Source organism: Phalacrocorax aristotelis, chromosome W (assembly GCF_949628215.1).
Source record: "Phalacrocorax aristotelis chromosome W, bGulAri2.1, whole genome shotgun sequence".
NCBI lineage: Eukaryota > Metazoa > Chordata > Aves > Suliformes > Phalacrocoracidae > Phalacrocorax > Phalacrocorax aristotelis.
In genome coordinates this window covers 29,572,461-29,624,276 of record NC_134310.1, presented here as the reverse complement: position 1 = coordinate 29,624,276, position 51,816 = coordinate 29,572,461, and the positions used below count along the sequence as shown (strand labels likewise).

General features: G+C 60.6%; 4 protein-coding genes, 1 long non-coding RNA gene and 2 other non-coding genes across 9 annotated transcripts; 4 read left to right on the top strand and 3 right to left on the bottom strand.

The window, feature by feature from the left end:
• Positions 1-16,903: 16,903 nt before the first annotated feature.
• On the top strand, positions 16,904-31,079 carry LOC142049526 (calcium/calmodulin-dependent protein kinase type IV-like). Its single transcript, XM_075077330.1, has 12 exons — positions 16,904-17,623; positions 18,134-18,261; positions 21,985-22,063; positions 22,362-22,424; positions 24,703-24,785; positions 24,965-25,037; positions 26,974-27,064; positions 27,168-27,242; positions 27,442-27,517; positions 27,673-27,799; positions 27,919-28,071; positions 28,470-31,079. Exons 2-12 carry the CDS (start codon positions 18,164-18,166, stop codon positions 28,692-28,694), a joined length of 1,143 nt encoding a protein of 380 aa, XP_074933431.1. The 5' UTR covers positions 16,904-17,623; positions 18,134-18,163; the 3' UTR covers positions 28,695-31,079.
• LOC142049552 (uncharacterized) lies at positions 22,818-31,861 on the bottom strand. The gene is made up of 4 exons (XR_012657748.1): positions 31,241-31,861; positions 26,634-30,064; positions 24,630-25,100; positions 22,818-24,426 (listed from the first exon to the last, which is right to left on the bottom strand). It is a non-coding gene; the product is annotated as an uncharacterized LOC142049552 (long non-coding RNA).
• Positions 31,862-32,416: 555 nt separating this feature from the next.
• PWWP3A (PWWP domain containing 3A, DNA repair factor) lies at positions 32,417-42,339 on the top strand. 3 transcript variants are annotated; one of them, XM_075077299.1, is made up of 14 exons: positions 32,417-32,506; positions 33,407-33,497; positions 33,743-33,831; positions 34,167-34,237; positions 34,664-35,692; positions 36,290-36,409; positions 36,867-36,937; positions 37,398-37,474; positions 37,971-38,031; positions 38,538-38,613; positions 38,745-38,795; positions 39,240-39,670; positions 40,545-40,633; positions 40,871-42,339. In XM_075077299.1, the coding sequence occupies exons 2-14, from the start codon at positions 33,441-33,443 to the stop codon at positions 40,938-40,940; spliced, it is 2,292 nt and encodes a 763-aa protein (XP_074933400.1). In that variant the 5' UTR covers positions 32,417-32,506; positions 33,407-33,440; the 3' UTR covers positions 40,941-42,339. The 3 variants fall into 3 exon arrangements, with proteins under 3 accessions (XP_074933400.1, XP_074933403.1, XP_074933402.1); XM_075077302.1 differs by lacking the exon at positions 32,417-32,506 and adding an exon at positions 32,749-33,291; XM_075077301.1 differs by lacking the exon at positions 32,417-32,506 and adding an exon at positions 32,763-33,025.
• Positions 42,340-42,763: 424 nt separating this feature from the next.
• Positions 42,764-42,836, bottom strand: TRNAF-GAA (transfer RNA phenylalanine (anticodon GAA)). The gene has a single exon. It is a non-coding gene; the product is annotated as a tRNA-Phe (tRNA).
• A 206-nt stretch (positions 42,837-43,042) lies between these two features.
• On the top strand, positions 43,043-43,116 carry TRNAN-GUU (transfer RNA asparagine (anticodon GUU)). The gene has a single exon. It is a non-coding gene; the product is annotated as a tRNA-Asn (tRNA).
• A 136-nt stretch (positions 43,117-43,252) lies between these two features.
• Positions 43,253-47,684, top strand: NDUFS7 (NADH:ubiquinone oxidoreductase core subunit S7). Its single transcript, XM_075077357.1, has 8 exons — positions 43,253-43,359; positions 43,730-43,766; positions 44,099-44,167; positions 44,615-44,732; positions 45,419-45,598; positions 45,683-45,729; positions 46,882-46,970; positions 47,475-47,684. Exons 1-8 carry the CDS (start codon positions 43,344-43,346, stop codon positions 47,570-47,572), a joined length of 654 nt encoding a protein of 217 aa, XP_074933458.1. The 5' UTR covers positions 43,253-43,343; the 3' UTR covers positions 47,573-47,684.
• Positions 47,685-48,204: 520 nt separating this feature from the next.
• Positions 48,205-51,588, bottom strand: GAMT (guanidinoacetate N-methyltransferase). The gene is made up of 6 exons (XM_075077356.1): positions 51,290-51,588; positions 50,525-50,670; positions 50,381-50,444; positions 49,980-50,047; positions 49,388-49,498; positions 48,205-49,051 (listed from the first exon to the last, which is right to left on the bottom strand). The coding sequence occupies exons 1-6, from the start codon at positions 51,462-51,464 to the stop codon at positions 48,911-48,913; spliced, it is 705 nt and encodes a 234-aa protein (XP_074933457.1). The 5' UTR covers positions 51,465-51,588; the 3' UTR covers positions 48,205-48,910.
• Between the last annotated feature and the right edge of the window lie 228 nt (positions 51,589-51,816).

Below are 51,816 nucleotides of genomic sequence, written 5' to 3'. Positions count from 1 at the left end.
CCACCCCACGCAGGGGACCGCAGCACCCTGTGCTCACCCTGGGCTCGCTGGCACTTCCCAGGCTCTCTCACTTCTCTCCGGCGGCTCCCGCAGCTCCGCCGTCCCTGCTGCTTGTTCTCTGCTACCTGGCTGTCACATCTGCGCTTCATTCCCTGCCTTCCCTCCCGCCATCCCTCTCCCCAGCCTTATCTCCTGATAGGTACAAGCGATACGACCCGCAACGTTTATGTAACAAGCAGCCGGCTGCTGAGCGCCCGGGAAAATACCAGACCCGGGGGGTGGGGGGATGATTTATTAAAATAGCACCTGAGAGGAGAGCGGGGAGCTCGCCGAGCCGCGGCAGAGACGCGCCGCGTGCCGGTGAGGGATGGCGGCTCCCATCGCCGCTCCCCGAGCATCGCCAGCGCCTCTGCCTCCGGCTGCTCCGGATGCGGGGCCGTGCCTGGTGCCGGCGGGCGGCGCGAGGAGGGGGAGGCGGGTGCGTGGAGCCCCTGCGCTGTCCCTTTGCGGCCATTGATTTCCATGAAATAGCCCAGCCGGGTGTGTAATTGCGCACAGCGATGGCAGCCTCCTTTACATGCCGTGTGGCGGGGCCCTGCTTGCAGGAAATGAAACTTTCAGGCCACTAGACATTCAGTTTTCTTCAGCTGTTAATTCCCCCGCCGTGGGAAGGGGAGGGGGGCGAGGGCGGCCTCCCAGGGAGGGTGATGGAAGGGTGGTCTGGGGGCTACTGCAGCATAGCAAGCGATGGGTGAGAGCCTCTCGGGAGGCCAGCGCTTCTCGCCTGCACCCAGGACACCTTCCCTGCCCCTTTTGTCCCCATCCTGAGCCCGGCTTGGCCGGTGGAGGAGGCGAAGCAGGCGCCGAGCGTCCGCATCCCTGCCCCCTGCCAGCCCCGAGAGCACGGAGTGAGCATCCATCCCCCTCGGCGAGCTCCTCTCTCGCAAGGTAACCGGCATTATATTCGGACCAATTGCTCCAGCATGATCCTCCTGAATGTTGCACAGCATGTACACGGCGTCTTATGTAAAATACATGCCCCTGGGTGAGCCTTTTAATAGCGATGGCTCCTGCCCGGGGGGTGGGGGAGCCGCACTCTGCCACGGCGGTGCCAAGAAATGATTGAAAAGTTGGGGCTCGCCGTAGGAAACACCCTGCTGGGGGGAACAACGTGTTTTCATTCCCCTGCCAGGTAACAAATGAAAAGAATTGCAATGAATGCTAATGGGGCAGGGAGCGGGATGCTGCGGAGGCTGCCGGGGCTGGAGCCGGGGCTGGGCAGGTGCTGGGGTGAGCAGGAGTGGGGGAGTCCGGCCCTGGGAATGTGGGGGCTGCCGGGGGACCCCGGTTTTGCAGGCTGTGCAAAAAGCCGGCCATGCGAAGGACAGCGTGCCCTGGCACAGGGGCCGGTGGGCGCTACGGGGAGGATGCTCTGCGGTGCTGTACCAAAATCGTTTCTTTTTGTAGCAAACCAGAGGTGGGGGAGCGCGCCAGCCCCCAGAATCCCCCTTGGCGGGAGCTCCCAGCCCCTGGTAGCCCGTCCCCGGCATCGCCTACCCTGTGCCGTGGCCAAGCTGCCGTTGAACTGGCTCCTCGCAGGCAGCCGGCGAAGGGCTGTGCCGGGCTGAGCTGTTTGTAAATGCAGCCGGCCTGGAAAGCGGGAGGGTAAACACGGATGAATAGCCTTCATCCACTCCAGTAAATATTTTATATCACGCACCAAGAAAAGATACTCCTATTTAAATGATTTATAAAGGAAGATCATGTAGAGGTTTCTATAAAATATGTAGGGCTCCTAATCCCGACATCATCAAGCAAAGAGGACTGAAATCATATATTACCTTTTCAACAGCCTCGCCGGCTGCAGGGATACAACTGACAAATAAAAGTGTGTTTACAGCTTTTGGGCCCCTCTGGGGAGAGGTAAATCACGGCGGGGGTGGGAAAGGGAAAGGAAGCCGGAAATTAAGTGGCAATTTCTGTCCGTCATGGCAGCGCGGCGTGGGGGGATGCCGGACCAGGGGGGCCCTGGTGACCCCGTCCCGGGCGGTCGTGCTCTTGGTGCAGCGATGCTCGTCCCCCACCAGGACCCCGGGGGGCGGGGGGTGGGCACAGGGTATAAACCCCTCTGGGATGCCCGGAGCAGCACTGGTGCGCGATGGGCTGGTTGTGCATCGAGGCCGCGTCCTGCTCCGCTCCACGGCGGGGCCGGGCCGAGAGCAGCCCTCAGGGATGGGTTTTCCACGGGCACCGGCAGAGCCAGGATCAGGCCCGCAGGGATCCAGCCTTGAGGCTGCCATATCCCCCTCCACCCTGCTGCTCGACGCCCCCATCCTCTCACCGCATCCTTTTGGGTCCATTTATTGGGGTTTCGTTTTGTTCCCCACCCCCCGCCAAAGACCCATCCGCTACCGCCATCGCCCCACCGGGAGCCGGGGGGGACCGGCGGCCCTGGCGGACGGCACGCACCGCACGCCCGCGCCGGCGAGGGGCACGGCCGGCCTCTGGCAGCCGCGGCAGCGATTTGGCATGCGGCGGCGGGAGCCACCAGCCGATGGGGCCCCGGCCGCTGCGTTATTAAGGGATTAGCAAGTTGTCTTGGCGCTCAATTGTAGATAAGTGCCGCATTTTGTATTATCTTTTCACGCTGCACCGGGAAGGATGACAAAGAGACAACATGGGTGTCATGGCCTTCAGCATATCATTAAGGGTAATTTGTCTTGCAGGGAGGGGGAGGGCGAAGGGAGAGAGGGAAGGAGAGGAGGCGAGGGAGGAGAGGGAAAAGCGGCCCTGGAGGAGAGAGGGGATTAAAAACTAAGGAGAGGAGCTTAGGAGTGAAATGCAAACTGTATTCAGAGCCAGCCAGGCAAGGAGAAGCAAACAGCCGAGGAGGGGAAGGCCGTGCCGGGGGGCTCAGCAGCAACCGGGGCCAAGGAGGCAAGAGAAAGCCCCAGGGCTGGGCATGGGGAGGCAGGAAGGGGGGCAAGGCTAGTGGGGGGCTTGAGAGACCACCCCCTCTTCTTTCCCTGCCCATAAGAGGCCCAAACCCATCCCCAGCCTCAATCACATGCGTGAATCTATACCAACAAGCAGCCATTCAGGCCGGTGCCGCAGGCAATAAGATGCACACCAGGGGCTCGAGTGAACCCATTTCCCCCTGCCATGTCTGAGTAACCATCGCCATTACCCCGGGCCCGGGGGGCTCCTGGGGTCTGGGGGCACAGTATGTGGGGGTGTTGGGTACCGGAGCAGCCCCTTGTGCAACCCTCTCCTCAGTGCGCCCTGCCCCTGGTGTGCCCTGCCCCCGGTGCGCCCTGCCCCCGGTGCGCCCTGCTCCTGGTGCGCCCTGCTCCTGGTGCGCCCTGCTCCTGGTGCGCCCTGCTCCTGGTGTGCCCTGCTCCTGGTGCGCCCTGCCCCCGGTGCGCCCTGCTCCTGGTGCGCCCTGCTCCTGGTGCGCCCTGCTCCTGGTGTGCCCTGCTCCTGGTGCGCGCCCTGCGCCTGGTGCGCCCTGCCCCCAGTGCGCCCTGCTCCTGGTGCGCCCTGCTCCCGGTGCGCCCTGCGCCTGGTGCGCCCTGCCCCTGGTGCGCCCTGCGCCTGGTGCGCCCTGCCCCCGGTGCGCCCTGCTCCCGGTGCGCCCTGCCCCCGGTGCGCCCTGCTCCCGGTGCGCCCTGCCCCCGGTGCGCCCTGCTCCCGGTGCGCCCTGCTCCTGGTGTGCCCTGCTCCTGGTGCGCCCTGCCCCCGGTGCGCCCTGCCCCCGGTGCGCCCTGCTCCTGGTGCGCCCTGCTCCTGGTGCGCCCTGCTCCCGGTGCGCCCTGCTCCCGGTGCGCCCTGCTCCCGGTGCGCCCTGCTCCCGGTGCGCCCTGCCCCCGGTGCGCCCTGCCCCCGGTGCGCCCTGCCCCCGGTGCGCCCTGCCCCCGGTGCGCCCTGCTCCCGGTGCGCCCTGCTCCCGGTGCGCCCTGCTCCTGGTGCGCCCTGCTCCCGGTGCGCCCTGCCCCCGGTGCGCCCTGCTCCCGGTGTGCCCTGCCCCCGGTGCGCCCTGCCCCCGGTGCGCCCTGCTCCCGGTGCGCCCTGCTCCTGGTGCGCCCTGCTCCCGGTGCGCCCTGCCCCCGGTGCGCCCTGCTCCCGGTGCGCCCTGCTCCCGGTGCGCCCTGCCCCCGGTGCGCCCTGCTCCCGGTGCGCCCTGCTCCCGGTGCGCCCTGCTCCCGGTGCGCCCTGCTCCTGGTGCGCCCTGCTCCCGGTGCGCCCTGCCCCCGGTGCGCCCTGCTCCTGGTGCGCCCTGCTCCTGGTGCGCCCTGCTCCCGGTGCGCCCTGCTCCTGGTGCGCCCTGCCCCCGGTGCGCCCTGCTCCCGGTGCGCCCTGCTCCTGGTGCGCCCTGCTCCCGGTGCGCCCTGCGCCTGGTGCGACCCCATTTTCACAAGCTCTGCAGCCGCCCCCTACCCCTGCTCATCCCCATCCTCAAGCAGCATCTGGCAGCCAACCCTGTTAGGCACCAGCAGCACCGGGCAGTGGCTGCTCCTCCCTTGCTAGGTAGCGACGGTTAACAGAAAGAGTAATAGCAAGAGGAAAATGTAGCAGAAATCCAGCAAAGCCCCCCAGGCCTGGGAAAGTGGGGGCTGAGCCAGCGGTGGTTTGTTCTGTTGGTCACTCAATCGATCAGGAATAAAGGCGCGGGTATTGATCGGGGAGGATGGCTTTTCAGGGGCTGGGTAATGGCAATATGCATCTGGAGACAGTCAGATGGAACGGCTAATGCGCGGTCACTGCTACAAGCAAACGCCGACCTGATTTGCAGGAGGAGAAGCCCGTTGATGACGGCTGACCCTCACCCAAACGCCGCTTCGGCCCCTTCCCGCAGAGCCCGGGGTGGCCGAACCCCGTGGGGCAGCTGTCTTGGGGTGGGGGGGGGGTCATCCAGGTACCGCCGTGGTCCCCCAGCCCCTTCCTCCACCGCAGGGAGCCGGGCTGCCGGGGACGGGGATGGGGGACAGGGCATCTTCCCGCACCCCCTCCCCTTCCGATAATCCTATTTTTGAACCAGGGGATTAGGATCGATACTTCACTCCTAATGCTGCGGTAATGCAGTGTTACACCGCCAGCGCCAGTTCCCTGCTGAAACACTTAAGGTAGTTTAAACCCATTTGTGCCAGGGAGTGCCGTGAATCCACAACGAGCTGGTTGCACGGCTGAGGCAGAGCCGCGGCGCGGCGGCACGGTGGGTGCCGGCTGCTGGCCAAATACAGCCCTGCGTGGCCACAGCCAGCAAGGGGACGGTGGCCCCTTGAGCCCAGGGGGCTTCTGGACCCCAAAGGGCCACGGTGGGCAGGGGCTGGCGTGCACCGGGGCCACTGCTGTGTCCTCTGCAGCCGGCTGGGCAGGAGCTGCGAGGGATGTGCAGGCAGCGGCTGCCCACGCTGCCCGTCTTGGCACCTCTGCTGGCCCTGCGCTGGGCAGCCGAGCCCTCGTGCAAGCACCCCCCGAGCAAGCATCCCTCGTACAAGCATCCCTCGTACAAGCATCCCTCGAGCAAGCACCCCTCGTGCAAGCATCCCTCGAGCAAGCACCCCTCGAGCAAGCATCCCTTGTGCAATCAAGCCCTCGTGCAAACAGTTGTGGCCCCGAATTTTGGGTGACACCCCGGCTCTGGCGCACGTGTGGGTGCTGGCGCAGCCCCTCGCCCGAGGCGGGATGGCCCCAGCACTGGGCCGGGGGGAACCGGCCATCTTTCACGCCAAATTGGTTGAGGGGTTTGGAGGCAAACTCCCAGGGAATAGAAACACAAATATTTCCATCCATTGCTATAATTATGAATTAGAGCAAAGCTCTGTCTTTATTAGGTGCTAATAGAGATAAAGGGGGTTTTGAAATGCGAGGCACAGCTATATAAATGCTAATTCACCCAGAGACCTTCCTCTCTCCCCAGACCGCAGAGGTTTCAAGGCAACTTCTCTCCAAAATAAAAAAACCAACACCCGGCCGAGCAAACTCCACGAAACCACCTCAGGAAGTGAATGAAGCGTCCGCAGCCGCCCCGCTCCGCCCTGGCACCCCCAGCCCCCGCACACCCCCTCGGCGGGGCCCTGGGCAGCAGCCGCCCGCTGGGGCCGGGGGGGCAGCGAGGGGCTGGCGTGGGACCTGCGGCGTGAGAACGCCCCGCACAGGGGGGGCCGGGTCCCCTGCGCGCACCCGCGGTGCAGCGTGCACGCACGTGTTGCAGCATGCACACGGGCGCTGCAGCTTGCACACAGGTGTTGCAGCATGAACCCAGGCCCTGCAGCATGCACCCAGGCGTTGCAGCATGCACCCAGACATTGCAGCATGCACCCACGTGTTGCAGCATGAACCCAGGCCCTGCAGCATGCACCCAGACGCTGCAGCATGCACACAGGTGTTGCAGCATGCACCCAGACGCTGCAGCATGCACCCAGACATTGCAGCATGCGCACACACGTTGCAGCATGCGCACAGGCGTTGCAGCATACACCCAGACATTGCAGCATGCACCCACGTGTTGCAGCATGAACCCAGGCCCTGCAGCATGCACACAGGCGTTGCAGCATGCACCCAGGCGCTGCAGCATGCACACAGGCGTTGCAGCATGCACACAGGCCCTGCAGCATGCGCACAGGCGTTGCAGCGTGCACCCAGGCGCTGCAGCATGCACACACGTGTTGCAGCATGCACACAGGCCCTGCAGCATGCACCCAGACCTTGCAGCATGCACCCACGTGTTGCAGCATGAACCCAGGCCCTGCAGCATGCACCCAGATGCTGCAGCATGCGCACAGGCGTTGCAGCGTGCACCTAGACGCTGCAGCATGCACACACGTGTTGCAGCATGCACACAGGCATTGCAGTGTGCACCCAGGCGCTGCAGCATGCACACAGGCGTTGCAGCATGCACCCAGGCGCTGCAGCATGCACACAGGCGTTGCAGCATGCACACAGGAGTTGCAGCATGCACACAGGTGTTGCAGCATGCACACAGGCCCTGCAGCATGCACCCAGACGCTGCAGCATGCACACACGTGTTGCAGCATGAACCCAGGCTTTGCAGCGTGCACCCAGGCGCTGCAGCGTGCACCCAGGCGCTGCAGCATGCACACAGGTGTTGCAGCGTGCACCCAGGCGCTGCAGCATGCACACAGGCGTTGCAGCGTGCACCCAGGCGCTGCAGCATGCGCACAGGCGTTGCAGCATATACCCAGACATTGCAGCATGCACCCACGTGTTGCAGCATGAACCCAGGCCCTGCAGCATGCACACAGGCGTTGCAGCATGCACCCAGGCGCTGCAGCGTGCACACAGGTGTTGCAGCATGCACCCAGGCGTTGCAGCATGCACCCAGGCGCTGCAGCGTGCACACAGGTGTTGCAGCACGCAGGTATGCATGCATGCAGTGGCTGTGGCAGCACATGCGCTGCCCTTCCTCGAGGCCCTGAAGCGGGAGGAAGGCCACTCGCCGCCCTGCAGCGCCCGCGGCCGAGGCCGGGCAGGCTCCCGGCGATAGCGGCACAGCCACGGCCCCCATTTACTGCAGCTTTGGGGTCTCTGACGCCGCAGGGATCGGCCTCGCCGCCCCCCGCAATTAACGGCTGTCCTGGGTGGGCGGCTGGTGGGGTGCGGGGGGGTGGGGGTGCCTTTGCGGGGGGGGGGGTGTCGCTTCCCTCCGCGTGTGGACATTCGGTGGCCTCTCCTTCCCCACCCCGTGGGGAACGGTGGGTGCGAGGCTGCAAAGCCACCCCCTCCCTGGGCATCTCACCGGGGTGGGGGGATGCTGGGGGTCCCGGGCCAGGCCGGTCCTGCCGCGGTCCCTCATTTCCCCGGCCATGCTCGAGCCGGTTCTCGGGGACGCCGAGGCTGGAGGATGCTCATGGCAGCAGGTGTGGGGGGCCCGGGTGGGATCTGGCGGCGGGGCCAGATCCTGCACCGGCGTCAAGTGGCCTCGTCTCTCCACGTGGTGCTGGCCGTGCTGCGTTACAGCGGCGAGGATCCGGCCCTCCGTGCTCCGAGTCGTTTTCAATTAAAACAAAAATATCCCGTAATAATCCACAGAGGGGTTTTTATTTCCTTCCCTTTTTTAATTTTTTTTTTTAAATAAATCTATTATGAGGAGCTTAGAGATGGATGTAAAAGCGGCAAGGGACGATTTGAGGATTAGGGATCGGCTCTGTCCTGGTGTGACGAGCAAAGAAAGGAAAATCCCGCCGGGGCCGGCAACGGGAGGCTGTGTCCGGCGGGGTTGGCGGAGCACGAGGGGTCACCGCGGTGGCGACGCCGCCGGCACCAGCAGGGAGACCCGCGGTGCCCGGGAATGGGGGGGCGGGGGGTCCCGGAGCAGACCCCCTGCGGCTGCCCATGCTTCTGCCGCGCTCCCACCCCGCTTCCCTGCCTGCCCGCGTCCGGTTTAGCATAAAAGTCATTTTGGTTTGGGCCCCCCGTCTGCTGCTCCCTCATTTCCAGGCAGCCGATAACTGTCCTGAGCATCAGGGAAACCCACCGGCTGGGGACCGGTAGCTGTGCAGGGTGAGGAGCGTTTAACCCCCTCTGCCAAGGATAATTGGCTTGTTTACCGTTTTCCTGACCCCAAAAAGACAATGAAATTGTGCACAAAACCAATAGATTTTAGCCACATGCCCGCAGAGAGCGAGGCGATATAAATAAAATACAGACAGGGATTCGTGCGGCGGGGATGGGTAATGGATTCGTAGCGTGAGCGGGGACGTGCCGGGGCTGTCGGGGGGTCGGGACGGGATGACCCCCCTCCTCCCAGCCCCACACGCATCTCACAGCGATGCTTGGGGTGGCTTTTTGGGGGCTCATTCTGGCTCGACTGGAAGCCGCCCCGTTGCGCTGGCCAGCCCGGACTGCAGCACCGAGGCTGATTTTTCAGAGCTGCTTTGGGTGAAAAACCCCCAGTCTGGGGTAGAGCGGCTCCGCGGCAGCCACCGCCCCCGGGTGGGCTCAGGGTGCGGATTTGGGGGGACCCAGAGCATCCCCAGGAAGGCTCATCCCGCACCCCTGCGGCGGGCGCCGAGCTGGCACCCTCGGAGCCCCCTGCTCACCCTCTTGCTTTAACGCACCACCTCTACTTATTCTGCTCCTGTAACTGTAAAATTGATTTTCTTGCAACAAGACGCTTGTCTTTCACCACTGAACGCACCCAAATGCTCCAACATAAGACACTGGCAATTTTTAATTAGTTTCCTTTCTACCTCTTGCCTCCCCGAGCAGGCATGTGGAACCGGAACAGGGGAGCCTGAAAGGGAGCAGGATCCAGAGGTGACAAAACCACTTTTTATTCTTGATATGATTATTAATAATACACGCCGTTTGCCTAACGAGGCAGGAGCGCGGGAGGGCAGGGGTAAGCGGCACCAGGCGCGGGGAGGTGACTCGCGCATCCTTTGGCTGCAGGGCTGGGGAAGTAGCTCTAACCACCGTAATCTGTAAATATTACCCTCGCCGCCAGGCCCCCCTCCCCACAAAGGCCCACCTGCACCCAAAGCAGCCCTGCTCTGCCGGTCGCGCCCCCGGCCGAGGCGGCGACCCCCGGGGCGGAGGGGACGAGGGTGTCGGGAGCCCCTCGAAGCGAGGCGCGGGCACACGTGGGTGCTGCCAGCAAAGGACCAGTTGAAGGCGCAGCACTGCACATCAAGCCCCCCGATATCGAGCCCGGTGTGATTAAAGCCTTAATGGGTGCTTTGCAGGGAGCCCTGCTGCTCTGCTGGGCTCCCACCCTGCCCCCCGCCAGCCCCCTGCCCCTGCCAGCCCCTGCCCCTGCCAGCCCCTTCCAGCCCCTGCCCCTGCCCACCCAGCCCCTGCCAGCCCCTGCCCACGCCACCCCCTGCCCCCTGTCACCCCCTGCCCCCTGCCACCCCCTGCCCATGCCAGCCCCTTCCAGCCCCTGCCCCTGCCCCCCCAGCCCCTGCCAGCCCCTGCCCCCACCAGCCCCTGCCCACGCCACCCCCTGCCCCCTGTCACCCCCTGCCCCCTGCCACCCCCTGCCCATGCCAGCCCCTTCCAGCCCCTGCCCCTGCCCCCCCAGCCCCTGCCAGCCCCCACCCCCACCAGCCTCCTGCCCCTGCTCACCCTGCCCCTGCCAGCCCCCGGCCCACACCAACTCCCTGCCCCTGCCTCCCCCTGCCCCTGCCCACCCTGCCCCCTGCCAGCCCCCTGCCCCCTGCCAGCCCCCTGACCCGGCCACCCCCTGCCCCCTGCCACCCCCTGCCCCCTGCCAGCCCCTGCCACCCCCTGCCCCCTGCCAGCCCCTGCCAGCCCCTGCCCCTGCCAGCCCCTGCCCACACCAACTCCCTGCCCCTGCCACTCCCTGCCCCCTGCCACCCCCTGCCCCAGCCACCCCCTGCCCCTGCCACTCCCCTGCTCCCCGCCACCCCCTGCCCCTGCCACCCCCTGCCCCTGCCACTCCCTGCCCCCTGCCACCCCCTGCCCCAGCCACCCCCTGCCCCTGCCACTCCCCTGCTCCCCGCCACCCCCTGCCCCTGCCACCCCCTGCCCCTGCCACTCCCCTGCTCCCTGCCAGCCCCTGCCCCCTGCCACCCCCTGCCCCTGTCACCCCCTGCCCCCTGCCAGCCCCTGCCCCTGTCACCCCCTGCCACCTGCCAGCCCCTGCCCACACAAGCCCCTGCCCCTGCCAGTGTCCTGCCCCCTGCCACCCCCTGCCCATGCCAGCCCCTGCCCATGCCAGCCCCTGCTAGCCCCTGCCCCTGCCAGCCCCCTGCCCCTGCCCACCGCTGCCCCGCCAGCCCCCTGCCCTGCCACCCCCTGCCCATGCCAGCCCCCTGCCCCACCAGCCCCCTGCCCCTGCCCTTGCCAGCCCATGCCCCTGCCAGCCCCTGCCCACACCAACACCCTGCCCCTGCCCACCCTGCCCCGCCACCCCCTGCCCATGCCAGCCCCTGCCCATGCCAGCCCCTGCTAGCCCCTGCCCCTGCCAGCCCCCTGCCCTGCCACCCCCTGCCCATGCCAGCCCCCTGCCCCACCAGCCCCTGCCCACGCCACCCCCTGCCCCCTGCCAGCCCCCTGCCCCTGCCCACCGCTGCCCCGCCAGCCCCCTGCCCTGCCACTCCCTGCCCATGCCAGCCCCCTGCCCCACCAGCCCCCTGCCCCTGCCACCCCCTGCCCCTGCCAGCCCCCTGCCCCACCAGCCCCCTGCCCCTGCCACCCCCTGCCCCTGCCACCCCCTGCCCCACCAGCCCCCTGCCCCTGCCCTTGCCAGCCCATGCCCACACCAACACCCTGCCCCTGCCCACCCTGCCCCTGCCAGTCCCCTGCCCTGCCACCCCCTGCCCATGCCAGCCCCTGCCCATGCCAGCCCCCTGCCCGCACACCCACGGCCTCGCAGGGGGTGCCGCGAGCCCCCAGCTCTGGGGGGGGGGTGTCCTGCAGGCACCTCATGCCCCCCGAGGGGCTGCACTGGAGCCACAGAAAGCCTTGGCCGATGCTGCAGGGAAGCGTGCGGGTGAGGCGCCAGCGCCACGTGTCCCCACCGAAGCCCTGGCGGAGGTCGCTGCCGGTGCTCCCGGCCGGAGGAGACCCCTGGCATCCCGTGGCACCCCCAGCCCCCCTGTGCATCCGCTGTTTCCCCTGTGACTTCCCCAAAAACACGTGGTCAGCTGAGCCTCGCGGGCAGCGGCGGGGCGGGAGAGCCGGCTGGACCCCCGAGCACCCCGGTGCCGGGCAGGGCCGGGGTGGGGGGGTCCCCAGGAGCGGGTCAAGGTCAGAGGGGTGCCAGGAGAGCGCAGACCCTTCTATCCCCTCCGGCGGCACGGGGCACCGGCAGCGCACATGCGTGAGCACACGTGCGTGAGCACACGTGCGCGCCCAAACGAGCGGCCCCCCAAAAAAAGTTACTGGGGGGGTGCGAAAAGGGAGGGGAGAAGTAAAATAAAGCAAAGGAAAGTCCCGCAGTCTTTTGCCTTGTCAGTTCTCCGTCTGCTGTCACTCAGCCGCCGAATTCTCCTTCAAGTTGTCATAGCGAGGCTGGCGGGGATTATGCCGAGGCTCTGTCCAGAATTGATTCATGTGGAACGCGTGCTTGACGAGCGGAACCGCTGGTGTGAGCGGGAGCCGCTGAGACCCCCTATTTTCCCACCTTCCTCAGACAATCTGGTATTGTTTGGCCGCAGCCTTAGTGATCCCTGCGCCGGGGCTGTGACTGACACAGCTTTGAGGCTCTAAGGCGTATTTTGAATTTCTAAAACCTCTCAGGAAGTCCCCGGGGTGCCTTCTGCCATTGTCTTGTTTCTCCTTTCGCCTTTTTCCCTTTCCACCCCAACCCCTCCCGCCTCCCCCGCCGCCTCCTCCCCCTTTTTTTTTTCGCCTTCCTCCCCCTAATTCCAGGCCCTACAATCCCTAACGCAACCCAGTTTTTTCTTCCCCGCCATGTTTACGCTCTGACTCTCTCTGGAGCTGCTCAGCCAGTGCGCAAACACGATTTAAAAAAAAAAAAAGGATAAAAACTAAATAAAGCTCTAAAAGTTCCCAAATCCTTGATCCGCTGTGGAGAAGAAGGGCTTTACTTGTTTGCTTTTAATCAGCTGACACAAACCCTGGGATGTGTTCAAAAATAATAATAGAGATAAAACTTTCACCTCATCTATGGCATGCTCGCGTCCGTCCCGCCCCGCTCCAGCCATCCGTCCCCGCAGAGGCACCGTCCCGCAGGATCGGGCCGAGGAGTTTCCGTCCCGGTGAAGGGTTCCCACCAGGAGCCCCCAAAGGGGTGCAAAGCCCCCGACCCCCGGCAAAGGACCGGGCTGTGCCTGGCGCGGGGTCCGGGCTCTGCGACCCCCGCCTTGGGCTTTCGTGCACCAGGACCACCGAGCCGGCCCGGCCCCGGCCCCCCGCGTCCCCCGGCCTCTCCTGGGCTTGGCACTGTATAACCATTTCCCATTTCCAGTCTTAATCTTATAAGAATGAATTGAGAATGACCAGCGTAAATACACAGGTGCCACTGGGAGCAGAAACCACTCTTTAATCTCAGATATGAAAACAATTCCCTGCTCCGCTCGCTAGCAATCAGCAAGTGCTATCAGTGCCGCGCTCTCCCCGGGAACAGGAGAGCTTATAAATATGAATTAGTGCAGAGAAAATCTACTCTCTTACCTAAAGCTAAATGTTATCTGGGTCCCTTTCCAGCAGTGGCTGACATTTCCAGAGTGCTTTTAGTCACATCTGCGGAAGACAACTCATTTCTTGTTTTTTTTTTAAAAAAAAAAAAAAGGGAAGAGAGGGAGAAAGGAGAGAAAGGGGAAGCGGAGGAGGAGCGGGAGGAGGACGAGCAGCAGCACAGGGAGACTCTGCCTTTGTTTAAAGAGGGAAACGCTGGATGCCTGAGCCTCCTCCGGGAGGTGCCGGGTGGGAGGCCCTGCCCGGGCACCCCCGGCTCCCCGGGGAAGGACGGGACGGACGGACGGGGCGGACGGGGCAGCTGAAGCCCCGAGGCAGCGGCACAACGTGCTCCTGCCTGAGCGAGGCCTCGAAACACGGGTGCTCGTGGCTGGGGCGTTGAGCAGCCCTGGGGTGGCTCCGAGTGCTGCCACCCGCCTGCCCCGGGGTGCCGCTGGGGGGGACACGGGGAGCGGGGGGCCTCGCCCCGGTACCTCGGCGTGCAGCACCGCGCGCAGCCCACGGCGGTGATGGCAGCCGGGACCGGTGCATCCCACGGGGGTGGGTGCCCACAGCCCCAGCACAGACCCCCGTCAGGGTCACCGAGGCGAAGCCTCCCCTCGCAGGAGGGGATCCCGGGACGCGGCAGGTCCTGCTGGGGTTTGCGGGATGGCAGGTCCCTGCATGCTGCCCCTGCCCAGAGTCTTGGTGAGCCGTGGCCGGGTCACCTCCTGCTGTCAGTGGGGCTGGAGCAGCATATGGGCCGCCGAGAGCAGCAGCGTCTGGCCCGAGAGCAGGGGTCGGTGCCTGAGACAGAGCTGGCAGCGCCCCCAGGGGTGCCCTGAAAATGGGGAGGGTCAGCACCTCTGGCCCTGTGCAAGGGTGGGCTGTGCTGCCCTGCCAGAGCTGGGGAAACTGAGGCACGGCGCGGGAAATGCTCCCGCAATCCCGGAAAAGGCGTCTCTTTGGAGAGAGGGGAGGGTGCGAGGATGGGGCAGGGGAGTCCTGGGCACCAGCAGCAGCAGGAGCTCAGCCCGGGCAGCGTGTCTCAGGCATGGGGCTTGCTCTGCTCCAGCAGCATCCCGGCCGGCTGTGTCTCTCCCACTCGCCTGCTCTGGGTGTACAAGGGACCCCTGCGTGCTGCTGCTGCACCCCAAAGGGCCCCCCGCCTCCACGGGCCGGTGCTGCCGCCGATGGGGAAGGATGCGGCCCCGCAGCGGGGCTGCAAACCCCATCCCTCCTCCCAGCTCTGATCCCCGCTCCCTGCGCAGGCTGGCCTCTCACCGCAAACATACCTGCGAGGGAAGGAACTACAGACCACGAGAGTCTCTAATAGGATGCTTAAGCCGTCTTTTAGGTTTTTAATGAGCGGTTCCTGGCAGGAATGCTAAACATCACTAGGTAGACAGACCTGTCTCGCTGTCAGGCGGCGCGATGTGTTTCTGTGTCCTTGTCTGGCTTAAGTGAGCTCTGACCTCATTTGCTTCGTGCCATTCAATTAACAAGGCGAGCACTGCTGGGGGGGGGGGGGGAGATGCCAGGGGGAGTTTAACCGTATGTATTAATTTCCATTTTATGTTCCAAACAATTGCACATCGCTCGGCGGCGGGAGGCGGCGGCCGGCCTCTCTCGCAGGTACCATTCCCAGCCGTCGCTCTGCCCGGGCTGTGCTTTGCCAGAGACCCCCCAGCCCAGCGCCGGGGGCTTGGGGGGACCTCGGGGGTCCCCGCTCCGGTCTCACCACCCCATCCTCCGCCCAGGGACTTATCGGCGCCCTGCGCAGCCCCTTCGCCGTACTTCGGTTGATGCCCCTCCATCTTGTGCTTCATCCGGAACGTCGATGGCTGCGCAACGAGACAGAAATGATTTGGAAAAGGGCGAGAGAGGGAGAGAAACGTTTCCCAGGGTGTTAAAAAAAGCGACTTCAGGCACCTAAATTTATGCTGCTCTAAAATGGATTTTATTCCAGTGTAATGAGAGAACAAAATAATTAATTCCTCTCCCGCAGACAAAAGGCTGGAGGCTTTCCTCCAGCCCCGTGTTGGGAGGCTGGGCTGGCTCCGGGGGCAGCTTTCCCAGGGCCGGGGCCGGATCCCGGAGGTGCAGCCCAGCCCCTTCCCACAGGCTGGGGGCCAGGCCTGCACCCCAGGAAGGTGTCCTGGCTGGGGATGCGGGGCTGCAAAGGGCAGCCCCCTCCTCCTGGGGCGGACGTGCTTGTGGGGGGCTGGGGTGTGCAGGGGAGGGGGCTGCCTGGCTGCCAGTGCAGCCCGGTCCCGTCTCCCGCTGCCCAGGCTGGGCCCGCTCTTCTCAGGGCTGGGGATGAACAGGGGGATCGTGCTTGTTCTTGATGAAGTGATAAATATTAATTATGCAAACCAGGCTCTTCCAGCCCACCCTTGTCTCCACAACATACCAGGACAGGGAGAAACAGGGGCAGAGGCAATTTATTCACTTATCAGGTCACTCCCTTTAAGAACATCCTTTTCAAAAAAGAGTTGCTACTAGACTAGATCAAGCAGGGCTGAGTTTGCCTCCCTCAGATATGATAAAATATTCTAATAAATACTTGGGAAGCCCGTTACAAGGAGGACGTTTTGTGCCAGTGAGACCTTTGTGGCAGGTCCTTTTGAGCGGGTCTCCCATCCGAGCCGCGGTGGTGGGGGGTCTGCATGGGGTCCCCAGGGGCCCTGCCGGCATCGGCACCCATCATTCCCACGTGGAAGGTGGCTGCCCTGCAGGACGCTCTCCCTATTTCCAATTTTTAATAGTAAAACATGAAAATCCGCCTCTGGCTCACAGCTCTGTAGAGGAGGGCTTGAAAAGGAGCCCCTCTCGCCCGTGGCGAGGGCAGCGGTGGATCCCGGCCACTGCTGACGAGGAGGGGGAGCGGGAGAGTGTTGCTGAACGCCCCCCGGCACGTTGGATATCGGAGCTGACACCGCCGGCGTGGTGCGGCCGCGGGCTCACCTGGGATTCGTTTCCTCCCCTTGTACGTACAGGAGAAACCTCCTGCTCGGGTCCCTTTGCTGTGGGAAACACAAAACCCCACGGGGTTCCCGAGAGCATACACGGCCCCAGCCACGGGGCCAGCTGCACCCCAGCCCTAGCCCCATTCCCATCCTGCCCCTGGCCCCATCCCAACCCCAGCCCCAGTCCCTCCCCCAGCCCTAGCCCTATTCCCATCCCATCCCTGGCCCCATCCCAACCCCATCCCATCCCTGGCCCCATTCCAAACTCATCTCTACCCCACCCCAATTCTATTCCCATTCCCACGCCACCCCGTCCCTGGCCCGAGCCCAGCCCCACACCGAATCCCACCCCAATCCTACTCCTGTTCCCATCCTATCCCAGCCCCAGCCCCAATCCCACCCCAGCCCTACCCCTGTTCCCACCCTGTTGCTGGCCCCAGCCCACCCTATCCCCAGTCCCACCCCGTCCCACCGCACCCCCATCCCCACCCCAATCCCCCCTTCCCACCCCCACCCATCCCCTCAACCCAATCCCGCCCCAATCCCAATCCCAATCCCAGCCCCGCCCCTCCCCCCCCGCCCCCCTCCCCCCCCCGCCCCCCGCCCCCCCCCCCGCCCCGCACCCATCCGGCGGCCGATGGCGTCACCGTGCGGCCGCGCCCGGCAGCGCCGCGTCCCTCCCGGGGTGCGGGGCAGGATCCGGCCCCCGGGACCCGGGCGGGGTGGGGGGATGCCAGGCTCTGGGTGCTCCCCGGGGTGCGGGGCAGGAGCCGTCCCTTGGCACCCGAGGGGGTGCCGGGCGCTGGGTGCTCCCCGGGGAGCGGGGCCCGATCCGGCGCAGTCTCCCCGTCCCCGTCCCCCCCCCCCCCAAGCCTGTCCGCGGGGCCGGACCCCGGCGCTGGGCTGCGGGTGATGGGGGGCGGCTGGAGCGTGGGGCGGGGGCGCGGGGCCGCCCTGCGCCCCCCGACCTCCCAGCGCAGCCCGGGGCCGCGGGGGGCCGGCGGGGCGCGGTGCAGTGGCGGCGGCGGGCCGTGGGGTGGCACGGCCGAGCCAGCCGGGAGAGCGGCGGCGGACGGGGCTGCTGCCTGGGAGGGTCCCCCTGCACCGCAGCCCCGGCCCCGCATCCCCACCCTCCTCTCGCCCTGCATCCCTGCGGTCCTGCATCCCTGCGGTCCTGCATCCCTGCATCCGCACATCCCTGCATCCGCACATCCTTGCATCCCTGCACCCCTCCATCCTCCCACCCCTGCACCCCTCCATCCTCCCACCCCCGCATCCCTCCGTCCCCGCGCCCCAGCGCTGCTCAGCACCCTGCAAAGCACCGCAACGAGCTGAGCCCTAACACCGCTTGGCAGCACGGGCCCGGGGGGAGGCTGCAGCTGGGTGCAGCGCCAGCACCGAGGCGTGCGGGGGCTGAGCGGCCCCCCCGCACCCAGCACCCACCTTCCGCACAGCCGCCCCGCGCCGGGGATGAGGCAGCACCGAGGGGGACACGGCTCCGCCGCGCAGCGACGCCGCAGCTAACGGTATGTGCCGGGTCCCCAAATCCGACCCGAATATTAACGGGGTTGCAAAGATCGAGGGGCTGCGAGGCCCCACGGTGGGAGGCGTGCTCCCCGGGCTGGTGGGTCTACTTGATGTCGGGGTGGTTTTGGGGGTCAGTGCAGGAATCAGGGTGCAAATACCCCAACGTGCCAGTCCGTGGGGTGAAGCCTGGGTTCTGGGTGCTGGGTCCGGCCTGCTGGGCTCTGAAAAGCCATGGCAGCCCAAGAAGGATGGGGACTGGGCGAGAAACAGGGGGAGTGTGGGAGCCTGGTGTGAAAAGCTGGGAGGGGGCACGACATTGGCAGTGGGGGGGGGTATTATCTCCAAAAAGGCAGCGTACGTGCTTGGTGGGAAGGAGATTTGTGGCTGCGACTTCATCACGCTCGATAATCCCGAGCACTGCTTTTTGCTGGGCCATCTGGGCGCTCGCACGCGTGGGGGCAGCGAGGCGGGGGGGCCGCCGCGATGTCTGAGTGTCTCCTTCCGAGCAGCTGGCGGGAGCTCGCCGCCCTCGGCCCACCATGCCCTCCTCCAAGACCGGCAGCGAGTACTGGATCGATGGCTCCCACCGCGAGACGGCCCTGGAAGATTTCTACATCGTGGGCCCTGAGCTGGGACGGTACCGGCTGCCGGGGGGGGGTCTGCGGGGGCAGGAGCCCACCTTGCATGGGAGTGTGTCCCCATCGGGGCAGGGACTGGCCTGGTGGGAAGGGATGAAGGGATGAAGGGGGATGGAGGGGGATGGAGGGATGGAAAAGGGGGGTGGAGGGATGGATGAAGGGGGGAATGGAGGGAGACCCTGTCCTCACATGTAAGCTGGGGCTTGGGGTCTGTCGTGAGGCTGCAGCAGTGGTTTCGGGAGCGCTTACTGAGGGTTTGCAGGATGGGGCCCAGGTTCCCCGTGCACGTGGAGCTGTATGTTTCTCACCCCCACGGAGGGGAGCGGGTTTGTGGTGAGACCCATCTCCCCTCTGAACAGCCCAAGGATTTGGGGAGGTGGGCGATGAGCCTGGCACGGCGTGGGGCCACAGAGGGTCCGTCCTGGAGCAGCCCCCTGCAAAGGACGGGTGGTGGGAGCCCCAGCAAAGGGATGTAGCCCTGGCAGGGATTTATTCCCAGGTCTAGATTTATCCCCCTGGGTCAGGAAGCCCCACCGTGGGTACTAACTGTGTCCCTGCAGCCGTGGGGCGTGCGGTGGCACCGATGGGAGCCGCCTTGGCAGACACCAGCTGCTTGGTGGAAGCTCTCATGACATATTTATTAGAGGTCCTACTGTAAATCCTTATGGGCAGGGACCATCAGGGCTGGCTTGCTGGGTCCCACGGGCGCTGTGGGCCATTTCCCGGGGCTGCCCTGCCAGGAGACATGTGTTTTAAACCTTCCCGAAGGCAGTGCCCATCTCTGCTTCCCGGCAGGTTTGCCCGCGCCGCTGGCACACACTGCTCTGGCGCTGCCGTCCTCCGCGGCAGCTCGGCCCTTCCCCAGCCCTCGTGGGGTGCTGGGATGCGGCGTTTGGGGGAGCCCAGGGCCGGTGCCAAGTGCCCGCGGGCCCCGGGAGGCTGCGGGTGCCCCAGGGGCCACGACGCATCCCGGAGATGCCCAGGCCCAGCTCCCGCGTCCTGCGGAGGAGAGCGGCACCGCTGGCACTGAGGAGCTCCCGTGCTGGGGATGCCCCCAACCAGAGGGCAGGTGACAAGGAGTCCCAGTGCCCCCAGGGCAGGGGGGTGCATGGGGGTGCTGGGAAGCTGCGTGCGGGAAGTCTGGCTGTCCCGTTTGAGGGGTCTCCGGGCTGTGCCGGCAGGGAGGAGGCGGTGGTGATGGTTCAGGCTGGGCCAGCCCCAGCCATCTGCAGGGTTTCCATCAGCAGAGGAGGCTTTGAGCCTGAAAAACTGCAGCTTTGGTAAAAGCAGGTATTAAAGGCTTCTTAGCGAGGTGTGGCCAGGGTCAGCTCAGGGCTGGGCAGCACGCAGCCCTGCGCAGATGGATGTAGGACAGAGAGACAGGCTCTGAGCCCCCAGACCTCCTTCCAACCGTCCACCCATCCAGTTTCAGCATCCATGTTTAAATCAAACCCATCTCAGTCTTGGAGCCATCCGCTCGTGGCTGCACGCCCGGCGCATTGGGCGCACGGTGTGATTTCCCTTAGTGCCTCTCTGCCGTGGGGCACTGAAACCGCCGGAGCCGCCGTGCCGGACCGCGAGGTCGGATCCTGCTCTGGCCTTAGAAGCCCCAGGGAGCCGGGGGTGGACGGAGGCAGCGCGAGGTGGCCATCCCCACCGGCCGTGCTGCCACGCCGGCGGGCAGGACCCAGCCCGACGCGCGCCGGGGGTGACTCGGGGCAGCCTGGGGGCTGCTCTCGGCTGGGGCGGCGTGGCCGTGGGCAGCAGCATCCAGTCGGGGTGCTGCCTCGGCTGGGGGTTCGCACCGTCCTCCCCGTGGGCCGGCCCCGGCGCTTGGCAGGCTGCACGTGCCCCCCGCCGCCGGTCCGGGCTCTCTCGGCAAATCCCATTGTCTGACATTTTCCAGTTCATCTGTAAAGCAAATGCAATTATCTCCTGTCGCAGTCAAGGTTGATTGCGGATATTTATTTGAGGCCTTAAGCAGCAGCGAGCGGCGGCTGCCGGGGCCGGCGGGGCGAGGGGCTGGGGTGTAGCGAATGCTGGTGCAAATCCAGCCGCCGCCGTAATTGGGAGCGCGTGAGGGGCAGCCGGTGCCGCGCTAGAGGCACAGCAGGCTGCTCTGCATCCGAGGAGCAACTCCAGCACCTCCTAAACACCAAGCCGAGGGCTTCTAAATGATCCTGTTAGCAGCAGGAATCAGGCTGCAAATTGTCCGCGCGGAAAAATCTTGCCGGATGGTGGGAGGGCAAGAGGTGCTGGGATTCAGCCGTGGCGAGGGGGTGGAAGGAAGAGGAGTGGGGTCCTGCCCCTGCGCCCAGGCCGGCTGGGAGATCAGGGTAAGAACCAGGCACCCGCCGCGCGCAGAAAGGCGGCGGCAGGGCAGGGTGGTGCTGGTTTACTGCAAACCACCCGGAGCGTTTGGCAACCGGTGCCGGCCGTGAGCTGAGCCCCGGCTGCGGGAGGGCTGCTGGAGCCAGGGGAGACGCTCGTGGGTTTTTCCCCCCACTGGAGCCACGATATCGTTGCAGTCGCAGCAGCGGTGATGCCATTTTGGGTTCAGGTTGAAGCCTTCTGCCCATTTTCCTGAGCTGGGAAAGAGGAGGGTGACGGCCACCTCTCCCCTCCGAGCCTGTGCAATGAGTTTCCAAACTGATTTCTATTTGCAAAATAAGATTTCATGGAGAGTGTTGAGCAAAAGGAAGAAAATGGTTTGAAAATGGCCAAGGTCTAGAACGGCCGGGTCTTGCTCGCCCCGCAGCATCCCCAGGCCCCGCAGCATCCCCAGGCTCCGTGGTACCCGGCTCTGCCGTTGCCATGGGGATGTGATTCCCAAGTTCAGCTGGATGAGTTGCAAAATCCGCTCTCGTTTTCAAAGCAAATCTCTCTTTCACGAGAGCACCCCGGGGAGCGCTGGCGGCGCCGGGGCGTTCAGCATGTGGTGCTGCAGCAAAAGGTCGCTGGCAGCCGCGCTGTGGGTTGGTCTCGGTCTCAGGGGAGATTTTGGTGTGAAAACGGCCCCCCGGGCACATGGGGCTGGCCTTTTGGGGTCGGTGCTTGCCTGGGCCAAGGGCACGGGCAGGCGGGGATGCCGTGCGCCTCGAGGCAGAGCCTGAACTTGGTCCCAGAAGACGGCAAAGCCGAAGAGCAATAAAACGTGGTCGATTACTTGGGGGCGAGAATTAATCTGCTTCGAGGAGCCAGGCAGTGAAGATGAAATTGCAAATGAGCCCTGTAATGGCCTGAAGCGATGGGTTGATTTCACTGTCCAGTGGTTAGAAAATGTTATTAACTAGATCTAAAAATCACTGGCAACCGAGGGGCATTACTGGGGGTTTAATGGCAACGATCCCTCTTGTAACTTGGAGCGGTTTAACCCGGCGGGGAGGATTTGTGGCAGCGCAGGATCGTGTGCCGTGGCCTCGCCGGCACCACGGGGACGCGGCCGGGGTGGGGACCCTGGCATCGTCCCTGCGGGCCCCGCTGGGCGCGTCCTTGCGGCAGCGAACAGGGAGAGGGAGGCTCCATCCTGTCGTGAAAGCCGCTTAAGGATTTAAACCCCCTGTAGGACTTGGTTTTAATTAAAACGGCTTTACCCGGGAAAGCTGGAAACGATGCGGGGAGCGGGGTGCAGCGGGGGAAGATGCAGGCTGAGCTCCCAGGGTCTGGCGCTGGTGGGGGGCATGGGGTGAGCGGCCACCTCACGCGCCTCCGCCCTCCCGCAGGGGAGCCACCTCGGTGGTGTACAGCTGCGAGGAGAAGGGCACGGGCACCCCGTACGCCGCCAAGATACTGAAGAAGACGGTGAGTGTCGGTGGGTGGGGGGCTGCAGGGTGGGGGGTGTGGTGTGAGGGGTCTCTGCTCTGCTCCCAAAGCACCTTGGCACCCGTGGGGCATCGGGATGGGCACGGGGCTGTTGGCCGGGCATCGCTCCCATGCTCCGGGGGTCCTGGATGGAGAAAAGCACCGGGGTTTGGGCTGGGGGTGCAGCAGGCTGGGGTGGGGGGTACTGGGTGCATGAGGGGGGTTTCTGCATGGCGGGGGGGCGGACGCAGACCCGGCAGCAGAGGTAACGCCACTTCCACGTGTCTCTGCTTTCCAGATTGACAAAAAGATCGTGAGGACAGAGATCGGGGTCCTGCTGCGGCTCTCGCACCCCAATATCGTGAGTATGACCCCAAGGGAAACCCTGCCTGCACCCCACGTCCCCTCCCTGCCTCGCAGACGGGCTCACGGGTGCCTGGGCCTCGCCGTGGGGCGGTGACCCCCTGCTCGCTGCCGCACGAAACTCCTGGTGTTTGCAGCGCCTTCGAGCTCCCCAGCTCCGATACCGAGGGCCAGGGCCCCCCCACCGTCCTCCCCCCCGTCCCCTGGCCTGAGATTTCCATTCGGTAAGCAATTTCCATCGAGGAGATCAAATGAATACCACAGAAAATTGCCCATCTGTAATGAATCCTGCAAGGGGAGATAAAAGGGGAGGACGGGGCCGCGGGTGCTGGGCGCCGCGTCCCGGCCGCGGCTGGCCGACGTTTCTCTTGCTCAGCGCTCGGGGGATAACGGCAGCTCGGCTGGAACGATTTGCAACGCCCAGGAGCGGATCTAATCACCGCCAGTGTCAGCAGAGCCGGGGCCGCCGTGTCGGCCCCTCCGCAATGGCAGGGGCCTCGGGGGCTCCGCGCCCCGCCGTCCCTCCGCCTACCAAAAAGGCTTATTCCCGGCTGTTTAGTTCCACCGGCAAATTGCAAAAGCATCTCGGAGACGACCTGAGTTAAAGAAATAACAAAAAAAAGCCACCCGGCAGCTGCTGCTGCCGCGGCGCTGGGGGCTGGCCCTGCAGAGGTGCGATAGACCCCGCTCCATCTGATTTTGTGGCCAGGACATCGCCGGGACGTCACCCTGCTGCTGGCTGCTGCCGCCCAAGCTGCCGTATTTTTGCAGTAGGGCTCAAAACTCCGGACACGGCTGCTTCCAGCCCAGCCCACGTCAACCCTCCCTGGAGCAATAAGGCTTTGCTCTCTGGAGGAGCCCCAGCGGGGACGTCCTGCCCGCCCAACGTTGTCCCAAACCTCAGTGCAAGAGATGAAGCCAAAGGAAGACCAAAAATTAGGATGATGGGGGCAAACAGGATGGAGCCGGAGCGTCCCTAAGCCCCTGGGCCAGCTCGGCATGGGCCTGCCTTGGGCATTGGGGTGTCTCAGCATTTCGGGGCAATCAGGAGCTTCAGCCTCTTCCACGGCGACGCTCCCCCCTCCCCAGGGACGTCTGGGGGATCGCCCGCCCCGATGCTCAGCCGCTGTCGGCTGTGGACGGGGAGAGGCTCCTCTCCGATGCGTTACCAGAAACGCAACAGAAACCGCAATTTCTGCCCTCCCTCCTCCTTCGCTCTCCAGGCAGCGGCACCACGGAGACGCGGAGGAGGAACCAGCTGGACTGTTTTAATACTTAAATCACCGAGTTTTCCGTAGGGTTCTGCTCGCTCCCAAGTTCAAGTGATTTTTCGAAGAGGAGATGCTCCGTTTCATTATTTACGGTGGTGCCGTCTGCGCGCTCGCTATCGTTCAGCACCAACCTCAACAGCGGCTGATAATAGGATTGTAAACTTTTGAAGTTAATAGGAAAATTATAGTGCTTCCGTGTATTATTATAATGCAATAAGCTGCCACATAGTGTCTCTCACCCTGCAGGGTATCACGGCTTGTCACCCAGCCTATGAAGGTAATGATTAAAGCCCCATGAAATTCGCAGTGTCACAAAAGTCTTAAGAAGCATGAAATTCTCTGTTTTCCATTAAAAAAAAAAAAAAATGCATTTTGACGTAGTTTTAAGAGAGACCTGTTAATTCCAGATTCACTGCAGTGGCACAAAGGTCTTGTGCAGACAAGCTCACCTCGCCTGGGAGCTAAAGCACAAAAATCAGGAGAAAAACCGCTGTTTCTTTAGTGCCTCTTCTGCCGCAGAATGGTCCAAGGGATGTTTGCAAAGGCACCCAAGGGGCCCCAGGGCCCCGGTCCCAGAGGTGGCTTTGGCCCCCCGGGGCTCTGTGCATCCCTCCTGCATCCCCGCCGATGCAGATGTGCAGGATCCGGCCGGGAGGGACGAGGGCAGGGCTCTGCCGGGGGTCGCAGGGCTGGACGGAGGCGCCCGAGGGGCCAGCGCAGCCGACAAAGCTGTGAAATTAAAAAGCTTTCGGTGAGCTCCTCTTCCAGCTAATGAGCTTGGAGACTTGAAGAGGGGAAAGGCGCCTCTTCCCGTTCCCAGCATCAACTTTAACGCACAATTAAGGGAGCAGGGCTGTTCCAGTTAAAAAAATTCACGTTCAAACAAATAAAAAAGGGAGGGAAATGTGCCGCTGCTCCGAATAACCCCTTACAGCCCGGCGGTCGCGTGCTCCTCCTGGCACAGCCGGTCTCCACGTCCCGCATCCCTCCTCTCACCCCTTTCAGATCAAGCTGAAGGAGATCTTCGAGACGCCCTCCGAGATCGCGCTGGTGCTGGAGCTGGTGACGGGAGGAGAGCTCTTCGACAGGTACGCCGGCCCCGCGGTCCCCGTCCCGCTCCAAACGAGGAGGGACGAATCTCACCCCGATGGTGGAGGGAGGATGAGGATGGGTAGGGCTGATGCACACCATGGTTGGGGGGGACGGGGAGTGAGGGGGGGGTTGGTGCAGGGCAGGGCACCGCCGCGCTGACCCCCTGTGCCCGCAGGATCGTGGAGAGGGGTTTCTACAGCGAGCGGGATGCGGCCCACGTCGTCAAGCAGATCCTGGAAGCGGTTTCGGTAACGTGCCCCCGGTGCGACCCCCCCCCGCACACACCTGGGGGTGGCCCAGCGAGGAGGTCCCTGTGGGGTTCAGGGGTCTCACTGCAAGGGCTGCACCCCCCCGATACCCCCGGGGAGCAGCACCTAGAGCCGCACCGCCCCGAACACCCCCGGGCAGAGGCACCCAGAGCTGCCCCGTCCCAAACACCCCCGGGGAGAGGCACCCAGAGCCCACCGCCCCAAACACCCCTGGGGAGAGGCACCCAGAGCCCACCGCCCCAAACACCCCCAGGGAGAGGCACCCAGAGCTGCCCCGCCCCAAACACCCCCGGGGAGAGGCACCCAGAGCCCACCGCCCCAAACACCCCCAGGGAGAGGCACCCAGAGCCCACCGTCCCAAACACCCCCGGGGAGAGGCACCCAGAGCCCACCGCCCCAAACACCCCCGGGGAGAGGCACCCAGAGCCCACCGTCCCAAACACCCCCGGGGAGAGGCACCCAGAGCCCACCACCCCAAACACCCCCGGGGAGAGGCACCCAGAGCCCACCGCCCCAAACACCCCCAGGGAGAGGCACCCAGAGCCCACCGACCCAAACACCCCCGGGGAGAGGCACCCAGAGCTGCCCCGTCCCAAACACCCCCAGGGAGAGGCACCCAGAGCTGCCCCGTCCCAAACACCCCCGGGGAGAGGCACTCAGAGCCCACCACCCCAAACACCCCCGGGGAGAGGCACCCAGAGCCCACCGCCCCAAACACCCCCAGGGAGAGGCACCCAGAGCCCACCGCCCCAAACACCCCCGGGGAGAGGCACCCAGAGCTGCCCTGCCCCAAACACCCCCAGGGAGAGGCACCCAGAGCCCACCGACCCAAACACCCCCGGGGAGAGGCACCCAGAGCTGCCCCGTCCCAAACACCCCCAGGGAGAGGCACCCAGAGCCCACCGACCCAAACACCCCCAGGGAGAGGCACCCAGAGCTGCCCCGTCCCAAACACCCCCGGGGAGAGGCACCCAGAGCCCACCGCCCCAAACACCCCCGGGGAGAGGCACCCAGAGCTGCCCCGTCCCAAACACCCCCGGGGAGAGGCACCCAGAGCCCACCGCCCCAAACACCCCCGGGGAGAGGCACCCAGAGCTGCCCCGTCCCAAACACCCCCGGGGAGAGGCACCCAGAGCTGCCCCGTCCCAAACACCCCCGGGGAGAGGCACCCAGAGCCCACTGCCCCAAACACCCCCGGGGAGAGGCACCCAGAGCCCACCGCCCCAAACACCCCCGGGGAGAGGCACCCAGAGCCCACTGCCCCAAACACCCCCGGGGAGAGGCACCCAGAGCTGCCCCGCCCCAAACACCCCCAGGGAGAGGCACCCAGAGCTGCCCCGTCCCAAACACCCCCAGGGAGAGGCACCCAGAGCTGCCCCGTCCCAAACACCCCCAGGGAGAGGCACCCAGAGCCCACCGCCCCAAACACCCCCGGGGAGAGGCACCCAGAGCCCACCGCCCCAAACACCCCCAGGGAGAGGCACCCAGAGCTGCCCCGCCCCAAACACCCCCGGGGAGAGGCACCCAGAGCCCACCGCCCCAAACCCCCCCAGGGAGAGGAGTTTTCCCGCGCACCCTTGGCCCACCAAAGGCGTTGCTGGTGGAGGTGCCTCTTCCAATCTGCGTTTGGGGGGGATGAAGAAGAGGAAGGAGGAAGCTCAGCGCCACTCTGCATCACAGGTTGGCTGGAGATGGGGTTTCTATGGCAACAGGAAGGTTTAAAAATGGTAATTCATAACAGGAACTGTCCTTCCCATGCCCTGGCACTGCAGGTGTTGAGTGTTTCCAAAGAAATAGTTGGGCGGGTTGGTCGCGTGTTTGTGCCGGGTCCCGGATCGCTGCGGCCGCCTTCGGCAGACGGGGCTTCCCTGCCCCTTCCTCCCCTCCTTCATCCCTGCTTTCTCTCTCTCCGTAGTATTTGCACGAAAACGGAGTCGTCCACCGCGACCTGAAGCCGGAGAACCTGCTCTACGCAGACCTGTCCCCCGACGCTCCCCTTAAAATCGGTGGGTTTGTCGCGACCCCCACCCTGCGGGGGTTGTGGTGGGATGGGGGGTTAATGGCACCTCTCCCTGACGGTGGCACCCCTCCCCTCTGTGTCCCTCCAAGGTGACTTCGGGCTCTCCAAGATCGTGGATGAACAGGACACCATGAAAACCGTCTGCGGGACGCCGGGGTACTGCGGTGAGCGGGAGAGGAGAGCCCAGGGGGGTGGGAGGGAGACTCGGGGAGGCTGATCCCTGCCTGAGGCCGTGCACAGCTCGGTGCAGGGATGGCAGATGGCTGCGCCGGGCTCGGGAGATGCCGATGGTGCCCAGGGGGACGTTCCCTTGGCTGTGAGGTTCCCACACCAGCCCATTTGAACCCCAAACTCTTCTTCCAGCCCCTGAAATCCTCCACGGGTGCCCGTACGGCCCTGAAGTGGATATGTGGTCCGTGGGCGTCATCACCTACATCCTGTGAGTAACGCTGGCGGGGCCCCGCGGGCGATGCAACCGCGGCGGCGGGACGGTTCGCACCACCTCAGCCCACCGCGAGCAGCCGGCAAACACCGGCACGGCCGCGCCACGGGGCCCGGGCAGCGGCACGTAGCTCCTCTCTCCCGTGCTCACAGGCTCTGTGGCTTCGAGCCTTTCTTCGACCCGCGGGGGGACCAGTACATGTACAGCCGCATCCTCACCTGCGACTACGAGTTCGTGTCCCCGTGGTGGGATGAGGTTTCCCTCAACGCCAAGGACTTGGTGAGCGCCGGGGCTCGGGGCTGCCGAGTATGAAGCCTTCAGATCAATGCTTGTAAAGATACCAGAACGAGGGGCATTTAACAAATTAAGCCGTTTTGTGTGACTGAAATTGGTTACAGGTCAGAAAATTGATCGTCCTGGACCCCCAGAAGAGACTGACTGTCTACCAGGCTCTGGAGCATCCCTGGGTCACCGGGAAAGCCGCTAAATTTGCTCACATGGACAGCACGCAGAAGAAACTGCAGGAATTTAACGCCAGGAGGAAACTGAAGGTAAGGTGAAAAAGCCCCGTTAACCCCCGGGGGGGTGGCTCGTGTTTGCCTCCCCTTGTGCCAATGGCTGGGGCCACCGAGAGCTGCTGTCGGCGGGTTTTAAGGATCCCCCGGGCAGATAAATGTTTAGTGACACATGGCGGCTCCTGGAGGGGGGTGAAGGGCGATGGAGCGGCGCCTTGCGCAGCTGCATCCCCAGGGAGCAGCAGCCGGGCTGCCCGTGGAGGCAGCTGCTGCCGGGGAAAAGCCGTGCCCAAGGGGGAGAGCTGGGCTTCCCGGCTCGGTCTGGCTGAAGGAGAGGCACCATCTCCCCTTCCGCACGTGCCGGGGGCTTGAGCGGCATCGAAGGGGAGAAACAGGCGCTAATAACTGCTCGCGTCGCTGTGCCTTTGCAACAGGCTGCCATGAAAGCCGTGGTGGCTTCCAGCCGCTTGGGCAACCACGGGCACCACGACTGCTCCCGCAGCGGGCGCAGCCAGGGGGGTCCCCAGGGCGCCTGCCTGCCCCAGGGGACGGCGACTGCCGGCCCCGAAGCCACCACCACCGCGGACCTCGACGCCTTCCAGAGCGACTGCCCCACCGTGTCCAAGGTTCCTCTGAACGGCGCCGGCTGCAAGAGCTAACGCCCTCGGCGCCGCTGCCGGCTCGCCACGGCTTCGACAAGCAATATCGCGCTGACCCTCGGATGCCGAGGCGGGGAGAGGCGGGGGAAGGCGGGCGGGACGGGAGCGCCCCCAGCGTAGGTGTGCGTCGGGAGCCCGTGGTCTGTCGTGTGGAGCATCCTTGTTTAGTGTCCTGTTGCCAGTGGAGTCGTACCTGGTCGCTGTGAGTGTGGTGTGTCTGTAGGGACCCGACGGAGGAAACGAGGCTGGTGACTCGGTCTTCCAACAAATTAACGGTTTTGGCCACTGTGGCGGGAAAAGATCCCAAGTGGCTTAAAAACGAGGCACAAACAGCAAAAAAAAAAAAGGATTTATTTCACCTTCCCTACGAAGGCAGTAAGTTGTCCTTATGACAGGGTTTTCTAAGTTCCTGTAAATAGTCCCGAAGGGTTTATTTGCTGAGGGGAGAGGGTGCGTCCCGGTTATCACCATCGATGGTACATCTACAGTCGCTATCGCATCCGCAGGACCCGGCCGTAAGCTTGCTGCTGTATTAGACGAGGTTTGTAGGAGCCTTTGAACCCAGCTTTGATCCTATCCGGAGAAAAAGTGTTTGCCAGTGGTTCCTTTATTATCTCTAGACTGTAGACGACCTCTGCTTGATTCGTGCTTTTGTTCCACTCCAGTTTTGTTTCTTCCCATGTCCAGACTTGCTGTGGGGACGTGATGGTGGTAGGGTCGTCACGAACCGGGGACGCCGGCTCGCCCGGCCGCTGTGTTGGCGTTCCAGGTTCCGATTTACGCGACGAGTTTTAACGAAGAACGACGCAACTCTTGCTACGGTGCGTTGTAAGGCTTCGTAACGTAACGGTGCTGTTGTTTCCCGAGTGAGGACAAAGAGTTTGTACATAATTTGTTTGGTTTATTTTTTTTTTTTTAAATGAATGAAATCAGTCAACAAACTTTTTGAAAAGACATTTTTTGGGCAGTTATTTACCAAGCCGCAGGATAAGCATTTGCAGATTTTAACAGAGAACAAGTAACCAGGCAGGAAAAGCCATATTACGCCTGTGGGATTACAGAAAGCCGGGCGGCGGCTCCGCAGCGCCGGCTGCCGTGATCCAGCGCGGGGTTTGCTGACCTGAGGCGATGACCGCGACCTGCAGCCCTCGTCGTTCCGGCCGTACACGTGTAACGACGTGTTTGGGCAAGAAGAAGCTCAACTGGAGAAGAACGAAATGCGTACACGAAGTTAATTTGCCCAGGATGAGGATGTACAACCCAGTGGTTGATAAAGGAGGGGCGGCAAACGAAAATTAGTGTTTTGCTGGAGCCGAAAGCCGCCGCTCCAGACAGGCGCTCGACGCGGAGGGCGGGTCAGCGGGTCACAGCTGTAATCAGGAAGGCAAAGGTAACACAGAGACTCTCGTATTTATTTACAGCACAAGCAGAAATCATAAAGACTACGTGTAAGGGCTGATCCGTACTGCATGAAGCTCAGTTATTGCTTGTAAAGCTGAGCACAGAGGAGAGATCGGACGTTCAAGAGGGTTTTTTAACTGGAAAAACGTCAGGTCTCGACTAGAAATGTGCTCTTTTCTTTTTTTTAACTAACAATCATAGGTTCAATGGGGAAGCAGAGGCACAGCAAGATTTCACTCTGGAGAAAGCAAATGCTAAGAACAAGGGAGAATGTTTAGGAAAGGGAAAAATTATTTATTTTTCTTTGCGTTTTGCAGGCGGGGCTGTTGTTTTCTCTCTTTTTTTAAATATAGAGGGCTGAACCTTGCAGTGTGCTGAACTCCGGGCTTTATCCTATGCTTAGGGTGACGCTCTCTCACCTTCAAACTACATAATGTGTCCCGGTTTACTCCAACGGGGCCACAACTCCAACTTTAACCACGTTGTTTACTAGCTCAAGTCTTAAAAGACTATTTTATATCTTTTGACACTAATTTAAACGCCTTGCGGGACCAGGCCAGAGTGCTCAGCACACCCAGAGCCTGTGAAACAGAGATAGATGCTGGGAAACGCTAACGTTGCCCGGCCCACAGACCACCCCTGCTCCTGCGGAATGGAGGGGAATGAGGGATCAATTAGATAACAGCGAGCAAAAAAGTGTCTTCCATGATGGAAGGCACCCAAGGGAAAACTGTGAGCAAAAATAAAAAGGAGTTTGCCTCTTACGTTATGTCAACAAAGTATTATTCCACAAATACCAGTACTTAAAAGGTAGGGAAAAAAATGTACTCCTGGGAGTAAAGCTAATAGGAGCTGCCAGTTTGGTCTGTGTACCATTTTCAGAATGTGTTTTAAAAACTTACTACTTCGGTATGGTGGTGACATTTCCCGTATTGCAGGTATTTATAAAGATGTATAGACAGCTAATAAAGTATCAAACATCTACCGCGGGCTCTGTTTTTACTGTTGGTATCAAAATACAAGGGCTGAAATTTGACAGAGCCAAATAGCAGCTTGCCAGAGGCCACTGTTTCTTCTGGTTTTTTTTTTAACCCATTTTCATAGAGTTTATTTTGAGGCTCTGGACAAGTAACCACGCTACCTACCTGCTGCTCTCCCCAGGGCTATGGCTGTTTGTCCTGGCACTGTTGGACTGACAGGGACCTTCCGCTCGTTTTGCCTTAGCATAAACATGAGCCAGCCTTTCTGAGCAGGGCCTGCGTTACACAAGGACAGTTGGGTCTGCAAAGTAATCACCTAAAAGAAAAAAACCAACAACCCAAAACAAGACAAATCACTTTTAATACTGAATTTGAAATAGCACCTTCGGCGGAGGTACTGGGAGGGGTGTGGAGCCCCTGCCCCCAAGGGCTGCGCCCGGTGCACGAAGGGCACCGAAGGGGAAGCACAGAGTCATGGAACCGTTGAGGTTGGAAAAGGCCTCTGGGATCATCGAGTCCAAGCGCCAACCCAACCCCCCCCCAGGCCTCCTGAACATGGCCCCAAGTGCCACGTCCGCACGGCGTTTGAACCCCATCCCAGGGACGGTGACTCCCCCACCTCTCAGGGCAGCCTGTGCCAGGGCCTGACCGCTCTGGCAGGGAAGGCATTTTCCCTCACACCCAACCTAAACCTCCCCTGACGCAGCCTGAGGCCGTTTCCTCTCGTCCTGTCACTGGTGACTTGGGAGCAGAGACCAGCCCCCCCCTCGCTCCAGCCCCTCTCAGGCAGCTGCAGAGAGCAAGAAGGGCTCCCCTCAGCCCCCCCTTCTCCAGGCTAAACCCCCCCAGCCCCCTCAGCCGCCCCCCAGCACACTTGTGCTCCAGACCCTGCCCCAGCCCCGCTGCCCTTCTCTGGACACGCTCCAGCCCCTCAAGGCCCTTCTTGTCCCGAGGGGCCCAAACCTGAACGGGGCGGGGCCGGGGCGGGGCCGGGGCGGGGCCCCCGGGGGCGGAGCGGGCACGGTGCAGTCCTCCGACGTGACGTCGCCACCATGACCCTGACCCCCCCGCCCCGTTGCCATGGCGCCCGCAGTCCGTGTCGCCGCGGTTACGCATGGGGAAGGACAGATGCCCCGAGAGCTGACGTCACCGCCTAGGTGGGGGAGGAAAGGACGCTCCGCCGCGGGGGCGTGCCCCGAACCGTCCAATAGAAAGAGATAGAGGGAGGAGCCATCAGCGGAGCTGACGCTCTGATTGGCTAGAGCGTCTGTGTTTTGACGGCTGAAAGGAAGCATCCGGTGGGCGAGTGGGGTTCGCTGATTGGCTGCCGCGTTGCCTAACAGGGCAGCGCATGCGCAGAGCGGGGTGGGGCGGGCTGACCGGGAGGGAGGTGGTGAGGCGGCCCCGCGGTCTGTCTCGCGCTCACGCAGGGTAACTTCCCCTCCCCACAACACCAGGGTCCTGATGGGGGGCGTCCGGGGGCCTCCCGCCGGGACCGGGACGGGGGGAGAGGGCGGCCCGGCCCCGCGGGGTGGGACTCGGGGCGGGAAGGGACGGCCCGGCCCGGCCCCTCGGCGGGGAGGGGGGAGCGGCGGGAACCCCACCCCTCCACGGGCTGGGGTCACCTGGAGCGCCCCCCGCTGGGGCACCGGGCCCTCTCCTCACGGCGGGGTCGGGGGGCGGGGACCGGGGGGTTTCGGAGCCTCGTCGTTCTCCCCGCGGGGCGGCAGCGGCGGGCTCTGTGTCCTGCCCCGGGGCCCGCGGGCCTTGGGGCGCCGGTAATGTCGTCTGTCCCTCTCGTCCGGCGGCAGGGCCGCGTTCCGGCGCGCTGAGGCGACCCGGGGCCGCGGCTTTGTGCGTGCGGGAGGCTTTCCTTGTTCTTCGCGGGTCTTTCTCAAAGCCCCTCACTGCTCAGGAGGCACGTGAGGGCTCTGCAGCCGGTTCGCTCAGGTTGTAGTTGTAAACTACACCTAAAAACTGGCACGGCCTGGCGTCGGTGGCGGGATGTCCCGAGCGGCCTCCGTCATCGGGAGTCGGTGGTAGGGGGCTGCAGGGTGTGCAGCCCCGCAGCAGCAGGTTTTTAGTTATTTGTGACAGTATTTTCTGTATTTACATGTTCAATAAGACCTTATGTTGCGCAGCTGTAGAAAGATACCCTGTTAGAACTTCATTTTTGAGAATGCATGCAAACTAATATTAGTCCAGTGATCTCCAAGGTAAAACGATACATAACTGTAACAATATGTGTTCTAAGTTCCATATGCCTTAAAAAAACAGGAAGACAAAAGCAGCCCAAGTGTTGGGTAACTGTTTTGTTCACTTTTTCTTCAGAGCACGCTGGAATTTTCCTACGTGAAGCGCAGTCATGGCAGATCAAGAGTACATCCTTTGCATGTGGAAGAAGCGATTATGGCCAGCAAAGGTAAAGGAGACGTACAAATGTGGAAGGGTTTGCGGGTGTAACTTGGAATGGATGAAGCGGAGCAGTAAGAGCTCCAAGTAAAGACTTTAAAAAAGAGCTAATCTGTAGAGATCCTACTACCGCAAGCAGATGCGGTGGAACATCAGCCTGTCCTGTGATGTTCGTGTTAAAAAATGTTTTGGTGTCAGATGTGTCCTGTAGACTTGGTCAAGGATTTTAAACGTGTGTTTTTCTCTTGAATGTAGGTTTTGTCCAAAACCAGAGTGGCTAGGAAAACATCCCTTACTGATGCAAAGGAGACTTTTAAAGTTGAAATACTTGGCTTGAAAGAACAGTTAAGTGCCCTCGTTACTGTCGCGCGTTTGCACTCAGACAAAAGATATCCCTTTACCTGAAGATACCTGTGAAATGAGATCACTGATTCACCAAAGGATTGGGTGGCTGACCCGGACCCTGTTGTCTTTTCAGGGTTGGCCCCGTACATCCGCACGCAGAGTGCTCAGGCGTTCCTCCGTGTTTTGCTTTGTTTTTTTTCCTTAACTTGTGCTGACAAGTACGGGTTTGGGGGGGAAAAAAATATTGCAGGTTTATTGCCGGGTGAAAGCGGGGTCGCGGCGTTAGTAATGCTGAACGCTGTGATGTTTTCAGTCAGCTTTGTTGCGTTTTCAGGATTTGTGTGAACCGCGCGGATGCTGTACCGCTGGAGGAGGAACATATAGAAAACATCGCTTCTACCTTAGGTGAGGAGATAAACGTTTGCTGCCGTGTATGCCTCTGAATGTAGAATATGCTGAAAAACTCAGCATGGTGGATGGCAGTTAGACATTCCGCTTTGGTGTTTATTGAGGGGGGTTTTGCGTTTCTTTTCCCCTCTTTCCATTCTGTCCGTAAAGTTTGAAAATAGACTAAACGTGATCACGGCGACTTTTGCTCCTCCCCCGTGCGCTGTGTTGGAAGGAACGGTGAAGGAGCTTGTGTGTACCTACATCAAAACAAGGCGTTGGAAGCTTGTGCTTTGTGTGTTCCTGCATGTTTTGCCTTAAGAATCACAGATGATTTAAGTGTTAAGTTGCCTCTGAAACAAAAAAATACCCTGTAAATAAAATTTCTGATATCTCATAATCAGAGAAAGCTTATTGCATTTGTTGTGTATCCTTTCTCATCAGATGAAAATCATGATTCGAGCAAGGTCGTGGAAGAACTGAAATATCGCTGTTCTCTTAAAATCGCCCTGGATATTTTGAAGCAAAACTCCTCGCCCAGACAAGAACCACCTTCGGAAGAGGGACCAAGTACTCAGTTATCCCAGGGGAGCAGCACAGGATCGCTCTCCTCTACCCCCTTGCGTCGATGCCGGTCGCTCTGTCACTCGAAAGAAAAGCTGGAGCCTGAGATTTCCAAGAAGAAAAGAGAACAAAAAAATAACCCCAGCCGGAAGACGGACACAAAAAAACAAGCCCAGAAAGGTTCTTTCCTTTTGGAGGAGAGCGCTAAAGCACATGGAAGTGGAACAGGCCCTTCCAAATGCGGTGCAGGGGACCTGCGTGATGCACCAAACCCAGGTGGTCAAAACTGCAAATCACCAGAACCGAAACCGCTACCGAGACAGAAAAAAACCAAGCCCGGGTCGTTGACAAAGTCCAAACCAGGAAGTAAAGTCTCCCTTAAGGCCAAGGAAGAGAAAAGTAAGCAAGGAAGTAGAAGGCCAGGGGGTGCAGGATCACCCGTACCATGTAGGAGTGACTCCCCCGAGGACCAAGCGCTGCCCCTTGCGGAGGAGGGGGCTCCTCTGCCCGTCCCCCCCAGGTCTGACGCAGCGGTGCCTCTCAGAAGGGTGAACGTCAGGAGTCAACCCGGGAGGACATTACTGGATTCCTCATGTAAAAGTGCCTCGGAAGCCTTGGAAGAAAGCATCAGCAGTGAGAGCGAAAGTCTAGCAAAGCAATTAGGTGGAAGAAAAAAGCCAGCGAGCCTAAAGCGGGTTAATGGGGAGCAAGAGATCGGTGCGGCCCCGTCCTCCTACAGAAAAAGGGAATGCGGGAATTACCCCGAATCTTCATCTGGGCCCTTTAACCATGGGATGCTTTCTGATAGCTTCCCTGCCCAGCCTCAAGAGGAGGAAGATAAGAATACTTCACACGTGGCTATGAATAAAATAAAGCAGTTCCAGCTGCCTGACTTTGAGGATGATGAAGGTGGGCATATCTTGCGGGGGAGGGCAAACCATCCCGTTTGGTTGTTGGGCGCTATTGCTTGTCCTGGAACGCCGCCGTGCTTTTGTGAATGTGGTTCCTGAGTTGCTGATCTTAATTCCCTTTGGTTTAAGTTTTGGAGAAGCAAAAAAGGCAATCGCTTTACCACTGACTGAACGCTGGTGTGGCTTTTGGGTTGTCTGGAGTTGTTTAGGGTTTTGCATTGAAAAACTGTACTTTGCAGTAATTCTTACCCTTCACCAGAGGACTTGATAAATTCACACTTAGGTTTTCTTCTTCACTGCAGCTAGTGTTGAGATGAAACGCCGTTATACGAAGGAACAGGCTGGTACAGGGTCCCAAAACCAGCCTGTTCTTGTCCCTTTCCCTTTTTCATCGTGTATTCAGATTATTTTACCTACCTAAAAAATCGCTATTTTACCTTTCCCTGGGCAGAGGATTGAGAGTGTGTGTGGTGTGGCGGTGACTCTCGCTGCTGCGGGGTCGCTCCCACAGCTGCGTGTTCACCCGGGCTGAAGCCGACACTTTTTTAATCACTGTTGCACGCTTACAAACGCCGGTGCTTGCTGCTCTTGGCAGGGCTGGAATTCGCTGACCCGACTTCAGAGAGAGTTTCCTCGGAGAGTCTCTCTCGCCTCTCGGCTCTGGCAGATGAAGAGGAGGAAGATGAAGAACTTCCTAGTATTTTATTACATCAAGGTGAGAGATCGGTGTATGTATATGAGACTTCTTCACCCAAGAGGTTGGTGTGCCCTTCTAGGGTGTGTGTGCTTCTGGTCCGCTGGCAGGCCTCGGTGATGAAACCTGACCTTTCTAGAAAGCGAATCCAGCTTTGCTCAAGCTTGGAATAAAATCCATTTCTCGGATGCCCCAGAAAGGCTTTTTGAAACAGAATGAAATGCAGATCACTGGGGGACTGGGCGAGGGCCTAGGACTGAACTCTCCGTGTGTTCAGAGCTGCCCGTGCTGCGTTTTGGGGGCGTGGGGGGATGCCTCGTCACCTTAGCTGAAACCTGTAAAAGTTTCAGTGAAAGAAAAAGTAAAAGAAGTGGAACTCCTGAAAGGAGGCTGTGAGAGAGGGCGAGCTGACTCTCTTCTCTTGGGTTTGGTGTTTTTTTTTTTTTTAAAGAAAAATTACTTTTATTTTTCATCACAGAACCGCAGTCGATTGAAGAAGGGAATTTGGTCTGGTGCAAATTGAGAAGGTATCCGTATTGGCCAGCAGTGGTAAGAACAACTCGCTGCCTTCTCAGAGTGATAGCGCGAGGGGTCTGATAAAGAGCAGCTTCCCGAGTTCTGGGGCGTCTTTTCCCCTTCTTGGCTCGTGTAGAGCTGGAAGTGTTAAAGATCTTCCGGTAGAAGCGTTCAAAGATAGCAGAAGTAAATTGACGTATGACAAAAGCACATTAAAAAGAATATATACGGAAACGTGGTTGATTCTGTTGGAGGGTTCCTGCTGAGCCTTGGTGTCTTGTATCGCGGCTTAGGGTGGCTGTACCCAGCTAACGAAAGAGGGTGGGTCCTTGTGCTCTAACAAAAACGCTCCGTTGGGGTAACTTGCTACTCTTGCCGCTTTAAACTTAACTTGTGTAGCTTTCTTGAAGGGTGGGCTGTACTAGATAATATTGATGGAAAACGTTGAGGGTCTCTGTGGTTTGGATGCTGATGAGACTCGTCCTTTCAACAGGTGAAGAGCATAAGGCAGAAGCACAAAAAGGCATGTGTGCTGTTAATAGAAAGGAATGTAAATGACAAGAGAAAAGGGTAAATGTTGTGGATTCTGATCGCGTTCTGAACTCTGGGTTTCTTCTAGGCAGTTTCCTGTCCTCTCTCCCCGGGGCAGGGCAATTACGCTGTCCGTTAAAACTAAGGTTGACCTCGGAGGGAGGGACCGTGTGAGGTGAGGGTTTGCGGGTGCGGGCTACGTGCTCTATCGTGACCCACGGGCCCTCGTGCTGACGCCGACACTTGTGTGAGGAATCAGAAAAGGGCTGGGGACCCAGCCGGTGTTTTTTACGTGTCGTGCCCAAACTTCCTGGAAACACAGGCCTGCCTTTAGTTTTATTTTAAAACCAGGTACTTCTCGTTTGTTAAAAGATTCCATAGGTTTAACTTACTATGAAAACCAAAACTAGTAAAGCCCGCATTCCTGAACTCCTTATGAAAGCGAATTTTCAGGGAGGTGTAGGATTGCAGTAAATAAACAGAGGTGCAACTCAGCCGCCTCTTCTCCCTAACTGTGTTTCTTTGTTTCATCAAGCTTCTCGATAGCCCTTAAGAATCTGAAGCACTTTGATTGTGAAGAAAGGCAGGACCTCATAGTAAGTACCGGCAGTAGCGGGTAACCGCGAGGGTGCACGTGTGTTGGGAGAAGTGCCGTGGCTCTCACGGCGGGTATCTGGCCCTGCGGGAGGAGCGCGGCGCAGCCGGCTGGTCTGGGTTTGCTCACGGTTCCCTGTTCTCCCTCGCTCTATTCAACAAAGTAATTTAAACATAACTCGAGCTGCACAAAAAGAATAATACGGGAATGGGATCCCCCGCTCTCCATGGCGTGAGGCTGTTGCTGAGAACCCACGTGTTGTGGAAGGCCGGCGGGTGCTTGGGGCTCTCGCTGCGTTTTCACTTGTGGGTTTTCGATGTACAACAAAGCGCTCTCGCGCTGCGTGACAGCGATGGCAGATGCCAAATTTCAGGAGAATGCAGAAAACTGCAAGTAAACTTTGTTTCGTTATCGTTGGCTGTTTCTGTTACCCGGGTGTTAGCGGCCGAGACCTGGAAGCTTCAGCTGGCTGCTCTTCTTCGGACTGAAATGGCTCTTGTTTTGTAGGAACAAGCCAAAGAAGATTATCGCCAGGAAATCGAGTGGTGTATTCGATTGATTTCTGACTATCGGATTAGAATAGGTAAGCAGATGAGTTGGACGATGTCGTTCGTCCCTTCTGACGTACATCAGAAACAAGGCAACGCCAGAACTGTCAGCTTTGTTTCATAGGCTTAATTGAACTGATAAATAACCCTGTTTTGGGCTTTTTAGGCTGCCGTTCTTTTACGGGATCCTTCCTGGAATATTTTGCTGCTGATATCAGTGAGTGAATTCATTATCTTTTGTGTTCTTCTCTCCGTGGGTAAGTTTAGCTCTAATGTCGCCACGCGGGTGTGGAATCAGGCTTCAGACCGGGGTGGGGGGACCGTTACAGTTACACACCATTACCACGCCCTCCAAGGTTTTTTTTTTGTCCCACAACAGAAGTTAAATATTGATCGTTAATGACCATCAGGTAACTGGTTACTGCATGTTGGAGAGGGCTCACTTCAGAGCTCCCACCAGAGTTTTAAATCCCTAATCTTTTGGGTTTTTAAGGCAAAATTAAGATTGTGGTGGTGGTGGGTTTTTACCCTCTTTGGTAGGGGAGGAAGAAAAACTTCTCTCTTATCAAGAAAGCCCCTTATTTTATAGTTGTGTATGTCTAAGTGAGAAAACCCCTCGTTTTGTATATGTAAGTATGAGCGATTGTGGCTTTTCCTTCAGGCTACCCAGTTAGAAGGGAAAGCTGCCAAGGCTTCGCCCAGATGAGCTTTCCAGATGTGGCCAAGGAGGATGATGAAGACTCTCCATTAGAAACCTCACTTCAGAAGCCCTCCAGGAAACTCCTTCCTGACAGAACAAGAGCCGCTAGAGATAAAGCGAATAAAAAGATAGTGGAGTTCATAGTGAAGACCAAGGGGGCCGAAGAGCATCTTTTGGCTATTCTGAAAAGCAGAAAACAATCCCGCTGGCTGAAGGAGTTCCTCAACTCGAGTCAGTACGTGACCTGCATTGAAACATATCTGGAGGATGAAGAACAACTGGACCTCGTGGTGAACTACTTGAAGGAAGTCTATCATGAAATAGACACTAAAAATCTGCAGCAAATAAACGGAGATGGAGTGAAATTTATATCGGATGTCCTTTTGCCTGAAGTAAGTAAATGTGAAACAGCGAGAAAAGCACAAGGTAAAGTAAGTAAGTGACAGTGGTGTTGGGTGACTGGAGCTTCTGCCCTGCGGAGCGCTCCCGGGAGCTGCGCCGGCGCGCTCGGCCGGCCTGCCGCCGCCCTGCACCCCCTGCAGCCTAGGGGGCATGAAGCCGCTTCGCTTCTGTGCGAGTCTTCAGCAAGGAATATAAAACCAGGGCAGGAGGCTCCTGAGCCGCCTTCGTGGGCCGCTCATCAGCCAGCAGCTGTGTTTACGTTCCGTGTCGGAGGAAATAAATAGGGCCCTGGCAGCGGTGGCGCGTGCTCCCCGCCGGTGCCGCGGGTGTCGGTGGGCCGGCAGGGCTGGGGTGAGGTGGGAGATGGGAGCAGAGTCCTAAACACGGAGTTTTAAGCCGTTGGCGCAGAATGGAGCGTGATGTTTTTAAAGGCAGAACGATCGCTTTCTGGTTTATTTTGATTAGGTCTGAAACTCTTTAAAGCTTTGGGTTTGGTTTTTGGGGTTTATTTTTAACTTGGCAAGGCCTCTCTGGGTTCTTTGGTGTGTCGGGGACGGGTGGTTTGCTTTTACAGCGGTGCTTTTAGATACTTACTGTTCTCCAGAACTTTCCTGGGAGAACACAAGTAACTTCTGTAGAAACAAAGCTCCTTAATCTGGTTATAAAAACGCTCCCCTGGGAACGTTAAAGGACGGGTTGGAATCCTTGGTGTAAGAACTTGAGGCGCGCAACGAGCGGTTTCCGCCGTTCCCTACGTGACTGAGGAACCTTGTTCCAAAAACGTGCCCGTCTGCTGAGGCAGCTCCAAATCGCTGGTTGTAACTTTTTGTTTCACGAGTATAAATGAACTAAATACTTTCGCAGGCCATCATTTATGCGATTTCTGCTGTGGATGACATCGATTACAAGAAGGCTGAAGAGAAATACATAAAAGGACCATCTGTGAGCAAAAGGTATCCTTTTAGTTCCAGAATTCTCTGAATTTTTCTTTCTAGTTTACTGTTTGTACGGAGAGATGTGAGGGCAGGAGAGCGCAGTTCCTCCCTTCTGCGGGGCAAGCTTCCTCCTCGTCTAAGTAACAAAATGATTAAATGTGGGGAGCGTTCCCGCTGAGTTGCAGTAACGCACTGCAAACTCTATAACACGTTGAGATGACTTTTACTACAGAACTTGGGCGTTTTTCTTTTCAGGGAAAGAGAAATATTTGATGAAGAAATTCTGGAAAGGAAGAAGTGGAAGGCCAATGGAAGACCAAACTAGCACCTGCAGGCGGCGGCTGAGCAGTGGAACCAACCCCCCCCAGGTTATCCTGACACTGAGCGTGTCATGAAGCAGTGATGTGTATAAAATGTCTGATTCTCGCTTTGTAAAATCATGTCTGTATCTGCAACAGATGTAGTCGTTCTAACGCCGCGCTACTGTCAGATATCCTTGTATCTTCAGTCCCTGCAGACTGCAGGTGGTTTGCAGAGCTCCTGGGTATAACACTATGTTTTGTGTGAATTTCCTTGGCCAAAGACCTGACACAGGAAGAGCCGTTGTCCTCGGAAGAACGTGTGCTGGTAAATGATGTGGCTGCGTATTGCCTGATGGCTCCGCAGTGCACGCAGGTTCCCCGTCTGAAAACGCTTCCAGCGGGTCGACTGCGCTTGCTTGACGGGTCTCTCAAAGGGTGGGAAGCAAAAATCTGTTACGGAACGATGCGACGTGAATGACAAAGGCATTGGTTTTGCGGATGGGATAACTGTCACATTCGGTGGGGAAGGAATCCAGTGTTTGCTTAATCTAAACTCCGTTCACTTTTCCAGTTAAAAGTAAAACCGTTCTGAGTGCTGTGACGTCAGGAACGCTTCCCATCGCCTTTGTCTGATTGAAATATCCCGTTTGATTGTGCGTAGGTCCCTCTCCCAGCTTTTGCTGAATGCGTAGCAGATTGCAAACTGCCTTTGGGAGACTCACAGCGTTACCCATATCGTTATTATTGAATAGTTAACGGCCCTGTGATGACTATTTTTCTGTATTGTAAAGACAGCGTGTTCTACTCACCCAGTAGAAACCAGCGTGATCTGAAATTAAGACGTTTAAACTGGGATACAGATCTGTGCTCTGGCTGTAGTGACCGTCTGAATATATTTTAACTACACTTTTAATTATTCTGTACTCTATATTGAGGCTCCACATGCATTTGGAATCCTTATTCTCGTTACCCGAGGGCCACCACAACCACCTCAACCAGGCCTGTGACAGGTATTTAACTGCCCTGTTCTTTATTTTTCACCGAAACCCGGGAGAAGGGAGGATGCCTTTTCCGCGAGGGTATGAAAACGTGAGGCCGAGCGGGTGCCCTTGGCTCCAGAGCCGCGAGCGGTGCTTGCCGAGGGAGCTGTCTTCGGTCACCTGCCGCTGCTTCGGGCTGCAGAAGGCTCCGGCGCGAGGCCCCGGGTGCCGCCGCGGGCGCCCTTCCCGTGGTGGCGTGTCCTCGGGCTCCCTCTCCTCTAAAACGGAAACACTTGGAAACCTCCACATCTCCTCAAAACGGCTTTTGAGCCAGATGTTAGAGGTTACTTGCAGTACGTGTCGCACCTGGAGACCAAATTCAGCCTCGCCGCGTACAGAATTACGTGGTCTTAATTAAAGTTGGATGGCGTCAATCACCAAAGGCTTGGCGTTAGTTTTGTTTGAATGTGCTCATTTATTAAGCTGCGGGCCTTGGTGCGCCCAGGCGGCCGTTTCCTCCTGTTTCAATCAGGTGGACATTATTTTTCTCTATCAGATAAAACCGGAGTGTCATATTTGGTCGCTCCGTTTCACGTTGTTAAAGGGAGGGGTGAGTACAAGAAAGCAAACTGATGGTTTTCTGGTCTCGTGCTTTAGTTAAAACAGGTATTTGCGAGCTTGTCCAACTTCAGTCGATGCACCAGCATCCGCCTGTGCTGCTGTTTCTCTCTAGGGTATTAAAAACGAGATTGCAGCAGCATTCGGGGAGGGGGTGATGCCGTCACCGGCGGCCGCGGGGTGCTGGTTTTGGGGGATTAACAAGGAATGAGGCAGCTTTTGCAGCCCGAGACGGGAAAAGGAGGAGCTGCCGAAACCCGGGATCGAACCAGGGACCTTTAGATCTTCAGTCTAACGCTCTCCCAACTGAGCTATTTCGGCTGCGCGGAAGCCGCTTGCCCCCCCCCATCCCGTGACACCCCCCCCCCCCCCCGGTGGGGCCGGCCCGGCGGGGGGGGGGAGGGGAGCACTGGGGGGCGGCGGGGCCGTGGGGACACGCGGGGCGCGGGGGGAGGCGCGGGGCGGCCGGTGCCCGCAGCGATCTCGCTGCCCACAGCGGCGGGCGCGGCGGCGGCGGCGGCAGCGCGGTCTCTGTGGCGCAATCGGTTAGCGCGTTCGGCTGTTAACCGAAAGGTTGGTGGTTCGAGCCCACCCAGGGACGGGCCCGTTCGTTTTCCTGCGCGGCCCCGCGGCACCGGGGGGTCTCCCGCCCCCCACCACCGCCGCCTTTTGCCGCGGGCCGGGGCAGGGTCCGGCGGGTGCCCGCGGAACCCCCCCGCGGCGGCCCGCGTTCCCCGCCGGCGCGCTGTAGGCGGCGCACCGGGGCCGCGCCGGGCCCCTTCAGCGGGTGCACCGCGCCCAGAGGTTGCCTGAAGGGCTGCGGGCGAGATGGCGGCGCTGGGCTGTGAGCGGGGCCGGGGCCGGGCTCAGCCCTTTGCGGAGGGACTGAGCTGGGGAGGAAGCCTGAGGGAGGACGGGGCCGGGCCGGGGGCTCCGGGGCCCCAGGGGAGGCCGGGGGCTCCGGGGGAGGACGGGGCCGGGCCGGGGGCTCCGGGGCCCCAGGGGAGGACGGGGTCTCCGGGGGAGGACGGGGCCGGGCCAGGGGCTCCGGGGCGCGGCAGGGACCGCAGCTCTCCCCGGGGTGACTCTTGCCTGCCGGGCTGGGGGCCCCCGGGGGCCGTGGGGTGTCCCTGTCCCTTCCGGGGCGGGGGTCCCGCGCTGGGCTCTGTCCCGGGTCTCCGGCCGGCGCTGAGCTCTCCGTGCTCTCGTTGCAGGTCTTCGCCTCCCTGGGCGCGGCGTGCTGGCCTGGCGGTGAGGGCCGGGGGGTGCTGGGGGTCCCTGCGGGGGGCAGCTGGGGCGAGGGCACCCCTGAGCCCCGCAGCTGAACGGCGGCTTCCCCCGTGCTGGGGGGCCCCGACGAGCTGGGCTGGGGGGTCGGGGTGGGTGGGAGAGTTGGGTGGTCGCTGGGGTTTCTCTTCTCCAGCTGGGTTTGACCAGGGCACTTGCGTTCTCTGTTTCTGGGGCTGCTCTGCTCCCCGCGGGGAGAGCAGGGCTGGGGGCTCCTGCGGGGCCGAGGCCGGGGGGCAGCGTGGGGGCTGCACGACCACATCAGGCGGAGGTGTGATGGCATTTCTTCTTCCCAGGCCCGGTGCCGTGACGTCCGTTCCCACGCAGCTGCTCCATCAGACGCCGGTGGCTGACCACGCTGACAGGTAACGGCGGGGCGCTTCCTCAGCTGTGTCCTTCCTCCCTTGGGTGGGGGATCCCAAGGGGTGCAGGGGAAGAAACCTTCTGTTTGCTGCAGCTGTGTCTGCATATGCGCGACAGTCTTTTCCTCGCTTCACTTCTTAAAAGCCAGGATTAACTGGCAGGTGGTGTCAGTCTGCGGGCCCTGGAGGTGCCAGGCACCCTCTGTAGTTTGGGGACAGCGAACGGAGGGGCTCTGCCTAAGCAATGAACTCCATGCATTTCCCCACAGCGTGGGGGGGAAAAGCCCCTGTTATGGTCACGGTCTCCAGGGGTTGCAGAGGGTGTGAGGTTGTCCGTAAGCAACGTGCCACAGATTCCTTATGGGATCGCAGCTCCTCGAGGTTAATGATTGTGTTCTGCAGTTACGCTAAATAATTGGAGACTGATACTACTGCGCCGTTTGTCTTCAGCTCTGTCCAAGTCCCGCAAAAGAGCTCGGCTGTTGTCCAGAAAAAATCTTACGTCCCTGCTAGCAAGGGCGAGTATATTGTCACCAAACTCGATGACCTGATCAACTGGGCGCGAAGGGTGAGTGGCTGAAATTGTCGTGCTCGCTAAGGAGAAATGGTATCGAATGCTTTGAGGTGCTGGAGGGAAATGGATTTGAGCCATCTCCTCCTCAGGATAAAAATAGGTTCGAAAATCTCCACAGGGAAATAGCCAAGTTTCTCGGCCAGAGGTTGGCAGTTGGGGGGCTGTGTGGGAGTGGGAGAGAGACGCTTGATGTGAGGGTGGCGCAAAGCAGCACCGAAGCAGGAACAAGCGAAAGGCGCTTTCTGGTTTTACGTAGCGCTTGCGATGAGCAGCCGCCCTGTGCTGCGGCGAAGGTCGCACAAGTGGCGCTGCCCCGATCCGGTGCGCTCTGGCTTGGCTGAGTTTTGCCTTCTCCGGTCACCGCTGCCCCTGCGCGGGGCTTGAGCTGGCCGCTTCAGCGGTGTGAGATGCAAAGGGGAGCGTCGACGGCTTTGAGCGCGTTCAGCATCTCTGAGGCTGCAAACGCAGCTACGCGTCTTTCCCCGGAGCTGGGGGTTTTGCTCTCCTGCGTGGTGGCAAACACCGTTTTCGTTTGTGATGCTCTGACTAAACTGTCTTGAAACTTTTCTTGTGCTGTTTCCTTTTCTGTCTGATCAACTCTTATTATCTGAGTCACCCGCGAGGGTCTCAGCTCCCACTCTCCGTGTTCTTACCCATAACCCGCGTCCCTCCCGCTGCAGAGCTCCTTATGGCCGATGACGTTCGGCCTGGCGTGCTGCGCCGTGGAGATGATGCACATGGCGGCTCCTCGCTACGACATGGACCGCTTCGGGGTGGTGTTTCGAGCCAGTCCCCGGCAAGCTGATGTCATGATTGTGGCTGGCACCCTGACAAACAAAATGGCTCCGGCTCTTCGGAAGGTACGGGCTGCGGCAGGTGCCTCGTGCACAGCTGCGTGCGCTGGGCGTGCATGGAAAGCCGTATGAAATGTCTGTGTTCTGCAGGTCTACGACCAGATGCCGGAGCCTCGCTATGTTGTCTCCATGGGGAGGTAAGTGCTGGGACCTCCTTATCGCCTTACGCTGCTCGGGAGAAATCTGGTGTCTCTGCTTGAGGGTGATCTCATCAGTGCTTATAAATATCTGAAGGGAGGGTGTCAGGAGGATGGGGCCGGGCTCTTTTCAGCGGTGCCCAACGCCAGGCCAAGGGGCAACGGGCACAAGCTGGAACACGGGAATCTCCACTTAAATATGAGGCAAAACCCCTTCCCTGTGCGGGTGCCAGAGCAGGGGCCCAGGCTGCCCAGAGAGGCTGTGGGGTCCCTTCCCTGGAGACATTCGCACCCCGCCTGGACGCGGCCCTGTGCCCCTGCTCTGGGGGTGCCTGCTCGAGCAGGGGTGGGATGGGATCATCTCCACAGGCACCTTCCAACCCCCACCAGTCTGTGATCCTGTGAGTGGGGAGAGGAAGGGAGGGGAACCCATTTCTTGTTTGTATTTTCAACCCTTTAAATTATATAAAGAGGCCTTGTTACAAGCGAGACATAAAGACCCTTTGATTAGGGTGAGGAGGGTGATGGATGTCAAGTCACTGTCCACTGCAAAGTCTTCCCAGTGAAAGATTCTGGGGTTTTTGCAGCTCTCAGAGCCTGGGGACTTGTGTATGTCCAGAATCTCAGAATTTGCATTTAGAGGAAAGCTTTCAAAATGCTTCTGCTGTGCAGCGTGAAATCAGAGCTCTGTGGAGCTCCGGCGTGGTAGAACCGCCACCTTGTTCACCTCATGGTGCTGCTGGGGCTGAGAGCGGCCATTTCTCCAGGGCCTGGAGGGGACAGAACGAGCTCTGGAAACGCTCTGCGCAGGTGTGGCAGAATAAGAAAGGTTTTGCGGTAGGGAGGAAGGACCCTCTGAACATCTGCTTTGCGAGAGTGATGAAAACAGTTCGGTTTGGTTTGATTCAGCTTGAAGTGTGGCAGCCTGGGAGTGCAGCCTCCGCCTTCCAGCCGGGGCTTGTGAAGAGGCTGAACAGCCACGGCGTAAACCTTTGGCATCCGCTCCGTGCCTTGCAGTGAAATCTGTCCGCGGCTCCTGGCCTGGCAGCACTCGGGCGCCGGGTTCTTGTTCTCCTTTGCCTCTGGTTCATGTTTCCCGGGGGCTGCTGAGCTGTGTTTAACGAGGCGCTGAAACCCGCCCGTCTCTTGCAGCTGTGCCAACGGCGGGGGTTACTACCACTACTCCTACTCGGTGGTGAGGGGCTGCGACCGCATCGTGCCGGTGGACATCTATGTGCCAGGTAGGACAGGCGGCCTCCGCGTGCCGCGGCGCTAACCCCAACAGGGGTGAAGTTAATTTTGTGCCGTTCGGGCGGTGCTCGGTGTAGTTTTTTTAAAAGATTTTCCTGTTTCAAACTGCGTCGCTAAAGCTGCAGATGCCTCGGTCGGATCTGCCCCGGGTTGCCGGTGAGCAAGTGGAGTTCTGGTGATGTTACTCGCCAGTAACTGCCGTGTGAAGTGTGGGCTCTGGTTCAGTCAGCCACGTGCTCTCCCGTGAGATACCGCCTTGCTTAAAAGCAAAAGCGTTTCTACGTTTTTATAAAGACCTTTTTGAAAAACACCATCACTTTTAGTTTCTTTAAGCTAAAGAAGGCCTCTTGCTTTTACGAGCTCTGCAGCCTGGGACGTGCACAAAGCCAGAGGGAAATCACAGCCTGCTTCGGGGTAAAGCCGTGGCTTGTTGGTTCTCCTGGCTACGTTTCAGTGCAGCGAGCAGCCCCGCGGGCTTCCTTTCTCTCTCTCAGGTTGCCCGCCTACTGCTGAAGCTTTGCTGTATGGAATCCTGCAGCTTCAGAAGAAAATCAAACGGGAGAAGAAGATTCAGATCTGGTACAGGAAATAACCTCTTATTTATGGCCTGCCCACTTACTGCCCACCTGGGGCACCTGCTTGCATTCGTACGCACAATAAACCTGGATTCTCACGAGCCTTCCAATAAAACTCTACCTGGTTAAGATGCTCTCCTGTCTTTCACATGTCACTCTTACCTGAAGTGTTTTAACCCATTTAAAAACGGAATTAAAAAGCAGGAGTTGAATTTGATAACGTTCAGTGTGGTGTTTTCTGGCCTGCGTAGCCTGTGAGGGCAGGAGAAGATTGGAAGTTACCTATCGTGGCATAAATGCCTCGCCAGAAACCTGGGACTTGCTCTTTGGCTTTTTTAGGAGGTTTTGAGACCGAGGCACATCCACGTGAACCCTGAGGTCTCCCTGAGCGCGTCTCTGACCCACCGCCTGCTTTTTGCTTACAATTCCTAGGAAGGATCTAATAAATACTTTGTACCCCTGTGCACAGCAGCCGGAAATTAACTATATTTCTGTAATGTAAGTAAAATATTGATGCTTAAAATCAGAATATGACTAATAAAAACCAGGAGCCTGGTGCTGTGTTCCCCTGGCAGCCCGGGACGAGGAACAGTCGCTGTAGAATTAACACGCGCTTCTGAAAGACAAACAAATTGCTCTGAAACAGCAGTTGTGGATTTCATTCCCTTTTTTTAATGGATTTTATCCCTTCTGGGTAGAGAGAGGAAACGTCATTTACACGCTATTGGACTGCAAGGAGGTGGTTGGGATCGGGACTTGCTGCAGTGGGCTTTAGCCAACAGTGTCGGGAAACTTCACTGGGGAGCTGCTGCAGGAGCAGCCGAAATGCCTCCGACTTCCCCATTTCTCCTGCCTGGTTTAGTTTATTTGGCTCGAAAGCCACCCCATGATTTCTAGAAATGATTCAGTTTTTAGAGGAAACGTCTGGCCCGTGAACCCTTTGGCTAAAGGCTCCGAGCTGTGCTCTTGAATTGCAGCTTAACTGAGGTGTTTGGAGAAGAGGGCGAGGCTTGAGTGGGAACCGGCCTCTGGTCAAGCGCAGGGTGGGACCCTCCTCCGCAGAGCCCAGAAGACCCCTCCGGGGCAGGGGCCTCCATCCCCTCGCCGACATCCCCGGTGGGGCAGGGAGTCCCGAGTCCTTTGTCCAGGTCTCCTGGAGCCCCCAGACTTCCATCCCAAGCCTCCAGCCATCTTCCGCCTCCAGATAAATCAGCTTTGATCTTCCGTCCTTAGCATCAAAGGAGATAAGAGCTTTTCTCCTCCTCCCAGTGCACATAACCAGCCTCTCCTTGTCAGTGTTTGCTTCCTGCGGCTTCGGGGCAGCCCCGAGGGACGGTGCCAGGCTGGCGGCGCCCTCAGTGCTTAACGATGGTGGGTGTGATCATCTTGTGGAAGGAGTAGTACCTGCAGTCCTTGGGGGGGACCAGCTCCATCACCGTGGTGCTGATGTTCTCCTCCTTGAAGCCGGCCTCCACCAGGTGCCCTATCTGGGTCTCCTGCGAGAGAGGAGGGGCGGGAAGGAGTGGCCATGGTTTGAGCTGCTTGACACGAGCGGAGCCTGGGCCTGTGGGGGCATGGGACAGTGCAAGCAAGCAGGCGCTGGGAGCCCTGTTGTGGGCAAAAACCCCCCGACCTTCCCTCAGACGTTCCCTGCTGAGCCCCAGCTGCTGCGGGTGAGTTAAACGGCCACGGAGTGTTGTGGCGTGTGCTGCTCCACAGCCGCGGCGAGCGCCCGGGGATGCAGGAGGCGCACGGGCTGATGGGGCAGCTTTGGGGACCCCAGTGTGGGCTCGGGGTGCCAGGCCCTCCCCAGCCTGGGGAACGACACTCACCTCAAACATCTTCTCGATGTCGGTGTACCTGGTCTTCAGCAGCTCCCCCCAGGAGGTCAGGTTGCAGTAGGTGAGGACCCCGCCCGGCTGCAGCAAGCGGAAGGCATGGTCCTGCAACAGGAATCGAGGGGGGCCTGGCTCAGCACCCAGCACGCCGCCCTCGCCTTGCACAGCACCCCTCGCTCAGCACCCAGCCCCCGCCTCACCCCCCTCCGAGCCCTCACATCTCCCCGCAGAGCTGGACGTGGCCGCAGCCCTCCGCCCCCTCCTGCTGCCCCCCTCCGCCAGCCGTGACCGCGGGCACCTGAAGCACTGCGATGCCACCGTCGTGCTGGGGACGTCACGGGGACGTTGGGGTTTTCCAGAGAGCGCTGAGGCCTGGGCGGCAGGGAGGGTGCAGGGACGACGGGGGCTGCAGACCAACACCCAGCTCCTCCTCTGACTCCTGAGCTCCAAAATTCTCCTCTCTGCACTGTGTGTCCCCCATCTCCCCCAAACCCCCCGAGCCGGGAGCTCTGGCCCCCCACAAAGAGCAGTGGGAGGTGTGGGTGCCGTGGGGCCGGGGTGCGGGTGCTGCACCCTGCCTCGTTACCTTGATGAAGGCGAACTGATGCGTGTGCCAGGTCTCCTCCGACAGCGGGTAGGTGTCATACAGGATCCCTGCCCGGGAACATGGGAGAACAACCGTTAGCCAGGAGGGACCACCGAGGCACCGTCGGGGCTCATGTGCTGGGGGGAAAATCCCCCTTCACGGCCTGTTACTATTTTTTCCTCTTTAAATATGCACCTCGTGTTTCTGACCCCCGGACGGCAGCGACGTGCTGCTCCCCAGGACATGGTGCCGCTCCCCGTGGACACCAGCTGCAGCCCATCCCCGCCACCGTGGGAAGGAGCGGGGCTGGGTGCCCGCCCGCACCCTGAGCCCTGCCACGGGGACCCCCACCCCGCCGCCCCCTCCCCGGTCCCGCCGGGCTCAGCCGCGCGGTGCCTCACCCCTGAAGTGCCCGTCCGGCAGCGTCGGCACCACCTCCTCCCACAGCCCCTTCAGAGGCACGACCTGCGGGTGGGATGGCAGAGCGGTGAGCCCCGGCGGCCCGTGCCCACCGGCACCGCGCAGCGGCACGGCCCGCCCCGCACCTTGCGCGGCTGCGTCCTGGCCCACTCCTCCAGCCGCTGGAAAACTCCCTCGTTGCACTCGATGATCCAATGCTCCTCGATGTCAAACTCCTCCACCTTGGTGGCGGCGATGGCCATGCCGAAGCCCACCTCCAGCACGCGGCCTCCTGGGGACGAGAGGGGGGCTGGGGGGGGGCTGGTGCAAGCCCAGCAAACGCAGAGCCCTGGTTTCCCTCTGTCCTGCACCCCACCCCAGTCCCAAATGCTGCCCCACTCTTTCCCCGGATGAGGCTTTTTTTGGGAAAGCGCAGTGCTGCCTGCACGGGGTGAGAAGCCGGGAGCAGCCCCGTGCCCCGACACCCGCTGCCACCCCAGCTGCACCCCGCATTGGTCCTTTGCCCCCCCTTGAACCCCCGCCCGGGCAGCTGCAGTGAGAACAAGTGACCGCTCACAGTGGCGCTGTCGAAACCCTCCACCGGCGTGCGGGGAACGCAGCCTGAAAGCGGCAGGTCCCAGCCGGGCTGTGCTCGGCCCCCACCCGCGGCTGCAGCCCCCTCCCCGCAGCCCCAGCCCCTCGTGGGAATGTGTCACCCTGACACGAGAGCACAAGTGCCACCGCGCCCACAGTCGCTGCGTGGGGAGCACCAGCAGCGAGCGGGGTGCATGCAGTGGTGTCCCCCGGCAGCAATGTGCCCCCCACATTGTTCGCTCAGGGGAAAGCTGCCCCCTCCCCACGCCCGAGCTGCACCCCACGGCATGCCCCTGAGCCTGCGGCACCCCTATTACCCCTCGATGCAGCCACGGCCGCCAGCGAGTGCATGTAGGGGGTCTCCCAGCGCTCCATCACCGGCTTCCCCAGGATCTCCAGGTGGGTGTCCGGTACATCGTAGCCGGCCGCTGCCTTCCGCCAGGCCGCCCTGCAATCCTCGCCCTCCACAAAGATCGGCGGCCGGGCGCTCATGGCTGTGCCGCTGCTTTGGGAGGAAAGTCCATCGGTGCTGGGGGAGGGAGAGGGCTGCCCGGCTCTTGGCCGGCTTTAAATAGCCAGGACTGGAGAAATGCTGAGTGTGCACGGCAGGCTGGGGCCCTTCTGGGTGAAAGAGATCCCTTATCGGAGCTGGGGGGCCCTGCGGGGCAGGCAGGGGCTGGGCAGGAGCAATCGGGGCCCCTCGTGGGAGCGGGGCTGCACTGGGGTGGCTGGGGAGTGCGGGGGACGGGGGGCCCGCTATAGGGCGGTTGGTGGAACCGTGCACCGTGCTTGTGCGTGGCCGGAGCGGGAGCGACCAGCAGCACGGCGTGGCGGAGCTGGGCTG

What these genes read in the sequence shown, in the direction of transcription:
- LOC142049526 (XM_075077330.1), top strand. Translation starts at nt 18,164, where the DNA reads ATGCCCTCCTCCAAGACCGGCAGCGAGTACTGGATCGATGGCTCCCAC. An exon ending in CCAAGATACTGAAGAAGACG is followed by an intron (nt 22,064 to 22,361) that starts GTGAGTGTCGGT and finishes TCTGCTTTCCAG; the next exon opens with ATTGACAAAAAGATCGTGAG. An exon ending in CGACGCTCCCCTTAAAATCG is followed by an intron (nt 27,065 to 27,167) that starts GTGGGTTTGTCG and finishes TGTCCCTCCAAG; the next exon opens with GTGACTTCGGGCTCTCCAAG.
- PWWP3A (XM_075077299.1), top strand. Translation starts at nt 33,441, where the DNA reads ATGGCAGATCAAGAGTACATCCTTTGCATGTGGAAGAAGCGATTATGG. An exon ending in AAGAAAGGCAGGACCTCATA is followed by an intron (nt 38,032 to 38,537) that starts GTAAGTACCGGC and finishes CTTGTTTTGTAG; the next exon opens with GAACAAGCCAAAGAAGATTA. An exon ending in TGACTATCGGATTAGAATAG is followed by an intron (nt 38,614 to 38,744) that starts GTAAGCAGATGA and finishes TGGGCTTTTTAG; the next exon opens with GCTGCCGTTCTTTTACGGGA.
- NDUFS7 (XM_075077357.1), top strand. An exon ending in CGCGGCGTGCTGGCCTGGCG is followed by an intron (nt 43,767 to 44,098) that starts GTGAGGGCCGGG and finishes TCTTCTTCCCAG; the next exon opens with GCCCGGTGCCGTGACGTCCG. An exon ending in TATGTTGTCTCCATGGGGAG is followed by an intron (nt 45,730 to 46,881) that starts GTAAGTGCTGGG and finishes CGTCTCTTGCAG; the next exon opens with CTGTGCCAACGGCGGGGGTT.
- GAMT (XM_075077356.1), bottom strand. Translation starts at nt 51,464, where the DNA reads ATGAGCGCCCGGCCGCCGATCTTTGTGGAGGGCGAGGATTGCAGGGCG. An exon ending in GCCGGACGGGCACTTCAGGG is followed by an intron (nt 50,048 to 50,380) that starts GTGAGGCACCGC and finishes GTTCCCGGGCAG; the next exon opens with GGATCCTGTATGACACCTAC. An exon ending in ACATCGAGAAGATGTTTGAG is followed by an intron (nt 49,052 to 49,387) that starts GTGAGTGTCGTT and finishes CCTCTCTCGCAG; the next exon opens with GAGACCCAGATAGGGCACCT.